Source organism: Solanum stenotomum, chromosome 6, assembly GCF_019186545.1.
Source record: "Solanum stenotomum isolate F172 chromosome 6, ASM1918654v1, whole genome shotgun sequence".
In the NCBI taxonomy this organism is placed as follows: domain Eukaryota; kingdom Viridiplantae; phylum Streptophyta; class Magnoliopsida; order Solanales; family Solanaceae; genus Solanum; species Solanum stenotomum.
Window position 1 is genome coordinate 56054559 of NC_064287.1, and position 71283 is coordinate 56125841.

A 71283-nucleotide genomic window follows, 5' to 3' on the forward strand; every position below is an offset into this window, starting at 1 on the left:
AATTTTCAATATAGTTTTTACCATATTTTATCATCTCGTAAACATGAACCAGAGATACATGAATATATCTTTCAAAGATTGGGTTTGTTAGCATTGTGTCACAGACTTAGAGTCTCACTAAAGCTCCGTGCGGCACTTGACAACTTACTCACTACTCTTTCAAGATCTTGTAAGCTCAAGTAAACCTTTAAGACTAAGATCGCTAAGAGAATGGAAAGAAAGATTTGGAAAGTTTGGAAGAAGACTTTTGTATTGCTTGGAGAATGTTTTACAAGTTGAGTGATGCTTGCTTCAAACTTAGATGACTTACAAATGAATGCCCCATCTATTTATACTACCTTAGGGGCTAAAGTGTAAATAAAAATTGCTTTACAAGTTCCTAAAGTATTTACACTTTGGTCCCTCTCTAGAACTCTCTACATGTTCTAAGATATTTCAAAGTATTCTTAAAATATCTAAAGGGTTTCAAGAGTCTTCTAAGGAAATTCTCTAGCAAGTTCTAGAATCTTCCACTAACCTCTCCATAACTCTAAGTTCTTCCCACTTATTTTTAGGGAAAACTACATAAATGAGCCTTAAAATCTAAAATAATTACAAGTTCATAACCAAATCCAAAGTAATTCCTGAAATACCCATTCTCTTATAAATAATTACAGTTCATACCCCTCATTTATTAAGGGTGATAATTTTCGCTTAAGTGATACTAAATCGGTATCATGTACTGTATTGGTATCATTAAGATTGATAATTTTGTTTAACTGATACTAAATCAATATATATATATATATATATATATATATATATATATATATATATATATATATACTGTATTGGTATCATTAAAGTTTCTTGTTTAGAAATTACTTATTAGTCAATGATATTATAAGAGTATATATGTATATTGTTGTGATATCATTAATGTTTCTTGTTCAGAAATTACTCATTAGTCAGTGATATTATAAGAGTGTATATATATATATATATATATTATGATATCATTAAGGTTTCTTGTTCAAGCTATTTACATAATGACATTGGTTGCAACTATTTACTACATTTGGCAAGAGAGGAATTACAGAATTTTCCAACAAAGGGAGAGGACCATAGAGGAAATTACAAAACTAATTTAGGAAATTCATTGTAGTAGTAGCATGACTCCTAGATTGGCTAATGCAATGCAAAATTTAAATTTCTATCCTTGGTAGATTTTCTAGCATAAGAGCCTGATTAAGGCAAGGGTGATGGGCTTTGAGACTTGGGAAAATGTCCATGTCTAAAGCTTCAAATTTGTACATCTTGAAAATCTGGTAATATAATTATAGTTACCAAAAAAAGGTTTCTTGTTCAAAAATTACTCATTAGTCAATAAGAATATATACTCTTATAGTATTATTGACTAATGAGTATTTTTTGAACAAGAACCCTTAATGATACCAATACAATATATATATATATATATATATATATATATATATATTGATTTAGTATCAATTCAACGAAATTATCAGCCTTAATGATACCAATATATTATATATGATATTGATTTAGTATTAGTTAAGTGAAATTAGTAAATGGGGTATATAGTGTAATTATTTAGTAGGATAAGAATATAAAAGGGTATATGTTTGCAATTATTTTGCTTTTATGGAATATTTGCTTATTTTCCCCTTTTTATGCCGAATTTTAATTACAAAGTGGCATGTCATGACAATTGGGCCATCTTAAAAGCCCAAAACCGAACCCATCCACATTATCATCTTAAATATATAGGGTTGCACAGAGAATTAGGATTTAGGTTTTAAGCTCCATTGTTCCGTAGAGTTCTTGAGCTAAAAAAAAATGGACTTGATGAAGAAGAGGAAGCTTGAGGACAACGGCGTCGTCACTGACGTTCCTGTTGCGAGTAGGCTTTCAATCGAAGATGCCCGGAAGATTCTTGAATCTGTTACATCTGATCAAATGTTAGAAATCTTACAGAATGCTGTCGTTCGTCATACCGACGTGCTTGACCAAGTTCGAGAAATCTCCGATCGTGACGCTACTAAAAGAAAGCTCTTTGTTCGTGGGCTTGGCTGGGAAACTACCACTGAAAAAATCAGGTCAATTTTTGGAACATTCGGTGAGTTAGAAGAAGCTGTTGTTATTCTTGATAAAAATACTGGGAAGAGCAAAGGTTATGGATTTGTTACGTTTAAGCATGTTGATGGAGCTTTACTTGCGTTAAAGCAACCGAGTAAACACATTGATGGTCGAGTTACGGTTACTCAGCTTGCTTCAGCTGGGATTCAAGGTGGGCCTGGTGGTGGGAGTTCGAATAATCCAGTGGATGTGTCGTTGAGGAAGATTTATGTATCTAATGTGCCGTATGATATGCAATCCGAGAGGATTTTACAGCATTTTTTGATGTATGGGGAGATTGAGGAAGGGCCGTTAGGGTTTGATAAGGCCACTGGGAAGTCAAAAGGGTATGCTTTGTTTGTGTACAAGACAGCGGAGGCAGCACAGTCTTCGTTGGTGGATCCTGTTAAGAATATTGATGGGCATCAGTTGAACTGTAAGCTGGCTATTGATGGGAAGAAAAAGCCTGGTGTAGGAGGTACAGGAGGACCTCAGGTCCAAACAGATGGACATGGTGATCCGATGGGTCCTGGGCAATATGGTGCGCCTAGTGGTTATGGTGGATTTTCAGGGCATTCTTCATATGGCGGGTATGGACATGGTCCCAATTCGGCATTGGGTAGTGGAAATGGTATCGGTGTGGGTGGTCCTGGTGGTTCATCTTATGGGAACCAATCTGTGGGTGGTGGGTACGGTTCAGGGATTGGTGGTCCATATGGTGGGGGGTCTCATTATGGTGGAGCTGGATATGGCGGGTTGACCGGTGGTGCTACTGCTGGCGGTGGTGGTTATAGCGGTGCTGGGGCATTGGGAGGTGCTGGTGGTGGATTACCTGGCGCTGGTAGTACATTAGGTGGTGCTGGCCGTGGATCTTCAATGTATGGGCAACCCCCAAGCTCAGCTGGGATGCCATCGGGAGATTATCCACAACAGGGTTCTCATTACGGTTCTTTACATCAACCTCACGGGCTACAAAACCAAGGCCCTGGGGCATCAGCTGCACCTAGAGTTGCACCTGGGGGTATGTACCAGGGGATGCATTCATATTACTGAGGTAAACTTCTTCCTCTCCTTTCATGTGATTGTTGTGATTGGTGCTCTCAGATTTGGTCGATCTTGGACTTCTGGTCACTTCTGTTAGTAGTTCTATCTGTCAGTCCCTTGAGTATATCAGTGGCCAAGTATTCTTTTTCCATCTGTATGCTTTGCATCCTGCCTGTAGAATATTCGTGTTTGAAAATGTTGTGTGTAGGCTTGATTGGAATGATAAACATTTTTGTGATGTGCTGGTAAAGTACACGTAATTTTTAATGAGTTTTGGTGGAATGTGCTTGCTGATTCTATGATCTGGTTGTGGATATACTTAATGTTCACCAATCTTTTCTGTTATGAGCTTTTAGTAAGTAAGACGAGGTGTGATAAAACGAGAAAAAACTAGAGGAAGGCAAGAACCACTAAAGAAGTTCCCTTAATGTAATTAATGAAATTTGTTTTATGGCAGTATGGTTCATTCACATATATTTGGGTTCTTTGTGTTCTTGAAATTTGTTGAATGTGTCTTAATCAATGTATGTAGATTTTAGAGTGGCATTTTGCATTAGATAAAGGAACATACATCATTGAACAAGCTTTGTAAATGAAAGTTTATTTGTCTCTTCCCTTTCTTTATTTTTGTGCTATCTATGTGCCTTGAATGTTACTTATTTTCTTTTGTTACCTTTAAATTTTGCTTTGAGAACACCTAACAACAATCAAGAATTCAAGCAATGGGATATTGTCCAAGATCATCCCTTAATTTTTTCTCTGTTTCCACTTCAATTACCCCGATTGATTAGATTTTGATTGTGATGTTTGTCTGTCACACTGTCTTTTTTTAATGCGTTGTTATTAATTCCAGCTTGATTAGATTGATTGTTGTTGTTCTTCTTCCAGATAGTGATTGTGTCGACTGATGTTGTCTGTCTTTTGATGAATTGTTCTTAATCCTGGATTGATTAGATTGATTCTCTCTGTTTTTGTACTGTCCTTCTGCGTTGCTGTAAAGGTTTTAACTACTATCATGTTCCTTTCTTTTGATTTCACTTGAAGATTGTCTTGTTTTTGTATGTGGAATGATCTATTGAGTTGTGAATGGATGTTTGATTCAGGTGTTTTGACAGCTTGGTGCAGCTGCTTTTAGTGGTTCTGGATGAATGCAGATGTTTATGAGTCTGGTTTGATGGTTTTGATTTGCTATCTACTTTGGCTTCTGCATTTGCACTCTTTACTGATTTCCTTCTACATTGTGGTAGTCAGGCTGTTTCTCTCTTCAGGAGGCCTTGGGCTTTTTGAGTTCTAGTTGGAGTTTGTGTTTGGATATAAATATAGTAATGTCTTGTACGCTTTTGAGCCTTAGAAACGATGTGCTGTATTGAAACGACTTTTAGATTGCTGTTGAAGTTGCTGAAATTAGTTTCTTATGGTATTTGGAGGACCTTCGTTTCTTTAAATTTTAATTGTCTGAATCTAGAATTCTTCTTCTTTTGTGCCTTTTTTTTGCCAGCTATGTGTGATGAAGCATTGGTTTTATGCGTGCCCGATTGTCTGCCTTGTTGTCCAATATATGTTCATCAATTATTTTTGAGATTTGAGAGGATGTTTTTTTTTTATGACAATAAAAGAGGGATGCAACATTTTGGAGGATGATTTGGAAGGATGAGTTTGATTAATTGATATTATGTTGCGACTATCTTGGCTGCAATTGATTGCATTTGTGAACTGGATGGCAGTGCCATTTGATTCCCTCATTTTGCATTTTATGAGTCTCCCAAAGTTGTGGCTGGCAAAGTTGTATTTCACTTGTGTGTGGCTTGTCTATTTGAGGATGTGCCTTTTCTGTGTTGTGATGGCTTATAGAAGTCAAGCATAAGACCTGTCTAAAGTTGGTTTTTGGGTGCAATCTTGCTGAAAATACTTTTGTTTAGGATACGTCTATTATTGAAAGTGATTTTTTTGGTAACGTAATTTTGTTATCAACGTAAATGAGGGCTTCACTTGTATATAAGCAACATACAATATGGAGCTAAGTTGCGCGGACTCTTCACTTTCTATGCTGCACCTGTGTCGGGTTCTCTAAAAGTACACTACTTTTGGCGGATCCGACACGCACCCCTTGACATTTTTGAAGTGTCCGGGAAACATAGATATGAAGAAGTTCATACAAAAGTATAATTACTTGCTGATCAGTGATCACACTTGTGAACTATACATACTTGATTCTTTTTGGAACTCCACGAGTTAAAAAAGATGATATTATAATGGTCATTGCAAAATAAACACGATCTTCTAATATGTACAAGTGAGTTTTCAATCCTTTTATTAGGTTTTCTGATTGCTCTCTTAGAACATGATACCTGAGTGCTAGAGGAGCCATGTTCCAACCGTTACTTTTCCTTTTCTTCCTAAATTCCAGCATAAAGTGAAATTGACATTTTCCCACCAACTCTCCTTGCATCACCCATGATCCAAAAAGATTCATACTGTACTATCTGGCATTACAACAACAACTAACCCCACAAAATAGGGTATGGGAAGGGTAGAATGTACACAAACCTTGCCACTACCTTAGAGGTAGAGAGGCTGTTCTCGGTAGGGTTTTCCTCCAAATTGTTTAGTTTTATAATAAAAAGAAATGTGAGTTATTTTTCCCTTTTCTCAAATTTCTCCATCTCAAGGATGGTTTCTGCACCGCAAGCCAAGGCAAACAATGCATAAAGTCATTCCTCCCTCCTTCACTTTTTTAAAGTTATCCTAGTCTGTCAATCTACATTGCTCGAAGCCTTTGAAAATGTAGCTGAGCATATGTCAGATCTTGGTAACAATCGTATTAGGACCCGAAAAACTTGATAAAGAAAATCAAGAATTTAAAGAAATTACCGAAGCTTAATATAAAATTTTAAAGTCCTTAGAAAATGTAGCTGAGTGTATGTCAGATCTTGATAACAATTGCGTTAGAACCCAAAGAACTTGATAAAGAAAATTAAGAATTTAAAGATATTGCCGAAGCTTGAAATAAAATTTAAAAATGAAAAAGAACTGAAAATAAAGAAAAGACCAAAATTCAAGAATGTGCTTCTTGAATTCAGTAATGGATCAAACAATTTACGATACAATCTAGAATTTCAAGACAAGACTAAATTTTGAATAACATTCATAATTACAATCAGCCTTTGGTAGAGAATAATTGCAATAATTAGATTATAGATCCTGACCCTCCCAAGTAAAGGAAGTCTTAAATTCGTTAGTAACCTTGCGTAAGTATTCTTGCTCAACATTACAATGTTTTAATTTTTTCACTCCCACTACAGATCACCTCATTCTCCTTTGCAGGTTAGTTTATATAATTTTAGCATGTAGTAACGTACTTTGCATTTAGTAGAAGGAAGTCTTAAATTCGTTAGTAACCTTGCTTAAGTATACATGCTTGACATTGCAATGTTTTAATTTTCAGTCCCACCACAGATCACCTCATTTTGCCTTTGCAGGTTAGTTTATATAATTTTGGCATGTAGTAACGTCCTTTACATTTAGTAGAGTGACACAGTTAGAGTGGGTCGGTGATTAACTTAGTTTCTCTCCCAGATACTAGTTCTCTTTTTCTTTTGTAGGTGAAGTGTTTTCTGTTGGAACGTTAACATCCTTCATTACATTTTGTAGATGTGAAAATTGGTGATTTTTTATTAACCTCGCATGCATATTGTAATGGAAGTGTTTCTTGGTTGAAAAGTTGAAACCCTCTTATCACTATTTGTAGGTGTGAGAATTGGTGATATTTGATTAGATCTGCAAGTATATTGGAATATTGAGTGTTTCTAATTAATTTTGAATTTCGATTTTTATATGAACGGTCCCCAACTTGTTTGTGAGTGAGTTGTTGTCCATGCTGGATTGATATGAATTTGCATTCTGAGGTCTGAGTGGCTTCTGAGTCACAACTCCTAAATCTTTACATTGTCATGAGTTTGTCTCAAGTTGCTTATTTGACTTGTTTTAGATTGTCTTTCATAATCGTCCCTTTTTAGGTGAGAATTATTTGTTTACGTGTCAGATGCCTCTGCTGTGAGCAGCAGTTAACTATAGGTGTTTCCTATCTTTGAAAATGTGGATGCTACACTTGAACTGATTGTTTGTCAAGTACCTAAATTTCATACGTTTGTTCGCGATTCTGGGTAAGGTATGCGTACACTCTGTGTGATTCCACTGGGTGTGTTGTTGTTTTTGTGATTCCGGCTAATATAAGGCGAAAAAATCAGACCTTACCCCAAAATTCATCCAGCTTTTGTTGCGAACTTGGCTGTGTTCTACCCAAAATTGAGCCAGTTATGAGATTGGATGTCTCTGGCTCTCGTCTAGCTAGTCAACACTTCTGGTTTTAGTTGTCAAAGTTCCATCAAGAGTTGTATGGGCTTTTAATTGCTGTGGTGTGTGGTTTAAGATGTCCATTGATACTGTGCATCATTTGCTAATTATATTCATAACAACTTCTCGTTCAAAGGGTCATGACTTGTGTAGGTGAAGGAAAATCTTGTACTGGAAGCTTGACCTTTTCAATACTTAGTGGAAATTCTTTCTGTCAACTGCACTGGGTATTGATCATTCTTTTGGTGTTGTGTTAATTACTTGCATGCATTACTTAGAGCGCCAAATACTTGTTCCTACACCCTCTTTTTGCAAGTCGAAAGGGAGCTGACCCATTGATGATTATTTTTTAATCGACTATATATCAGTACAAGTTAGTTTTGTTCAACGAAACAATGCTGCTATTTGTACTTGGAATGTCAACTATATGTCAGGAGTTGTTTGTTCTCTATTATATGTAGTTGTTTCAGCACGTCTAAGTTTCTCCAGTTGGGGCATTCATTTCCTCCAGTAAGTGGTTCATCTTCTGCTAAACTAGTATGCACCAAAACTGGAAGAAAGACAGATGAATTAAAATTTATTGCATTTGATCATTGGACAAGTTCATGAAGACATGGTCGTTCTCCATAATTGTAGATCAAATGATATAGTAGTTAAAGAGTGCGTTGAGTGACCAAATCTAACCTCCTTATGCTTATATGAAAACTTTGATGTACTAAGATATTGGTAAATTATAGTTTGATCTCATTTCAATTCTATTGTTTTACTTATTTTCAAACACATGTTAATTGAACTAATGTTGAATGACTCCAATTATTTTCTAATGTTTCATAATCCAACCTTTTATGTCCATGATCCTTTACTAGTTGAATTCATGCCCAGAATGCACTTTAAGTTTCATTAGAGTACTACTCAAATTGTTGCATTATTGTTTCGTAAAACCTTTACACTCTGTCAATAAAAATAAGAAAATAAGCTAAAAGGTACATAAATTGTAAGAAGAAAAAAAAGTATCATTTACTAAACCAATTTTTCTATCAATGATTACGGTAATCTTGCAGCAAAATTGCATATAACAACTGATTCCATGTATCAGGTACTCCTGGTAAGCACCAGTGAATACAATCAGCATAAGTCTTTGGCTCTGATCTTTCTTCTTTAGTCAAAAGTTTACCTCTCCGTTCACCAAAAACTGAAGTGTGACCATCTTTTCTGTACTCAGACAACTGAGTAATATTCAGCAAACGCACATTAACTTTCAGTTTTTCAATTACATCTTTCAAGATCGACATGATTTCAAGATTTGAACCAGTTCCCCAGTAGGGTCCTTCCATTGGTTGCGTCTCGTTAAAGCAGTTTCCATCAATTCCACCTTTCCATTCCCAGTTCCTGCAAATGAATGAAAGATTTTTTTATGTCTAATACACAATTGATCCAGAGATCTCAGGACTTCTGACCATCTCATATAAAAGCTTAAGTTGTTAGAGAGAATATCCTCTCATCGACACAAACTAATGAGTCTAGACTCACCATAAATGTGTTGGGGACATTGTCGCGAAGAAAACCTTTTGCTTTTGAGGATTAATACTCGACTCTATCCAACTTCCCCAGGTTTCCAACGCCAATTTATATGCTGTTGTTACATTATATTCTCGAACGTTTTCAGGAGATCCATATCTGCAGAAACAGAACAATATTAGTTCATTCTGCACTAATTTTGTATGTTTTTTTTTTTGGAGGTGAGTGAAAAGGGTACTTACGTTGCATTGATGAAAGGTTTATGCATCCACCACACATAACTTTCAAAAACCAAAATATCAACTCCTTCCCAAAGTTTGCGATGGTTTTCTACAGAGTCAAGCTTAACTAGTCGCTTCATTACAGTATGATTAGTTGCATGATCTGATATAGATTCAACCATGAAAGGAGCCCAGTAATATTCAATCGACGTGTTAAATTCCTACAACATAAACAACAACAAATGTTATAGGTGAAAATTTGTGTACACAAATTCAAGTTAAATACTCCATTAGCACCTCAATTCTGAAAATCTTTCTAGGAGGAACTCTTTTGATAGTATGATCACCATCTGCAATTACTGATTGAACAAGACAAACCATTGACTCAAACATGCCTCTCTGTATAGAATCTCCAATAAACATGATCCTTTTGTTTCTCAACATCTCCAACATCTTCAAAGCATTGAACCTGATCAGATCAACAAACATTTACAAAACAATCCGCCGCTAAAATGTAAGATCAAATTTCATTTACCTTGGCAAGTTACAACCATGAGGCTGCCATCTCCAATTCTGATAAAAAGAATCAGGTCTTCCATTTCTTTGACAAGTAACTTGTTTAACTAAATAAGGACATGTCTCTTCTTTATAAAGTGGATATGTTACATTGTCCCAAACCCATTTTCCTTCAAATACATTGCAACTTTCTTCAATTATTTCATTCTCAGAAACATTTATTGGTACTCTAAGAAACTTATTTTGCCATAGAAATTGGAATTGGTTATTTTTCAAGTTATCAAGTAAAAATCTAAGAGTTCCAAGAAGAAAAAGAGAGATTAATGCAAGAGGAAAAAGGAAAAAGATCTTACGATCCTGTGTGGGTTGGGTTGTCATATTGGTGGGAGTAGAATTAAGATTAAGCATAGTGTAAAATAGGAGGAAATATATGTCTTGTAATTTAAGCATAGAATTTGAAAGCAACTACTGGTTGGTGATATAATGAGTAGTTAGGTACATCAAGAGCCTTAAAAAATATTTAAATAGGTATATTGTTATTGTAAAAAATATACTACAAAGTCATATTAATTGTAGGGTAAAATAGGAAAAATAATTAATGTTATCCTAATTTAGTAAGTGATCAAGTAATACTTTTAGCAAGATGCTCATCTTATATGAGACAAAGATAGTATTAAATTATTTATACTATCAAGTCGCTCTAAATGATATCTATAGGTAACTCTCTTTAATGTGAAATTTGAAATCTTAAAATAAGATAAGTTACCTACTATAACATGTTCTTACAACACTGACAACGATACTAAGTTTACCATATAAATTAAATACGTAAAGATCCCCCCTCAATTATTTACACTCTCAAGATGAAAAAAGGATAATATCTTTTCAGCATTTATTTCATTTAATATTTTTTAACTTTCTTTAATCTTTTCGTTTTCTTTCTAATGATTCATTTTGTTCTTCCTTGCTCGTATTCCCATTAAAAAATAAATCTTAACGTATCTTTAGTTTTTCATAGTAATGTTATTAGATCGTACATTTTTCTTAGTACATATATCCTCATAATAGATAGGAGCAGAAACTGTAAAATTTCGAGGCTACAAAAATAGTTAGCATTAAATCGTCAGCACTATATAAAAATATTTTCCCTAGAGTAGCTGTTAATACGAATACGAGAAACTTTATAATAGTCATTTTTATACATTTAATGTACTCTACAGATAGAGAAATACATAGAGTTGAACATAGTAAAATAAGAAATTAAATTTCAATTCCATTGAAATTATTCGTTTGAATTTTTTTCGAAAACTCACTTATAGATTTTTTTCTCTATCGAAATTATAAGACCGTTATGCTCATAACTAAATTTGTTTGAAGAGATGAAATATAACAACGATATCTGTTCTTATTTGACTGCCATTGATCATTACTATAAAACACATTAATGTAATAAAGAATTATTTTCATCAGATATGTCATTATATCATTTTCTTAATTTTAAAAGGTCAGAGAAAGACAGCTAAATTAAAGAGTTGACTCCTCTTTATTATGATAATATAAATAAACATTTCCCTTGAATCTGGATATAATTTACCCTAAGAGGAACATGGAAGGCACTAATGTAGAGGACTTTTGTTTTATTTAAGTACTTTTTTTTATGTATAGAAAACGATAACAACCTAACCAAAGTTATTTAAAAAAAAAATTAAGCATCATTGTTAATGAAGTGAGTTGACAATCATGAAGTTTTGATGTCCAAATTTAGTGGAGACAGAATATACTAGTGATTTCTTCTCATCTATCATAAACTTGATTCCATACAGAGTTATCTTGTACGTATTATTGTTATTGATGAGAGGTGACTGATATCATGTGATATATACTAGTCAAGGTGCGCATGGCTTAAATTAAAAAAAAGATTTAAAAAATTAGCACGTTATGAATTTGGTGAATTATAATTTAGCTATGTTATAAATATACGATGATTAGAAACTGATTATAGATTAGCAAAAATGAAGAAGTTTACCTTACTAATTTTGAACATAATTATGTTTTCAATAGGCAACTGTGGTGGCCCTTTAATCTCTCGTTTCTACTTCATCCATGGAGGTCAAAGAATTTGGCTCTCCAGTTGGTTACAAACTATTGCCTGTCCCTTAATCCTCATCCCTTTATCCATCTCCTATTTTCACCGCCGGAAAATTGAATCTCCGGCGACCGCCAAAATCCTCTCCATAACTCGTCGAGAAATCATCGGATCTACCGGCGTCGGAATCATCGCCGGTCTCGACGGTTACTTTATCTCATGGGGACCTGCAAAATTACCCGTTTCAACTTCATCTCTCATCAACGCAACTCAACTCGCGTTCACCGCACTCTTCGCTGTACTATTAGTAAAGCAAAAATTGACTGTGTATTCGAAGTTATCTGTTTTTCTGTTAATCGCCGGAGCTGCAACTTTAGCACTCCGTGGGAACGGCGATCTGCCGGCCGGTGTTTCTGTTAAGGAGTATGTGATTGGGTTTGTGATGACGGTTATGGGTGCGGTTTGTTTTGGGCTAATGCTATCACTTATTGAGTTGATTTACATAAAGGCAAAAACTGCTATTAGTTACACTATGGTGTTAGAGATTCAGCTGATTATTGGTGTTTCTGCTACTGTTTTTTGCACCATTGGAATGATCATTAACAACGATTTCCAGGTATTCCTCTCCATTTTCTTCTTTTAAGGATCATAAATTTTTGAAGTTAAATTTTTTGGAAGTTGTAATTTTCTGAAATTTAAATTGAGTTAGTTGAAACTTGGAAGTTAGTCTGGTTAGTTATTCATACTAGTTATGGTACTCCCTCCGTCCCATTTTATGCGTCACTTTTCGAATTTCGTGATTTAAACAAGTTTAAATTTGACCGTAAATCTTTCATAGATCTTTTAAACATTTTAAATTATCAATTGTTATGACTTATAATACTTTTTACGTAGTTTACAAATATATAAATTTCATTTTAAAAAAAATGAAGATTTCATGCGCAAATTTCTGGTCAAACTTAAACTGTTTGACTCTCGAAAAATGAAAAGTGCCACATAAAATGGGACATAGGAGTATTACTTTAACGGGTTGTTTGATGCGAAGTATAACACCAAATAATTTTGAGTTTAAATTATGATGTTACTTAATTTGTTGTTTCGTTGATAAGTGGATAACTTATTTCAAATTAATAATTAATATTGGGATAAATTCCTGTCCTTGGCTAGTACAATAATCTCGGATAATTTATTCCGAAATAAAATAGGCAAAATGACGAATAACATAAGTAATCTAAATATTGAAAAATAAATAGTACTTTAAGAATAATATAATATAAGTATAATTAGTTTAAAAACGAATATCTATTTTTAAATAGTAGACAAGTAAAAATAAGTAAAAGAAAAAAATGAATTCCACTTCTAAGCAACTTGTCTCCTTAAATAAAATTACATTCAATGACCTTAGATCTTGAATTTTTGAGTTCGCTTGCCTCATTATCTACTAAGTGAAAAGTGTTGCTTATGAATTATGGCTAAAACTTCAAATTTAACAAGTTATGTTCATGACGCAAGCGAAATTCAAAGTTTAAAAACACTCTCCTTATTTCTCTACCACCATACTCCCCATCACCACTATTTGACTAACCCACTTCTACCACCCCACCTCTACTATCATTGTACTCTCATGATATTTTTTAACAACAACAACAATATGTGATCTCATAAGTAGACTTTACAAATAATAGAATGTATATAAATCTAACTTTTATGTTGTGAGATAAGAATATTATTTCTAAGTTATACATAAATATCTTTAAAATAATATATTTTTTTTATCAGATATAACCAAAACATATTAACATCTTATTTGACAGGCAATTCCAAAGGAGGCAAGTGAATACGAGATTGGAGAAGCTAAGTATTATTTGGTACTAATATTGTGTGCTATTATTTGGCAATTAGCATTGTTGGGATTAGTTGGAGTAATATTTTATTCTTCATCTTTGCTTTCTGGAATAATAGGTGCCTTTTTACTTCCTGTTACTGAAATATTAGCTATAGTTTTATTTCATGAAAAATTTCAAGTTGAAAAGGGAGTTGCTATTTTCCTAGCTCTATGTGGATTTGTTTCATATTTCTATGGTGAAATTGATCAAAGCAAGAAGGAGAAACAAGATAAGTTCATGGATGATCACTTGAATTTTATTGTATTGCATCAAAATGACTAAAGTATTGTGTAATAAACTCTCTCTCTATATATGAATGTAATGTCATTACAAACAAATTTTACATCGAATTCAAACCTTAGCACATACAATTATAATGTACTCAAAATTGTTTAACAATGAGACCACAAAAGTAAAAGAATATCAAGTGGACAATTTACATGGACTTTCACCAAAATCAATTCAACAATTTCAAATTTATATTTTACAAACAAAACTCATCATTTTAAATTTATAAAAGTTAAAATAAATTACACTCAATATAAAGAGATTATATGTAACACGTGAACAACTAATTAGTACTAATTGCTAATTTATTAGATTAGTGAATCATTGAAATTAATATGTTTAAAAGTTTGTCATACTAATATGTTATTACAAATATTTATTTATAAAAAAAATAATATGAACTATATGCAATTTATAATGTCATATCTTTTTTAAAAAATATTGTTTATAAATTATTATTTACGCATCATTTAACAGAGACTAATAATTTTCACAAATAATAACATTTTCATATTTATCAAACAAATACTAGTATTAATTTTTTAAAAATTCAATTAAGAGGCCTCTAAACTATAGTGTTAAAAAGGGACTTGGCTCCTCTCCGGTAGCCAATCGGTCCAGTTGCTCCAGTCATGATAAGCACCGTCGGGACTGGTGGCGTTCGAATAAGCAGCTATCTCCGGCTGCCGTACACGGTGGAGACACTTCTCCGCCGCCGTTGCCGTCTCTTCACCTCCTGCTCTGCCTCCTCTACCAAAGAGAAAGTTATTGTCATTTCCGGACCTACCGGTGCCGGTAAAAGCAAGCTAGCATTAGAGCTCGCTAAGCGACTCAATGGTGAAATCATCAGTGCGGACTCTGTACAGGTTATTACTTATCTAGCCTCATAAATTACTTCCGTTTGCTTAGTTAGAAAATTGAGATTGATAGTAAACAATTGAATAAAATTGAAGTACTAAAACTTGAACTTAAATGAAATAGCAAAGATTATCAATTTATCACAAACTTGTCAGCGTTGTTTAACTGAATGCAGTGGTGGAGCTAGGTAGAGTCGAGAAAATTACACTTGTTATACATGGTTAAAATTATTTTTATGTATATATTGTAGATTTTCAACCCCTATTATAGCTTATTCTAGTGTTGGACTTTTTGAATTTTAAGCCACTTAGTGAAAATCATGGCTCCTGAATGATGTTTGTTGAAATTCAGTTGATTTATGCTTTGTTCTCTGGCTTTATAGGTGTATCGAGGGCTTGATGTCGGTTCAGCGAAGCCTTCCTTTGATGAACGAAAGGTATTGCTTTAGAAAATTTGAGTTATGTTTTGCTAATATTAGCATGTTTACTGCCTGGTTTTTTGAGGCATGCCTTTAACATGAAACATTTTTTGCCTTCTTTTGGTTTCCGCCTAATTTTTGGTTCTTTTGGTTTCATTTTTGGATGTACTGAATGACTAACTTCTGGAGCTTCATTACTACTTGTTTTTCCGTTTGAGGAATGGAAAATACTTTTTGAATTTTATAGAACCATGTGTCAGAGTACTGCCATGACAGACTTATTTTGCTGTATGTTTTGCAGGAAGTAGTACATCATCTGGTTGACATATTGCATCCATCCGAAGGTATTTCTGTCTAAATTAGAGGGTCTGAAGCAATGAAACATTATTTTGCATGAATTTCAATAGCTGTGCAGCTCATCCCTTCACTCAATGAAGCATGATCTATGCCCTCTACATTGTCATAAATTGTAATTCGGTGCATATATTTGTTGGCATGTGCGTAGTGACAGTCATGACCAATAGAAGTCCTCTGCTTTCCATATTTGTGGAACATCAGAACTTAAAATCAATGAAGGGAACACATCAAAATTCCTCAATTTGTTGAAACCCTCAAATTGACCATTTTATATCTATCATTTCACCTTTGTTTGTTTATGCTCAAGGCATTTGCAATGTTTATACAAATCGTTGAGATTAGTGAATCACTGATATTTGTAACTTTAGACTAACACAACATTCCAAACTCCACTGTGATCAAGAGTCCTTTTTCTAGGGAACCTGTGCCAGTTGGGCGGGGTGGTAATTTGAAGTGAAATTTCCTTCGTCTGATTTGCTCATATAGTCATATTTAGTTAACTGAATGCCCTATATGATGTGCCCTTGAATTTGTTGTCCTTTAGTGCTAACACAATTTTTTTCTCCTTTTCTTTTGGATATGTCATCAGAGTATTCTGTTGGACAGTTTTTTGAGGATGCTAGGCAAACTACCAGAGATATCCTTGATAGGGGCCGTGTTCCAATAGTCGCGGGTGGTACTGGATTATATTTGCGATGGTATGTGTAGGATATTACAGCTCACACTTGAAAGCTTCTGGTTAGAATGAGGAGCACATTTCAAAACTAAAGCTAAACTTTTTGGTTGCAACTTGTTCAACAAAGAAGATTCATTCTGTAAAACTACAGACTGTGAGAGAGCAAGAATGAGGATAAGTTTTGTTGAGAGATGTCTATTTACAAGCTTTATTATATTTAAAAATGAAGCTTACATATATCCTGTAACTGATAATAGAATTGGATCTTGGGTGTACAAGAATTCCGTTTTCATGCAGTCTCTACAACTGAGTCACTTAACCTAAAGGGGCATGATCTTCCAACTCACATAATAAATTCTGTCCAACGTTTAAGGTTTATTTATGGGAGGCCAGATGTTCCAAAAGCCTCTCGAGAGATTGCTGCTGAAGTCGACTCAGAGCTTGCAAGTTTACAGAATGATGAAGACTGGAATGCTGGTGTTCAGTTGTTGGTTAAAGCTGGTGATTCTGGTGCCCAGTCTTTACCGGCAAATGATTGGTATCGCTTGCGTCGCAGGCTTGAAATTGTTAAGGTAAAATTGTGTAACTTTCATGTGCGATTGCTCTGATTTTGATCCCTTCTTTGTAAGCTAGATCACATGTTGTATGAGTTAGGTTGACATTAGAGATTTCTGTATTATTGTTTGTCACTTACCGATGTGATTGCAGGGAGAATCTGTGTTTCCTGTCAACTACTGATGTACTTGTAGAGAGAACTTGTATTGGTTTCATAAGAGCTCTTTGTTGTTATGGAATAGTTGAGACTGGATTGAGATGTGCACAACTGTTAGTCCATGTTGTCGCAGCCTGTTCAGTTCATCTTTAGTTGAAAAAACTAAATACATTTTTTGTCTTGCAGTCTACTGGGTCACCTCCATCAGCTTTTGAAGTACCATATAATTCTTTTAGAGAACAGCTCGTATCAGGTCAAATAGATGCTGCTGATGTCAAGACTTCTGCTGACAAATTGCAGCAGAATGAAATAAAGGATTTGGATTATGATTTTCTTTGTTATTTCCTTTCCACCAATAGGATAGATCTCTATAGATCAATTGATTTTCGGTGTGAAGATATGCTCTTAGGTAAAAGATTAATGAAATTTTTATGATTATTTGCTTTGTTTAATATTCTTTTAAGGTCTTGGAATTCTTAATCACAGCCTCATCCATTGTTCACAAGCCTTCTACGAAGAACATTCTTTTCTGCCTTAAGATTTTTGCGGTTATCATGATACCTAGGGCTAATTATCTGCTTCTCTTTCTTCCTCCCTTCCTGCCCTTCTTCGTTTCATAACATTTTGATAAGACTGGATGAATTAATTTGATCCTTTCTTTCTCACATTTTGGAAAAACTAGATGAAGTAATTTCATCCTTTCTTTCTCATTGTTCATAGTCTTGATGTCATCTAAGGATATGTATTTCGGATAAGTTTCTTCTGAATAAATGGAGAAACATTTCTTTGGAAATTGGATAGTGAAATGTGAGCAATTCAACTAAGCACCAGTGATCATTTTGTTAATAAAGGTTAATTCTTCTTCTAAGAGTTAACCAGTGTGCTTTAATTTTGTAGTCCTTGAGATACTAATCGTTGCTTCAACTAAAATAAATCTTTCTTTTAAATAAGAGCTTTCCATTTTAGTTCCTTAACAACTTTATTTAGAATACATTGATCCTAATTAATTCATTATGATGGTGCATACTGCAGGAGCAGATGGAATTCTATCTGAGGCAGGGTGGCTTCTTGATGTGGGTCTTTTGCCGAACTCGAGTTGTGCTACTCGAGCAATTGGTTACCGACAAGTATATTTGCATCCCTATAGCTTGAACACAGTCCAATAGTTTGTTTACTAATATGTGTTTGTTCAAAATCTTTTAGGCAATGGAATACCTTCTAAGATGTAGGGAAAATGGAGGATGGAGTTCTGCTCAGGACTTCTATGAATTTTTATCTGAATTTCAGAAAGAATCACGGTATGTTACTTTCACTGTGACTATGTAATTGTCTCAAATTGTGATGATCTTTGTTGTTCTCGGTTTCTTTGTATAGAAGATATGGATGTAGGGAAAACGACTGTGTTATTGTGTAATAAAATATAATTTTTCAAAATGTTATCTTTCAATAAAATGGCCTTTTAGTAAGAACCGTTAAGGCCTCCTTGATTGAAATGTGTTTGATCTAACGGAAATTATTTTATGGAAAATATTTCCGGGGAAATGTTTTTTAGTGGAAGATTATTTTCCCAGAAAATGTTTAAATAATTTTTGGAAAAATACATATCAAAGACTGATAATAATTTTAGCAAATTGGATAGTGTTTTACCGAAATTTGAGTAATAAAGATTAATAATTATGTCTTAAGTGTTGGTTGGAGCAAGTGATATGGAATTAAAAGTCAACATAGTTATAACGAAAATGGCTTTCGTCCATAAGTGAGGGAGGTCATCCCCTCACCCCCCAGTAACCAAGCACTAGTGCATGACTTCCTCATGAAAATGTCTTTCTTAGAAAATAACTTATGTCATAAGTCATAACAAACACTTCCTCTATTATTTCACATATTAAGACAACCTTTCTTTCTTGACATTTAATTGTTGTATTTATCTGCAATTTTTCTCTGTAGTGTCACAGTTTAGTTCTGGAGGCTTATATGTTGTAGTCATTGTATGCGGATTTGCCATGGATCAGCAGAAAGTTCCACGACTATTCCTGATAGAATTTTAATCATGTCTCCCCTGTTACTGTTGAAGACAACTTTCTACTTAACCCTCACTTTCTTGTCTGCTGAGCGAGCCACACTTCTTGATACTATAGTTACTTTTCAAGATGAGAAAAGAGCAGTATGGATGATGTGGATGCAACTGTGAGGAACTTCTGATAGTACTGCCTAAATTGGTCCACTCTTTCTCCTGTCTGGGCTCTGGCCCCTTCCATACATTTGGGTCTGGTCCATGCTTTTAGTGCTGGTTTTCCTGATTTGATTGGATTGTCTATAATACTATTTCTTGGCAGTAGTATTAGCAATATTCTTGTAGTTTCTTGGCCGTAGTATTAGCAATATTCTTTTAGCGCTGGTTTTACAGTTCTTTTTTCTCTGTGTTGTGTAATGCTCTCCATTTCACATTATTTCATTGTTGTTACTTTTCCCATATTGAAACTGCTGAAAATGTTTTTTAAATCCGGGTCTATCGAAAACAACATCTCTATTTCTACAAGGTAGGAGTAAGGTCTGGTATACTCTACCATCCCCAAACCCTACTTGTGGGGTCACACTTGGTATGTTGTTGTTGTCTATAATGTTATTTCTTGTAAGTTATAAGCTGATTGACTGATTCTTATACTCTTGTGCAGAAATTTTGCAAAAAGGCAGATGACATGGTTTCGCAATGAACAGATTTATGAGTGGATAGATGCTTCTAAACCTTTGGTATGCCATTTCTGTTCTATAAGGAATTGTTGTGCCTTTCTCTTTGTTAAATAGAACTTTTATCAAGTTGGATATTTCTCTTCATTCGGATGCAGTAGCTGAGTTTCTTCTGGTTTATAACAATTGTTCATGATTCCTTTTATTGACACTATGATATACATACAGTCATGTATGCATTATATATATGCGGATATTTTCATCATTTCTTTGGGTATCCCATGGTTGGTATGTTCTGTGTTGTGTCAGTCTGAATAGGTAAGGTTGATTCTGGAAGGTTCAGAACAAGAGTGGATCCTTTTCAAAGCAATAATTACCATAGTGTGGAAAGATTCTCTTTCAAATTGTTTTCTTCTTTTTTTCATAGAGCTACAATCAGTTTCACGATGACTTCCTTTGGTTTTAGACGCTTATTCTTGCCTTAGGGAAAATATAGGCAGTGACAATTAATTGTAAGAAATAGGGATTCTTTGACTTGGAGTTGGCATGTGATAATTTTCAGTTTTCCTTTTTTCAAGGAACGTGTTTGTTTATGTGCAGAGGCAGTCGTTTCTTCCCCTATGAAAAATTGTTTAATTGTTTAATCTTACCTTTTATTGGGCCTTATCTCTCAGTAGCATGAGCCATGAAACACGTCAAACTCTCCTGTTGACATCTGAAAATGGCATTTACAGGAAAAGGTGCTTAGCTTCATATGCGATTCATATAACAGTCACGATGGCCATCTCCAGATGCCTGAGTCACTTCGTATGCGGAAAGATATAAGAAATCACCGTCAAGCTGCAGAATTGAAGACCTATCGTACAATAAACAGGTATGAACTTGAAATATAGAAGCAAAAATCTTCGCTCATTTACTCCTAACCTGAAATCCCTCTGTATGTAAAGGCATTTCATTGGGCATGAAGATTGTGTGGATGTTCTGGACTGGATAAAGAAGACATATGGCCAACCGACTGACTCTCTTTGTTAACCAACATCTAAAGGACTTTGTCTTTCACTTCAAGTTGTCAAAATCAAAACATCCAAAAGTTGTTCTCGTTGTGATCGAGGTTAGCTTATGGAGATGATTACAACTTTTTTTAGTATGTTGATTTGGTTCGAGCTGTGAAATTGCTTGCACCAGGGTGGCCTGACTACATTAAACTCCCCTGGATGTGGCACTTCCCTAATGTTTACCGAGCTGCCCTTTTTTAGATTTGATTACTACTTTTCCCTTAAAATTTGGATCGTTTAAGATGTGGACTAGAGAGTTGTCTCTCTCTATTTCTATGGTATTGCGAAGGTTGAGGTTGTTACAATTCAAGAAGGTTGCACCTAATGAGGCCGTCGAGCTGTGGCTGGGGATGTCAATCTGCATCTGGGAAATTTTGTACATGTAGGATTCTGTTCAAGAACTCTATTTGCCAGAAAATCATACATTTTCCAAATTTGTGACTTTTTTTGAGCCATGTATATTTATTTGCAGTTCTATATAATAATGCACTTAAGTTCTTATATTTTCTGCATTGATATACTCGCATTATGATATCTGGCAGATTTTTCGACAAGGCCAGTAAACCAAGGGCCAACAGAAGGTTCGATATCAGATTTTTTTTTTACTTTTGTCTCACATAATTGATACAAGTTGTGCGAGGTTTTCTTTTTGTTTCACAAATTGGTGGACTCAAAAGTTTGTACCAAAAAGTGTAAAGAATTGGGTTCACTAACTTGTAAAACAGAAAGTATAACTTGTGTTAGCTGTATGCGGCATAAAAAAAATGTTCTCGATATCATAAAGATGATGAGCCTTTTCTCCCTTTAGTGTAAAGATGAGAATTTGGTCCGCAAACGCAACGATATTCGCAGATATTATGCTTCATTGTGATTGATTAAGATAAAAAGAATATGCTTCATTTGTTAGTGAACTATGAAAATATTAAATGTACAATCATTATTATTAAGTATTTTTTAAAAATTGACTAAAATAATAAAAAAGTGACACATAAATTGAGACGTATAAAATACAATCAAAGACAAATAATTAGACGCGTTTAGTAGGTGAGATGAGATGAGATAAACAAAAATATATGATGCATCAGGATATCTCCATGAGATTAACTATTTCCATCATTTTATTATTTATCTTATCGATTAAGCATGAGAATATAATTTAACATTTTATTGTATTAGATTACTATGTCATCCCGTGTATGAAACAAAACTTATAGATGGGCATATAAAAAGTTGCTTATGAGCCAAAAATTAAAAATCATACACGTAGATCAGTAGATGATATTCTACTTTTGATTTTTGACTTATTTTAAAACTTATTTGGCCTAAAAGTGGATGCTTAAAAGCACTTTATAATCCTTCCAAATACCTTCAAAACTAAAAAACTACTAAAAAGTCAAAGCATCTAAAAATAAGTTAATCTAAATGGGGACTAAGTCAAGAATTTTAAGTTGCTTCAATGGTATAGNTTCATTGTGATTGATTAAGATAAAAAGAATATGCTTCATTTGTTAGTGAACTATGAAAATATTAAATGTACAATCATTATTATTAAGTATTTTTTAAAAATTGACTAAAATAATAAAAAAGTGACACATATATTGAGATGTATAAAATATAATCAAAGGTAAATAATAGTAGGTGAGATGAGATGAACAAAAATATCTCATGCGTTGGATATCTCCATGAAATTAACTATTTCCATCATTTTATTATTTATCTTATCAATTAAGCATGAAAATATAATTTTACTTTATTATATGAGATTACTATCTCATTCGGTGTATCAAACAAAACTTATACCAACTTATTAAGAACCTGGTTGGATGGGCATATAAAAAGCTGCTTATAAGCCAAAAATTAAAAGTCATACACGTAGATGGTACCCTACTTTTGGTTTTTGACTTATTTTTTTAAAAAAATTGGCCTAAAAATAGATGCTTAAAAGCACTTTATAATCTTTCCAAATATCTTCAAAATTACTAAATTTTCCATGCGGTTAAGAGAAAATGATGAATATAAGTATTTTGTTTAGTCTCAGCCTCTCAGATCTTGAGAAATAAGTAATTAATATGAAGAATTAAATATGAAAAAAATAATTATATTTTCTTGATATGTTAAAATTAATATGTAACTACTAAAAAATATAGTGTAGTGATTGAAACTGTTGCTCATTAATCAAAGGTTTTGAGTGATATCTCCAAATAAAGCTTTATTTTACACAAATTCAAATTTTAGGGTAAATAACTAAATATTAAATATTGGATAAAAAACTCAAAAGATTTTTAAATACTAGAGAACAAGTAAAAATGAATCTAGGGAATATTTACCGGCAGAAAATCAGGGGACCCATTCCTAGAAATTTACGAATCTATAGCCAGTATAAATACTGTAGTCGGCTTCACGCAACTGAACGCTCCCTTTGAACATTTCTCTCATTTTCGACTTCACATTTTTCTCCGCCATAGCAATGAGGACATCCATGTTGAGAACTCTGGCTCGCAGAACCTCAACCGCCGGAACACGCCGGGGATTCGCATCGGAGTCTGCTCCGGACAGGAAAGTTGCTATTTTAGGTGCAGCTGGAGGGATCGGGCAGCCGCTGTCACTTCTCATGAAACTGAATCCTTTAGTTTCCAGACTTGCACTCTACGATATTGCTGGAACTCCTGGTGTTGCCGCTGATGTCAGTCACATCAACACCAGATCTGAGGTTAATTTCTGCTTTATCTTGCCTGTTACTCCATGTTTTACGCTCTTCGTGATGAGTGTGTGGTTTCTCACTCTTTTAAGCCCTAGAATTTTAACTGCTCTGATGTATCAGTGTCCTTTGATGAATATAGGGACTTGATTTCTGTTTTTATGTTGATGACTCGTTGCGTTTATCTCACAAGTTGATCTAATCTTTGTATTTTATGTGAATCTGTACCTGTGATTTCGTTGAGTTTTGTTTTGATTCCTATTATATTTGCTAATTATATGCCAGGTATGATGATGATAAGCTAAATATTAATTAATGATGTGAAGGCATAGAATTATCAGAAAAAAAACTCTTATCAAATTTTATCTAAGCATTTGTTGTAGATGACTTCAACATTCAATGGCAAATACTCCAGTGATTATTATTACTATTAGAATCTGTATACTGTAATCCTTGATTCCTTGTGAACTTCTCAAGCAAAAACTCATTGGAATTAAACTACAAAAATGTGAAATAAATATTACATTTCTCTAGTTAAGATGACAACTTTACTTTGCTAACAAGGGAGTTGATTGCAATTTGGGATTATGGAGAAGAGTTTCACAGAATAACTTTCTAGGATAAGTCGAAGTAAGACATAATATATCCACGTTTAGCTCTCCTATCATAAGGACGAAGGTGAAGAGAGATTGGATAAAACTGCGGTGTCACTCAATCTCTTGAAGAGAATAATGTGATAAACAAAAATATAGTAGATTGGTTGATAGAAATGTATTGATTGAAGTGCTCAATCTTTTGAAGTGAATGACGTGATAAACGAAAATGTAGTAGATTGATTGAATTTTAGTGATTGAAGTGAAAGAGTGCTTCGAGATTCCTACTTGAGAAGGTAAATTTAGAAAATGGTTGTGAGATCAACAATGTGGTATGGGGTGAACTTTGGGTCTCAGATGCTTATTATATCCGCAAGATTAACTGTCATTGGAACTTTAGATGCAAATATAGATGTGCAGTCATATAAGATTGGACAAAAATAGAAATGATCACATCAGGCAAAAAGTGCAAGTATAGGATTAATTAGTAAAAAGTTGCCATATATGGTTTGGCTATGCCTTGCATAAACCTACAAACACTAGTCCTTATGTACGGCATTGTGGTGATTGAAGATGCTATAAAAAGAGATCAGGTTGAACTAAAATCATGTGGAAGAAAATTGCTTTAAGAGTAGTATGATCTCTCTGTATCAATGCGGATTTATCTAAGAATATATCTATAAGGGGTACCAATTAGCTAGACTAAGCCTTAGTCATTGTTACACTAGCTTTAGCTTCAAATAGGGATAGGTGTGAAGTTTGGAGAACTTTTAGTTTTAGGGACTGCTAATTTACCATAAAAGATAAATTACTTATATCAAAATGAAATGGACCCAAATACAACAAGATATCTAGAGAATTTATATCATTGACCCCTGCAGTTAGAGATTGAGGTATAGTTAATTAAATTGACTGATGTTCTTATTACTTTATAGTTTATAGTCAATATACAAACTTTTCTCAAAATACACGGAGAGATAATATGTAAGAAATGGTTAACTGAATAAGTGATCAAATATAAGGTTATTCTTTTCTGATTTATGTGCTCTTATGCATCTATTCCTAATACTTGTAATGTTATACATTACTGAATTTGGTATAACTACATAATTAATGTTGATATTGTGAACACTGAGAGTAAATGTGAAAACCAAACGCTAAACAACTAATGCAGAATTTAGTTGGGGGCTTATTTTAAAATATATGGATCTCCTGAAAGACCCCTAACTTTTATCCTAATGATGTAATCCTTTGCACAATAAGCCAAACAGTGTTATACTTTTTATCCCACTTACCTCACCTGCAATCCACAAACTGAACGGCCTCAGTGTCTGATCCCTAGTCCTTGCAGTTCCTTGACCATTGTTTTTTTCCTGGACTTGCAGATTTTGGGTTATGCAGGAGAAGAACAGCTAGGGAAGGCTTTGGAGGGAGCTGATGTTGTCATTATTCCGGCTGGTGTGCCACGAAAGCCTGGTATGACCCGTGATGATCTGTTCAACATTAACGCTGGTATTGTTAAGTCTCTTTGCACAGCTATTGCAAAGTATTGCCCTCATGTAAGTACCCATATTGGTTTACATATTAGTTTAGATGTTGGAGTAACAAATGCTGACTCTTCCTCTTTTCCTCTAATGCCTCCCCTCAAATCTCCAAAAGGCACTTGTCAATGTGATCAGCAACCCCGTGAATTCCACTGTCCCAATTGCATCTGAGGTGTTCAAGAAGGCTGGAACCTATGATGAGAAGAGACTCTTTGGAGTGACCACACTTGATGTTGTTAGGGCAAAGACTTTCTATGCTGGAAAAGCTAAAGTTAATGTTGCTGGTATGCATCATAGTGATTTCCATCTTTGATTTGCTTCTATTTCATTGTATTAAACCGTCAATTTATGTAAAGTTCTTATTCACTACTAAATATTTTGGTGCATTGTTCCAGATGTCATTGTCCCCGTTGTTGGTGGTCATGCTGGCGTAACTATCCTCCCGTTATTTTCCCAAGTAATCTTTCTTTTCTTTTGTTTAATCTAGGTTATTTAAAAATTACGTCTACCTCGTGCTGACTCATAAAAAAGGATTAATTCCACATTGTAACTTTACTAATTCTTGTATTGTTGTTATCTCTAAATGTTGCAATAGGCCACTCCAAGTGCAAATTTGTCAAGTGAAGAAATTGAGTCACTCACCAAGCGCACCCAAGATGGTGGCACTGAAGTTGTGGAGGCCAAGGCTGGAAAGGGTTCAGCCACCCTCTCGATGGCGTATGTTTCTATTCATGCTCTCTTTTACTTATTTAAGTTTCAATGTTTTCATGAAAGTTTCTCTGTTTGGTGGCAAGAACTTTCTGGTATTGACAAGGAACACCTGCATAAGTGTCTTCCGCTAACGAGAGTCAAATTCTTGTAAAGAGGGTCTAGAGTTGCTTGACAACTCTATTTGTTCCTCTTTATGTGACCATATCCCCTTTATAGTCCTTTTAAAAAAGAAAGACTTCCTAAACCTGGAAGTAATTTAAGAAACTCTCCATTTTATCCTTGATGAGAAGCCACACAAATGTTATGACATGTTTAAGAGCACAAGTCCCAATTCTTTTCTTTCTTGAATTCACTGCACAATCAAATAAATTCACGTAAATTAAAATGGAGCGAATATATTTTGACAGGTTTTCGCAATACTAATATACAACATGATTACTTTTTCTGCATGTGTTGTCACATGCCACAACTGGAAATTAACACATGCTGCATAGTGGCCAAGATTGTGCAATCTTGATAACGTGTTGAATATAAAGTTTCCATGCACCTAGTATTGAAGTGAACTACTTGTCAAAACAATGTATTGAAGAGAACTTGCCCCACTCAGTATATCAGTAAAAGATATTGTTATAAAAAATAAGAAAGACTTCTTTGCACATCTTTCTTTGTGTGGTTACTGGGTTTTGAGCAATTTGTTTCACTTCTGCAGCTATGCTGGTGCCATCTTCGCGGATGCTTGCTTGAAGGGACTGAATGGGGTTCCAGATGTTGTAGAGTGTTCATTCGTACAGTCAACTGTGACAGACCTGCCATTCTTTGCATCCAAGGTAATGATATCCTCTTCTAACCTAAATGGTGCTTGAGTGCCTATTTGCTATTAAATGTATCTGTCTTGCCATCACTCGATTTTGCATCTGTATAGAGGGATCTTCATTTTCTGTCAGTCGATGACATTATTTTGTTGGTTATCTTTCTTCTGATTTCAACACTTGTTTGAACTATTTTCAGGTGAGACTTGGGAAAAATGGCGTGGAAGAAGTCTTAGGATTAGGCGCACTTTCAGACTACGAGAAAGAAGGACTTGAAGCTCTTAAACCAGAGCTGAAATCGTCCATTGAGAAAGGAATCAAATTTGCCAACGCCTAATTAAACATAAAAAAAGAAAATGATACTTTGAAGTTTTGCCAGCTCTATTTTTGGATACATTTGAGTTGCATAATATTTTGCGAGCTCCTCGCTGCATTAGATTTAGCTTTTATAGTCTGAGATAGTAGAGGTGTTAGATATATAGCATATATATATTTGTAGAAAATAATCATTGGCAAACTTGTGATGGGTGCATTTTCCTTAAATAATCTACCACGTTCAACATGCAGATTCATTTATTACACATGCAGATTTATTTGGTAAAAGGGGAGTAGTAAATTGGGTTTTCTTAACTCTATTTTATTAGAATGTAATTGTTAATTAAGTCATTTTGGTATTCATAAGTTGGAAAAAATAATATATTTAAATAAGGTCTTAGAATCTTGATTAGTTAATCTCGTCTCTTGATTTATTACTTTCCTGAATTAGTGTGGTTTTCTTGACTTGAGATGGTTCCTGCATACATAAATTTCCTCCAATATTTTCTACTGCGCCATAATTAATCTAAAATCCGAGTAAGGTGCCATGATGTAAGTTATTTGCATATGATATAGTTTTGATAAATGAGATTCATAGTGTAGTTAACACTATTAAGCTTGAGGTTTGGTGACAAACTCTGGAGGTCTAAAGAGTTCAGGTTAAGCTATCACACATCGTATTATTACAAAATGGATGAAATGAAGGCTCACATCCAGAATCTTATGTGATAAGAAGATGTCATAAAAACTTAAAAGACAAGTTCTAAAAGTCAGATGATCCATTGTATCACATAATTCAAATAAGGACATATTTCATTACGACTTTTTTATTTGATTTCATAGTCCTAAAATATAACAAAAATAATTAAATGATTATTGTATCTGCTGAGAAATTTATTTCAAAAAGTCGAACGACATTTCATTAAGTTTTTTTGTGCTTTTAATATAATATAATATGTGTAAAACAGCACGTTAATAATTGTACGCCGTCAATATTCAGTATAATATTTAAGTTAAATATGTTAGTATGATACATGAAGAGGGGTATGTTGCTTTAATAAAGTATCTTTAATAAAATATCTTTGATAAAATTCAATTTGATAGTGAATCAACTTGGTGTTATTAACAACTTATGATTAAGTATGTCTGGAAAGATATATTGCTAAAAGATTTTTAGGTTTTTAGAAGTATGTTCAAAATAAAATAGGGTTTATACTTATTAAGAACATAAAAATCATTTAATATTTTGAAGGAGATTTCGGTCAACTAACATTTATATTCATACCATATAATAACTAGTTTCAATAAATGTGCGATACATGTTAATAATAATACTAGATATTTAGTCGATCAAACATTTCATGTTCGTCAATTATACATATAAATGAAGAACAATTTGAATTTAATATAAAATCTTGAGGATAAACTTGTGTGTTGGAATATTATTATCCAGTGTTATTACATTTTAAATCCTGAGGTGAATTTTGAGTAGAAATATAAAAAATATTAAACTCAACCCTATTTTAACCAAAAATCTCATAAATGATGTGCGGCTCATAACATCACATATTAAATAAATGTCCAAAAGTTTCTAAGCTTAGTAAATGTGATTAATTTTTGCTTGCTTAAATACATAAATATAGCTACTTCCCTTTTAACTTAACATCAAATTGACATTTATACCCTCAAATTTTGAGTGTACATAAATAAACACTTAAATTTATATAAATTTAAACAAGTAAACATACATATTCTATATGACATAATACACATGTAGGACGCTACATAAGACGTGTATTGCTACGTAGGACACTACACATATTACATGCGTCTACTTATTCAACTTTATACACGTTTAGATTTTTATTTATTCACACCCAAAATTGAAAAACATATATATCAACTAAGACCAAATTAAATAAACATAATATATAAGCACTCCCTTTAACTTAATCCCAACCAACATCTATGCCAAACTTGTATAAAGTTGAACAAATAGACACATATATCTTACATGACGTCCTACTTGACAATTTCACATCCTACGTATATTATGTCACGTAGGACACATATATCTATTTATTAAATTTCATACATATTTAAACGTCTACTGATACATACTCAAAGTTAAAGAATATAATCAAATTAAAAAAATATATGTATACATTATATCAATTAAAAAACACATTCATATATTATACTTAAACAAACAAATGAGTGTTAAACCATGTGTTCATACATAAATATAAGCTAAATCATGTGATTATACATGACCTAAATAATTTTCAACCATATAGTTTAATTTTTCCCCGATATAAAATGTAACAAGTAAAAATGATCCCGAGAAAAAGCACGAGGGTAAGCAAGTAAAGTAAAAACAAAAATAATATTATGTCATCCCACGTTTTCCCAACATATTACGTGGCAAAAGGACAATGCCTCTTTGGTAATAACAGTAGGCTCCGACACGACAAGCGCGTGTCAACAACATTATAAAAGAGAAAGTAAACTGTACGTACATAACCCAAGCGAGTACACTTTTAGATCCGACCCGAAAAAACTCTCTCTCTCTCTCAACAGGTAATCATCTCTCTCTCTCTCTCTTCTGCTATGCTCTGTCCCCAATTTTCTTAACCCTAATTTTATTGTTCCCCAATTTTTTTTATTTTTTATTTTTACTTTTTTTTGTAATTTTTTTTGTTTTTACTATTTTATTATTTTTGGAAGAACCCTAGTTCCGTACCGGCTTTGATTTACCTGAAAATTGAATCGCTTTTTTTTTTCCGATCTGTTTGAGCTAGGGTTTCGGAATATTGTTGTTACGATTCATGGGGTTCTGAGGAACCCTATTTTTTTTTTATGGTTGAAGATGTTATGGTGATTTTGGTGGATTTTTTTCAGGTTTCTTGTGTTATTTGGTTTGATTTCATGTATGGCTTCACATGTCGACGATTTGAAATCTAGAGAAAGGTTAAGGTGGGGAAGCCCTACCAAAGTTTATACCAGGAAGCGTAGAAGGATCCAGAAGAAGGATGACCCGATTCCGATCTCCGCTGCGCCGGATGTCAACAAGGGGAGCAGCAAGGATGCGAATGGTTTTGTTGTACAGGCTGGGGAAATGGAATCTTCAGAAGAATCGGAGCGGTTGCAGTACCGTCAGGAGGAGGAAGAACCTCAATTGAAAGATTCTTTGCCGTGTGATTTGGAATTGGAAGATGGGAGGGATAGGGATCAGGTAGAATTGATAAATGGTAGACAAGGGCAGGATGATACCCTTGGATCACAGGGAGATTTAGATGGCAGAGATGTGGCTAACGTTGGTGGCAGCCCAATTGTGGAGGCTAATAATGGTGGGGATGTTCGGGGTGAAGAGGCTGCTATGGCGAGTTATACAGATGGATTAACTAGAGAGCATGCTGAGCTGGATTCGACAGTTAAACCTGTAATTTCTAGGGTTCGAGATAGAATTAGGATTAATATAGGGGGAGCGACATCAAGAGTGGAGATTAGAGGTATTAGGAGGGACTTAGTGGGTGAGCTTGATCAGATTAGGAGTTTAGTTATAGAGCTTGAAGCTAAGGAGCTTCAGCTGGCCACACATGATACAAATACTAATGGTGGTTTTAATAATGTTGGTAGGATAACCGCTATTCCTAGTGGTGCTGTTAATTCTAATAGTCAACCACGATATATCGATAATGGTGTGATGAATAGTAGGGCTTTAGTGCGAGTGAATTCAGAGATGGGTTTGGTGGGGCACCCTGGATCGAGACCATTCCAGCGACCAAGGGTTGCAGTTGTGGAAAACAATAATGTAGTTGCTGAGTTTGTGGAGAAGGAGAAGAGGACCCCGAAGGCCAATCAGTATTACACTAATACCGAATTCTTACTTGGGAAGGATAGATTGCCTCCGGAAAGGAATAAAAAATTTAAGCCAAATGGTGCTGGGAGGAAACACAATGGTGAGTTGGAGCAGGGGTATCCATTTGGCGCTGGCTTTGGCTTTGATAAACATAGGAATCAGGTGTTTAAGAGATGCACCACCCTGCTTCAGAGGTTAATGAAGCACAAGCATGGGTGGGTATTTAATGAGCCAGTGAACGTGGAGGGTCTTGGGCTGCATGATTATCATGCTATCATCAAGCATCCTATGGATTTGGGCACTATCAAAGCTAGGTTATCTCAAAATCTGTACAAGTCTCCCAGGGAGTTTGCTGAGGATGTGAGACTTGTCTTCCGTAATGCCATGACTTATAATCCCAAAGGACATGATGTTCATGTTATGTCGGAACAGTTGTTAAAGATTTTTGAAGAGAGGTGGGCGGTTATAGAGGGCGAGTTTAATCCGGATTGGAGGTATCAAATGTATCATGATGCAGGTTTGCCTACCCCCACTTCAAGAAAGGTCCCTCAGCCTTCTCCCTTTGCCCGTGCTTCTGTAACTTCTCATGCCGCTCCACCTGCTTCTCAAGCAAGGACTTTGGATAGGTCTGAGTCAATGACTGGACCAGCTGATTTCAGGTTCAAGCCATCACGCGTTGCTCATGTTGGTAGGGTACCAGTTCCTAAGAAACCTAAAGCAAATGATCCCGATAAAAGGGATATGACCTATGAAGAAAAACAGAGACTCAGCACACATCTTCAGAGTTTACCTTTAGAAAAGCTTGATGCTGTTGTTCAGATTATTAAGAAGAGGAACTCCACATTTTATCAACATGATGATGTGATTGAAGTAGACATAGACAGTGTTGATGCGGAAAGCCTCTGGGAGCTTGAAAGGTTTGTGACCAATTACAAAAAGAACTTAAGCAAGCAGAAGAGAAAGACTGAACTTGCTCAGCAAGCCAGAGTAACTACACGGACTGCCCCAGTCATGGTGAGCTTTGATCTAGATATCCCTCTCTCTTTTCCTTCTCCACCTTCGTTTTACATTTTTGTCTGGTAGGGATTTCTTAATTTGTGGCATTTCTTTACAGAATTCTGCTCCTATGGTTGCTGGTGCACTGAACAGTATTACTGGTAAGCCTCTTATACATGTGACTATTTTCCCAGAGTGATATCAAGTTTCATGCTTAAGGTGGAAAATACTCATAAAACATGGTTCTATGGTTCTTTGTTTTTTTTACATGACTAGCTAAAAATAACACCAGTGCTCTTGCTACAAGTGCAGAAGCGGGAAGACAGATGGATAATGCAAGCAGTTCCAGCAGTTCAAGCAGTTCCAGCAGCGATTCAGGTTCATCGTCAAGTGGTAATACTGATTATCTTTTGCATGTTTCATCTTTAAATGCACCATAATTGTCGCATGTTTAATTTTATTGATTTTGCAGCCAGTAGTTCACTGCATGTGTCTGATATCTTTTGCTCTATCTTTTCAGATTCTGATAGCGATAGTTCCTCTGGATCCGGATCTGAAGCAGGCCATTGATGTGAAAGGCCACTTAGCGCAGGTGAGTCAGTTAGCTAACTTTTTTCTTATTTCTTGCGGACTTGCACCTTTTTTGTGATTGGTTTGGCTCTTGCAAAGTTCTCTTGCGCATGCTGTTGATTAAATCATTGATGGTTAACATATGGTAGTTTGGGTGGGGGAGGGACATGTTGATGGTGTATGCAACTCTAGTCCGTAAATATCTTTAGATAAGATTGTTGTGGACTAGATAGTTGTAAAGCTAATTAACGTATCTTATTACTTGTTATCTTTTTAATTTTTAATTAAAAAAAAGACCTATGGAATAAATAATAAAGAAGAAGTCATAAGTTTCTGAAAATGATTAATGTTGATCCCTATTTAACACAAAATATTGTCATACCATATAAGTTAGCACATTAATGGTATCACCAAATTATCTTAAAAGTTGGAAAATTTTGTGATTGCCTTGTTTGTCAATATTTGGTAAGTACCCCTTTTGTGTAGTACTCCTTAAATATTGAATATTAAATCTAGTGTCCACATTATTTGATTTTTCAATTTTCTACTTATCTTAGGTTAGCTTTGAATTCGCCTGGATTATCAATCAGTCCATTGAAGGATTATTTACTATTTGATTTGAAATCATTCGAAATGATAATAAGATATGGCTAAGTCGTTCTTTTTCTGGGTAAAAAATGATTTTTTGCATCCAAATAGTGTGTGAGCTTCTGGACTGCTTTTTGGGGTCAAGTGCTATATGCATCTTTGTTGCTATTCACTATTTTATTCCATTATTGAATTTTCTCTTAACAATGTTTATGATGTTTCTTCTTAGATTCAGGAGAAGTTCTAAATTCTTTTGTCTATCTTGTTGTTTTGCAGGAATTCTTCATGGATGTCTTTAGCTGTGTACGCATCTGAAGGTTCCAAGATGAAGGTCCTCTTCTGGTTGAAGGACGGCTGCAATCAAGAACTTCAAGTTTTATAATCGAAGAGATAAGTGATTTTGGAAGAGTCAGACATCTCATTCTTAACATTATTTATGATGTTATTTCTATACAAGTGTTATTGGTTATGGTAGTCATGTGAGAGATGTAGCACCTGTAAATTGCTTCACCAGTTTTGCTTATACATGTGCTGGGATTTTCATTCATAGCATTGCACACAGTTAGAGCAGCTAGGTTTGCTTTGTGCGATGTCCTGCAGCTGGACTTGGTTGTAGTTGTAGAAACCAAGTATGATGGTAGGAATGCATATTGTAAAAATTATTAGGGATCTTAAGTGGAAATGATAATGGAGGTGTGTACATATTTTCCCATTCATCTTCCGGGCAACTTTTTGCAAAGAATTTATATGTATTTTCTCCTGAAGTAGACGCAACCAGGATTGAACGTCAGTTAAGCTCTCATGTCCATCCTCTTGTATGTCCGAAAATGCTACTGTGTATGTTGGTCTTTTGACTTGGAATTAATAGAATGAATCCTGAGGGATCTTGGTTGATTTTTCTGAGTTGTGTATGATCTCTTGTTATGTTCTGAAAGTTCACAAGAGTAGTTGTGGTATTTGATTGCCTCTTATTATGGTTTTAAGTTTTATCATAAGTACTGATTTTTACTGCTATTTTAGACTATAGTCTAGTAATAAATATTTTTTGACTAACTGCATCATGCAGGAGATGAACTTTCTCTTATTCAAAACCGTGCATGAGATTTTCATTGGTATGATATACACATGAATTACATGTTTAGCTATTGTCATGCAACGTAAATATGGTTGGGGCAATGTTAAGGAAAGTTCGACGTGATTTTTCATTTAGGCATCTTAATTAAGTCATGTACCTATTGAACAATCATTTTGACACTTTTTAACAACTTGCATAATATTGTTCGTTTGTTTTCGTTTTTCCATAAGCTGTGACCTATTTTTTCCAGATCAAGTGTTTTGTTTTTTCGAGAATAGTATTTTCAAATCAATATTTAATTAGACCTACATGCAAAACCCTAATGGCTCGTTTGATGTGAGGTAGAAGGTATCATAATTGCAGAAAAAAAAAATGTAGGATTATTTTATTCCATGTTTGATTGGAGGTATTAGGTAGTCATTGGATTAGTTATCCCACCATTTTTGTCATAGTGACGGGATAATTTATCCTATATAGATGAAATAACTTATCTCGAAATTAATTATTCTGTGATAACTTGTTCCCAACTAAACGACCCCTAAGTGTGGCCATCCTAGCCAATAAATCATATTCGAAAATCAATTCAACAATATAAATTGTAGGGAAAAGCCTCAAGAGAAAGTAAATTTAACATACCGCAAATCACTTTTCAAATCTTAGCCCAAAGTCACAAAGTAATTATTTTGTTCCTATAACATATCAATGACTAATTAATCACTGGAAAATTATTATAACTCTCATAAATCATTACCTATATATTCTCGAATATAAATCTTTTAATCATATTTAAGCCCAAAACTTCATCATCCAAGCCATCCTTTACTTACAAATCCTTATGACCTTAAAATTTAGCTAGCTCTCCAAATTTTCAAAGGAAAATTTTCGATAAAGTTTTCTTTATTTCTAGGCTTATTTTCAACCTGTTAGTGAATCACAAATATATAATATAACCATACATTGCTCTACCCATCACACCCCTATTAATAAATATCGGGAAAAGAATCAAAATTATCGCTATACTTCTATTTATTAGTTAAAGTTTATTGTTCGTATATTATCCGACTATTTTAAACAACATCAATCACTAATAAAGTGGGGGATTCTATCACTATTACAGTGAAAAAATCAAGTTAATTGCTGAAAAAATGATTTTTATTGACTTCCTAAAACTCTGGAGAAATTCTATCCCTATCTCCCAACAACTAAGTGAGAGACCTAAATTCAAACAAAAATTACTCTATTATAGGTGCCTAGGTGGTGGCCTTAAAAAAAAGCAAGTATCACGGTAACAAATAAAGAATTTTACTGTAATAATACAATTGTCGCTATATTATATTTAGAGATAATAATAAATATAGATATTTATAATCAATACTCTATATAAATATCGTTAAATGCTTTAGCGATTCTGAACGAAAATATAAAAGGCAAATCTTAATGTCTCATATGTGATAATGTGCATATCTTTATAAAAAATAATTTAAATTAGGTTTATCATATATGCATACGTGTAATGCATAAATATAAAAAAGCAGCCGTCGTCAAATAGAGGCCAGCTTGCATCAATTTTGCTAGTTGGTTTATTAGATAAGTTAATTCTCAAATAAGATAAATGTGTTAAGTTGGTAAACTGTTGAAGGGGAAAAAAAGCTGAAAAAGAGATGAATCATGAATTCATACACAGATTTAAGATATAGACATTTCCTTCCTCGAGATTATTTAATTAATTTTAAAAGTTGAGTTTGACAATACAAATAATTTGATATCTTAAAACTGAATTTTGATATTCAAAAATTGTATGGAAGGTATCATAAATTGCAATTCTCTGATAAAATATATTTTAAAATATTGGAATAAAGCACAAGTACCTCCCTAGATTAGGTCCGAAATTCCAAAAACACATTTTAACTAAACTAAAGTCCTATTATCCCTACTCCGAACTCATTTTTTTTTGTAATTTTATACACTTTTTGATTTACGTAGGACACTCTGTCACTCGACATAGTTGAGGCGCGTGAGAGATGTTTGGATGTCACGTAAGTCAAAAAGGTATATAAAATTATAAAAAAATGGGTTCGAAGGTAATAGGACCTTAATTAGTTTGGTTAAGATATATCTCTGAAATTTTACTCATAGTCTAAAAATATTTATACCTTATCCCTAAAATATTAGTCAATGTGCATATCGTTTGAATTTCCAAAAAAAGAAATAAGTAGGGAATATTGTGGACATTGTCTAGCAGCCAAGTAAACATTGTCGACATCCTCTTTTTATATATGCATATCTAACTAATTAGCCAACCTTGTTTAATTATATATAATCCTCATTAATTAGAACTTATTATATTAAATGAAGCTTAATTAATTAATGAATCACTATATATTGTAGGGCCACTTTTGGACAATCACGTATGATATAACATCCACCACGAATATAAAGATCCATTGGTGCAGTACTGTCTGCGCAAGTGACAAAATGGCATGTTGGATAAGATAGAAATCGACCGATCGAAAACGAGTTAAATAAAAGCGAATAAATATTAAAAAATGAGTTGATAAAAGGGATGATATAGATAATCATATTATTCCTTGACTTTTTAAATAGTTGAAATACACACTAAAAAGTCAAAATAACACTCCTAAAAAGCAAGAACTTGTGAAATTAATACACATACAAATAAGTATTGATAATATAAATATTCATATAATTATTCGTCTGAATATTTATTTTTTAGTGAATAATATATATCCATTTTTCGTATTCATTTTTAAAGAATCGATTATCCAACTCATATCTAATGGATCAGTTTAAATAGTTACTCATTTTAAAAACCATTTTGCTAGGCTGCATACCAAAAAGGTGCATTAAAAAAATTCAGGTTGACAACTTGAATAGCTAGTAATATAATTTCTCTTTGAACAGGTCAAATGGCCTAAAAAGTAGAATACAAAAAAAGCTTGTTTTAAACAAGTTATCTAATCACTACTACACTTTTCTTTCACATTTTTAGCACTTATCTTATTTGATTGTGAACCCCCCCTTGTCAATAATACTATATACTATGATGAATATTAATATTTAGGACTATATATAGTTCAAATATAACTCTCTTCATTTCATTTCATGCAAACCTTAGATATATATCATTAATTATTCAAGAATTAATGTCTAGTACTTCTAGGTTTTTGTTATGGTTCATTTTTATTATCTTGCTTTCATATTGTATAAGCTTAGAAAGTCGTCCTCTTGAGACATTGTTACCAAGGAAGAGGAGTACACTTATGGAGACTGCTCAAGAAATTTTGAGGGAAAGATTACAAAGAAAAGATGCATTCAAGTATCACGTCAACCGGCTTAGTCCTGACGGACCTGATCCTCGACATCACTAGGGCATGAGCTGATTCAGAATTTCAAGATGATGAATGAATTATTTAAATTTACCAGGTTCAACTTTTAGGTTCTTGAGTTTAACTCATTACACTTTTGATCAAATTATATGTTCAAAATTTTTATTTTTGAAAATTTAAGGATTTTTTACATATGTACTTGTGTTGAAAATATTTGGATTAGTTGAACTCATTGAAAACATATACAAAATTTAGTAATAATAAAAGGAATTTTTATTCGTCTGAAATACGATTGTAACTTCACCAATAATTCTGTTTTTGCTTTACTTTTTTGAATTCCTAAAAATTGGCTTGTAAATGCGAAAATATGCGTTAAAAATGGCAAAACTATACACAATGCTTCCCCAACTCATTAAGGAGGTCCTCATAAAGTTTTTTCATAAAATATATTGAGTGCTCCAAGGCGCCGGATCCATGGGTTAATACACACGTAAAACCAAGAAAGTCGACTAATTGTTAAAAGTTGGCTCGTAAATGCGAAAATATGTCTTGTAAAATGGTGGGACTATACGAAATACTTCCCCAATTCATTATTGAGGTCCTCATAAAGTTTTTTCAGAAAATTTTTGGGTGCTCTAAGGCGCCAAATCCATGGGCTAATACACACGAAAAACCAAGAAAGTCGGCTAATTCCTAATAGTTGGCTCGTAAATGCGAATATACATTAAAAATGGTGGGATAATACGCAATGCTTCCCTAACTCATTACAGAGGTACTCATAAAGTTTTTTCAAAAAAAAATTTTGGGTGCTCCAAGGCGCCAGATCCATGGGTTAGTACACACGAAAAAACAAGAAAGTACGCTAATTCCTAAAAGTTGGCTCGTAAATGTAAAAATATTCCTTAAAAATGGTGGGACAATACACAATGTTTCTCTTACTCATTACAAAGGTCCTCATAAAGTTTTTTCAAAAAAAAAATCCGTTGCTCCAATACGTCAGATCTATGGGTTAATACATACGAAAAACCTAAAAAGATAGCTACTTTCTAAAAGTTGGCTCATAAATGTGAAAATATGCCTTAGAAATGGTAGAACTATATGCAATGTTTGTCCAACTCACTACGGAGGTCCTAAAAAAAAATCAGAAAAAATATTTGGGTGCTCCAATTCCGCCAAATCCATGGGTTAGTACGCACGAAAAACAACAAAGTCGGTTTGTTCCTAAAAGTTGGCTCGTAAATACGAAACTATGCCATCAAAAAATGGTGGGACTATACGCAATGCTTCTAAAACTCATTACGGAGGTTCTTATAAGGTTTTTTTAGAAAAATAATTTTGGGTTCTCTAAGGCACTAGATCCTTGGGCTAATACACACGAATTTTTTTTGCCAAAAATAAGTCGGGATCACGTATCACCAAAAATTCATGGACTATTACACACGAAAAATGGTAAACTCCGTCTTTCCCGCATTGGGACTTGTTTGAATTTGAAAATGCATATGTTTGCCCCTCGCGACCAACTCACGCCATTACAAGGTTGTGATTGACGTCCATGAATAATTTCGGCAATAAAAAGTCGGGATCATGAATCACCAAAAATCCATGGACCATAGCATAAGAAAATCGGTAAATTTGGTTTTTTCCGCATTGGGGCTTGTTTGAACTTCAAAATGTGTTTGTTTGCCCATCGCGACCAACTCACGCCATTATAAGATCATAACTGACGTCCATGAATAATTTCGGCAAAAAAAAGTCTGAATCACGTATCACCAAAAATCCATAGACTAAGCACACGAAAATTGATAAATTTTGCTAAAATTTCATAACAATAAAGGTAACATCTCTAATACTTGTAACCTTTGTTTCTCTGCTATTCTAATTTGTGTATGTTTTTCTTTTTTATTATATAGAAATTTAATTGATATGTTGTTCGTTTTTTTTTAATTTGTGATTTTATCATTCTATCTTTTTAAATTTTATTTATTTTGTAAATTTTGAATTTCTCTTTTCTTTGTTATTATAACACTATTTTTATGCCTGATTGTGTTGTTTGACAAGTCAATAAATTAGTTTTGTGTGATTATAAAGAATTAAATTAGATTATCTATTGTTATAAGCATATCACACACTCTATTAGTTTTCTCCATAAAGATATATAGTCCATGAATTTTTGGTGATTCGAGATTTCAGAATTTTTTTTATCGAAATTTTTCATGGACGTCCGTTACGACCTTATTAATGTCGTCAATTGGTCCCGAGGGAAAACGGTCCCATTTTCAAGTTCAAACAAGCCCCAAAGCATTAAAAAACCCAAATTTTACCCATTTTTGTGTGTTATAGTCCACAAATTTTTGGTGATAGAATTTCATAATTTTTTTTTTGTCAAAATTTTTCATGTACGTCTGTTACGACCTTATTAAAGGAGCTAGTTAGTCCCAAGGGGCAAACATGCCCATTTTAAAGTTCAAATGAGCCCCAAAGCAGGAAAAAGCAGGTTTTACCAATTTTTGTGTTCCCCGAGATTTTAGAACTTTTTTCATGAAATTTTTCATGAACGTCCATTACAACCTTATTAATGTCGTCAGTTGGTTTCGAAGGGCAACATGATCATTTTCAAGTTCAAACGAGCTCCAAAGCAGGAAAAATCAGATTTTACCAATTTTCATGTGTTATAGTCCATGGATTTTTGGTGATTGGATTCCATAATTTTTATCGCCGAAATATTTCATTGACGTCTGTTACAACCTTATTAATGGAGCTAGTGGTCCCGAGGGGAAAACATGCCTATTTTCAAGGTCAAACGAGCCTCAAAGCAGAAAAATCTAGATTTTACCGATTTTCATGTACTATAGTCCATGAATTTTTTGTGATTCGAGATTTCAGAACTTTTTTTGCCGAAATTTTTCATGGATGTCCGTTACAACCTTATTAATGTCGTCAGTTGGTACCGAGGGGCAAATGAGCTCATTTTCAAGTTCAAACGAGACCCAAGGCAGGAAAAACCAAATTTTACCGATTTTCGTGTGCTATAGTCCACAAATTTTTGGTGATAGGATTCTGAAAAAAAAAATTGCCGAAATTTTTCATGAATGTCCATTACGATCTTATTAATGGAGTCAGTTGGTTCCGAGGATCAAACATGCCCATTTTTAAGTTCAAACGAGCCTCAAAGTAGGAAAAGCCACATTTTACCGATTTTCGATTGATATAGTCCATGGATTTTTGGTGATTCGAGATTTCAGAATTTTTTTGCCAAAAATTTTCATGGATGTTCGTTACGACCTTATTAATTCCATCAGTTGGTCCCGAGGGGTAAACGAGACCATTTTCAGGTTCAAATGAGCCCCAAAGCAGGAAAAACCTGATTTTACCAATTTTCGTGTGCTATAATCCACTGATATTTAATGATAGGATTTCAAATTTTTTCATAGACATTTGTTACGACCTTATTAATGTAGACAGTTGGTTCCGAGGGGAAAACGGGCCTATTTTCAAGTTCAAACGAGCCACAAAGCAGGAAAAGCAGATTTTACCAATTTTTGTGTGCAAAGTCCATGGATTTTTGGTAATTTGGGATTCCACAACTTTTTTTGCCGAAATTTTTTACGGACGTCCATTACGACCTTATTTATGCCGTTAGTTGGTCTCGAGGGGCACACGGGTCCATTTTCAAGTTCAAACAAGCCAAAAGTAAGGAAAACCCAGATTTTAATAATTTTCGTGTGCTATAGTCCACGAATGTTTGGTGATAGGCTTTCAAAAATAAATTTTGCCAAAAATTTTGATGGGCGTCCGTTATGACCTTATTAATGGCGCTAGTTGGTCCCGAGGGGTAAACATGCTCATTTATAAGTTCAAACGAGCCCCAGAGCAGTGAAAATTAGGTTTTGCCAATTTTTGTGTGCTATAATAAGTCCATGCATAATAGGTGATTTGGGATTTTGGAACTTTTTTGCCGAAATTTTTCATGAGTGTCCGTTACGACCTTATTAATGCTGCTAGTTTGTCCCGAGGGATAAACGGGACCCATTTTCAAGTTCAAACGAGCTCCAAAGCAGGAAAAACTAAATTTTACCAATTATCGTGTGCTATAGTCCACAGATTTTTGGTGATAGGATTCCGTAATGTTTTTTGGTGAAATTTTTCATAGACGTCCGTTATAACTTTATTAATTGAGTCAGTTGATCCTGAGGGGCAAACGGGTCCATTTTCAAGTTCAAACGTGCCCCAAAGAAGGCAAAACCCGATTTTACCTATTTTTCTGTGCTATAGTCCACAAATTTTTGTTAATAGGATTTCAAAAAAAAAATTAATCGGATTTTTCATAGACGTCCATTACGACCTTATTAATGGGGTCACTTGGTCCCGATGGGCAAACATGCCCATTTTAAAGTTAAAATGATCCCCAAAGCAGAAAAAACTAGATTTAATCGATTTTTGTGTGTTACATTCCATGAATTTTTGGTGATTCAGGATTCCAGATTTTTTTTTTATCAAAATTTTTCATGAACTTATTACGACCTTATTAATGCAGTCAATTAGTCCTGAGGGGCAAACAAACCAATTTTCAAGTTCAAACGATCCACAAAGTAGGAAAAAATCACATTTTACCGATTTTCGTGTGTTATAGTCCATGAATTTTTGGTGATTCGAGATTTCAAAACTTTTTTTACTAAAATTTTTCATGAACGTCCGTTAGACCTTATTAATGCCGTCATTTGGTCCCGAAGAGCAAACATACCCATTTTCAAGTTTAAACGAGCCCCAAAGCAGGAAAAACCAGGTTTTACCGATTTTCGTGTGCTATAGTCCAGGGATTTTTGGTGATTCGAGAATCCACTTTTTTTATCAAAATTTTTCATGAACGTCTGTTAGACCTTATTAATGCCGTCATTTGGTCCCAAGCGCCACTCATACCCATTTTCAAGTTCAAACGAGCCTCAAAGTAAAAAAAACCAGGTTTTACCGATTTTCGTGTGGTATAGTCCATGGATTTTTGGTGATTTGGGATTCCCAAACTTTTTTATCCAAAAATTTTTATGAACGCTCGTTACGACCTTATTATTGCCGACAATTGTCTTGAGGGGCAAATGGCCCATTTTCAAGTTCAAACGAGACCCAAGGGAGGAACAACCAGATTTTCTTGATTTTTGTGTGCTATAGTCCATGAATTTTTAGTCATTTGGGATTCCAGAACTTTTTTTGCCAAAATATTTCATGGACACCCGTTACGACCTTATTAATGTCGTCAGTTGGTCCAAAGGGGTAAACGTGCCCATTTTCAAGTTCAAACAAACCCAAAGCAGGAGAAACCAGATTTTACTAATTTTTGTGTGATATAGTCCACGAATATTTGGTGAAAGGATTACAGAATTTGTTTTGCCGAAATACTTCATGGACGTCCGTTACGACCTTATTAATGTAGCCAGTTAGTCCCGAGGGGAAAACAGACTCATTTTCAAGTTCAAACGAGTCCCAAAGCAGTAAAACCCAGATTTTATCATTTTTTGTGTGCTATAGTCCACGAATTTTTTGTGATAGGATTCCAGAGCTTTTGTTGCCGAAATTTTTTGTGGACGTCCGTTACGACCTTATTAATGGATTCAGTTGGTCCCAAGGGGCAAACAGACCTATTTTCAAGTTCAAACGAGTCCCAAAGTAGGTAGAACCAGATTTTACCGATTTTCATTTGTTATAGTCCACAGATTTTTGTTGATAGGATTTTGGAGTTTTTTTTGCCGAAATTTTTCATGGACGTCTGTTACGATCTTATTAATGAAGCCAGTTGGTCCCGAGGGGAAAACATGCCCATTTTCAAGTTCAAATGTGCCCCACATCAGGTTATAACAAATTTTACCGATTTTTGTGCATTATAATTCATTGATATTTGGTGATTCGAGATTTTAGAACTTTTTTTTATCAAAATTTTTTATGGACGTCCGATACGACCTTATTAATACTGTCAGTTGGTCCCGAGGGGCAAACAGGCCCATTTTCAATTTCAAACGATCCCCAAAGAAGAAAAAGCCATATTTTACTTATTTTCGTGTGCTATAGTCCATAAATTATTGGTTATAGGATTCCAAAAAAAATTTTGCCGAAATATTTCATGAACGCCCTTTACGATCTTATTTATTGAGCCAGTTGGTCCCGAAGGGTAAACGGGCCCATTTTTAAGTTCAAACGATCCCAAAACAGGAAAATCCTTATTTTACCAATTTTCATGTGCTATATAATCCATGGATTTTTTATGATTCGGGATTTTTTAACTTTTTTTGCCGAAATTCTTCATGGATGTCCTTTACGACCTTATTAATGTCGATAGTTGGTCCAGAGGGGAAAACGGGCCAATTTTAAAGTTCAAACAAGCCTAAAAGCGGGTAAACCCAGATTTTACCAATTTTCGTGTGCTATAATCCACAAATGTTTGGTGATAGGATTCTGGAATTTTTTTTGATGAAATTTTTCATGGGCGTCCATTATGGTCTTATTAATGGAGCCAATTGATCCTGAGGGGTAATCAGGCCCTTTTTCAAGTTCAAACGATTTCAAAGCAGGAAAAACCAGATTTAAACAATTTCCGTGTGCTATAGTTCATGAATTTTTGGTGATTCAAAATTCCAGAACTTTTTTTATCTAATTTTTTCATAGACGTCCGTTACGACCTAATTAATGCCGTCTAGAGGGCCAAAACGATCATTTTCAAGTTCAAACGAGCTCCAAAACAGGAAAACCCAAATTTTACCTGTTTCTGTATGTCATAGTCCACTGAATTTTGGTGATAGGATTCTGAAAAAAGAATTACCAAAATTTTTAATGGATGTCTGTTACAACTTTATTAATGGAGTCGGTTGGTCCCGAGGGCCAAACGGATCCATTTTCAAGTTCAAACGATTCCCAAAGCAGGAAAAACCAAGTTTTACCAATATTTGTGTGCTATAGTCCATGGAGTTTTACTGATTCGGGATTCCCAAACATTTTTATCCAAAATTTATCGTGGACGTTCGTTACGACCTTATTATCACCGCTAGTTGTACTAAGGGGTAAACTGGCCTATTTTCAAGTTCAAACAAGTCCCAAAGCAAGAAAACCCCGAATCTATCAATTTTCGGGTGCTATATTCCACAGATTTTTGGTGATAGGATTCCAAAAAAAAATTTGACAAAATTTTTTATGAATGTCTGTTACGACCTTATTAATGGATATAGTTGATCCCCAAGGGCAAACGGTCCCATTTACAAGTTCAAACGAAACCCAAAGGACGAACAACCAGATTTTACCGATTTTAATGAGCTATAGTTCATGGATATTTTGTGATTCGGGATTCTGAAACTTTGTTTGCCAAATTTTTTATGGACGTCAGTTATGACCTTATTAATGCCATCAGTTGGTCCAAAGGGGCAAACGGGCCCATTTTCAAGTTCAAACAAACCCAGAGCTGGAAAAATTAGATTTTACCGATTTTTGTGTGCTTTAGTCCACAAATTTTGGGTGATAGGATTCTGAAATATTTTTTACCGAATTTTTTTTCATGAACGTCCGTTACGACCATATTAATGGATCCCCAAAGAAGGAAAATCCAGATTTTACCGACCTTTGTGTGCTATATTCCACAGATTTTTTGTGATAGAAATCTAGAATTTGATTTGATGAATTTTTTCATGAATGTCTGTTACGACCTTATTTATGGAGATAGTTGGTTCTGAAGGGCAACCAGATCCATTTTCAAGTTCAAACGATACCCAAAGGAGGAATAACTAGATTTAACCGGATTTCGTGTGATATAGTCCATGGACTTTTGGTGATTCGAGATTCTGAAACTTTTTTGTTGAAATTTTTCGTGGACGTCCGTTACGATATTTTTAATGCCATCAGTTGGTCCGAAGGGGCGAACATGTCCATTTTCAAGTTCAAACAAATCCAAAGCAGGAAAAACAAGATTTAACGATTTTTGTGTGCTTTAGTCTACAAATTTTTGGTGATAGTATTCCTTAATATTTTTTGTCGAAATTTTTCATGGACGTCCCTTACGACCATATTAGTGAGCCAGTTGGTCCTGAGGGGAAAACGGGTCCATTTTCATGTTCAAATGATCCCCAATGAAGGAAAATCCTGATTTTGTCAATTTTTGTGTGCTATAGTCCACAAATTTTTGGTGATAGAATTCCAAAATCATTTTTGACGAAATTTTTTATGGACGTCGTTACGACCTTATTAATAGAGATGGTTAGTTCTTAAGGGCTAACATGCCCATTTTCAAGTTAAAACGACACCGAAGGAGGAACAACCAGATTTTACCAATTATTGTGTGCTATAGTCCGTTGCCTTTTGGTGATTCGAGATTCCAGAAGTTTTTTTGCCGAAATGTTTCATTGACGTCCGTTACGACCTAATATGTCGTCAGTTTTTCCAAAGGGGAAAACGTATTCATTTTCAAGTTCAGACGAATTCCAAAGTAGGAAAAACCAAATTTTACCCATTTTTGTGTGTTATAGTCCACAAATTTTTGGTGGTAGGACTCAGAATATTTTTTGCCGAAATTTTTTCATGGACCTTCGTTACGACTTTAGTAATAGAGATAGTTGGTATCGAGTAGTAAACAGATCCATTTTCTCTTTCAAACGAGCCCCAAAGCAGGAAAAATAAGATTTTACCAATTTTTATGTGTTATAGTCCAAGGATTTTTGGTGATTGGATTATGTAGTTATTTTTGCCGAAATTTTTAATGGACATCTCTTACAACTTTATTTATGGAGCCAGTTGGTCCCGAGGGAAAACATGTCCATTTTCAAGTTCAAATGAGCCCCAAAGCAGGAAAAACCATATTTTATCGATTTTCGTGTGTTATAGTTCAAGGATATTTGGTGATTCAGGAATCCAGAACTTATTTTGACGAAATTTTGCATGGACGTCCGATACGACCTTATTAATATCGTCAGTTGGTCCCGAGGAGCAAACGGGCCAAATTTCAAGTTCAAACGAGCCCCAAAGCAGAAAAAATGAAATTTTACCGATTTTCATGTGCTATAGTCCACGAATTTTTGGTGATAGAATATTGGAATTTTTTTTGCCGAAATATTTATGAACGTCCTTTGCGACCTTATTAATTGAGCCAGTTGGTTCCGAGGCATGAACGGGACCATTAAGTTCAAACGATCCAAAGTAGGAAAAACTAAATTTTACCAATTTTCGTGTGCTTATTGTCCATGAATTTTTAACGATTCGGGAATCCAAAATTTTTTTACCAAATTTTCATAGACGTCCGTTTAGACCTTATTAATGTCATTATTTGGTCCCGAGGGTAAACGAGTCCAATTTCAAGTTCAAACGAGTACCAAACAGAAAAACCAGATTTTACCGATTTTTGTGTGTTATAGTCCACGAATTTTTGGTGATAGGATTCCAGATATTTGTTTGCCAAAATTTTTCATGGATATCCGTTATGACCTTATTTATGGAGCCAGTTGGTCCCGATGGGCAAACGGGCCCATTTTCACGTTCAAACGATCCCCAAAGGTGGAAAAACCAGATTTTACCAATTTTTCATGTTTTATTGTCCACAGATTTTTGGTGATAGGATTATGGAGTTTTTTTTTGCCGAATTTTATATGGACGTCTGTTACGACCTTATTTATGGATCCAGTTGGTCCTGAGGAGTAAAGATGCCCATTCTCATGTTGAAATGAGCCCGAAAGCAGGATAAAACAGGTTTTTATCAATTTTTGTGTGTTATAATTCATGGATATTTGGTGATTCTGGATTCCAAAACTTTTTTTGACGAAATTTTTCATGGACATCAGATACTACCTTATTAATACTGTCAGTTGGTCCCGAGGGGTAAACGAGCCTATTTTCAAGTTCAGACGAGCCCCAAAGCAGGAGAAACCACATTTTACTGATTTTTGTGTGCTATAGTCCACTTATTTCTTGTTAAGAAAATGGTCAAATTCCTCCTCAACGTCTATTCGAATTTCCAACTATACACTTAAACTTCACGGGAGTCCTATCACCCCCAATACTATTTAAAACCGAAATAATTACCTCCCTGAATGCTTAGCTGGCATAGTGAGTGTATTTCACTCTCTTTGGGAGAGTGAGCATCAAAATCAATTATTAAAACTTTATTTTTAATATCCCTTTTTAATAAACATATGCATTTTTAATTATTTATTTTTCTTATTTGTTTTCTTTCTTTTCCATCAATATAAACAAATCTCTCAACCTTTTAGCAACTCTAAGTCTTGGTGCCACCACCGTCTTCACCGAATTCACTATTGTTCATTCCAAACAAATATAAAACTCTTGCAAAACCAATCAACCTAAATCAATTGAGATAAAATTTACATATATTTATATCACCCCAAAATACTTTGGATCTGATTTTAGAAAAATCAATATGGGTTTACTTTAAATTCGATTGGACCAATCGAAAAAAAAATATTTTTTTACTAATAGATCCTTTAATTATCAATATCAAATCTCAATCAATCAACTATATCTCAAAAATTGTCACTATTAATCTTGTTAATCCATCAACTGTCGTAGAATTAATCTCTTCCTCTTTGAAATTATAGTCGCCATAGATGATGATGTGGAAGACATCGTAGGCTCCTCCTCCTCATCTTCCTTGAGAGGATTGCTTATCTTCGGTAACCACCATTAATGACAATATTTCGTCATATTCGTCTTCTCTCCCCCTTCACTTTTTTTTTAATTTGATTTTTAGGTTTCCAATAAGCAAAACCTAAATATCTTTGAATGAGCTCTGAAATCATTATTCACCTTTCTTCCTTAAAGACTCAATTTCATGTACTTATGGTGTTCTAGTGATGGTAAAAATGGTGAAAATATTTTGGGTGTTTGAAGGGAAGGAGTATGAATATAGAAGAAAAGGGTAAAGAAATATAAAAATTGAAAATTAATAATTTGATGATGTGTCAAACGAGTAAAACTCACATGTCACCATAGATCTGGTTATGGCTTTTTAAGGGTACAATTATTTCATTTTTAAATAGTTCACGGGAGTGATAGGATTCCCGTAAAGTTTAAGTGTGTAGTTGAAAATCCGATTATACGTTGAGGGAGCATTTGACCATTTTCTCATTTTTTGTTATAGGATTCCAAATTTTTTCTTTGCCAAAATATTTCATGAACGTCCTTTACAACCTTNTTGACTTTTTAAATAGTTGAAATACACACTAAAAAGTCAAAATAACACTCCTAAAAAGCAAGAACTTATGAAATTAATACACATACAAATAAGTATTGATAATATAAATATTCATATAATTATTCGTCTGAATATTTATTTTTTAGTGAATAATATATATCCATTTTTCGTATTCATTTTTAAAGAATCGATTATCCAACTCATATCTAATGGATCAGTTTAAATAGTTACTCATTTTAAAAACCATTTTGCTAGGCTGCATACCAAAAAGGTGCATTAAAAAAATTCAGGTTGACAACTTGAATAGCTAGTAATATAATTTCTCTTTGAACAGGTCAAATGGCCTAAAAAGTAGAATACAAAAAAAGCTTGTTTTAAACAAGTTATCTAATCACTACTACACTTTTCTTTCACATTTTTAGCACTTATCTTATTTGATTGTGAACCCCCCCTTGTCAATAATACTATATACTATGATGAATATTAATATTTAGGACTATATATAGTTCAAATATAACTCTCTTCATTTCATTTCATGCAAACCTTAGATATATATCATTAATTATTCAAGAATTAATGGCTAGTACTTCTAGGTTTTTGTTCTGGTTCATTATTATTATCTTGCTTTCATATTGTATAAGCTTAGAAAGTCGTCCTCTTGAGACATTGTTGCCAAGGAAGAGGAGTACACTTATGGAGACTGCTCAAGAAATTTTGAGGGAAAGATTACAAAGAAAAGATGCATTCAAGTATCACGTCAACCGGCTTAGCCCTAACGGACCTGATCCTCGACATCACTAGAGCATAAGCCGATTCAAAATTTCAAGATGATGGATGTATTATTTAAATTTACCAGGTTCAATTTTTAGGTTCTTGAGTTTAACTTATTACACTTTTTGATCAAATTATACGTTGAAAATTTTTACTTTTGAAATTTTTAGGATATTTTTTTTCATATGTACATGTACTTGTGTTTGAAAATATTTGGATTAGCTGAACTCATTGACAACATATACAAAATTTAACAATTACACAAGGAGATTTTTATTCGTCTCAAATACGATTGTAACTTCACCATTAATTCGATTTTTGCTTTAATTTTTCAAATTCTTAAAAATTGGCTTGTAAATGTGAAAATACGCCTCAAAAAATGGTGGAACTATACACAATGATTCCCCAACTCATTAAGGAGGTCCTCATAAAGTTTTTTCATAAAATATTTTGGGTGCTCCAAGGCGCCAGATCCATAGGCTAACACACACGAAAAACCAAGAAAGTAGACTAATTGTCAAAAGTTGGCTCGTAAATGCGAAAATATGCCTTATAAAATGGTGGGACTATATGCAATGCTTCCCCAACTCATTACTGAGGTCCTCATAATTTTTTTTAAGAAAAAAATTGGATACTCCAAGGCGCCAAATCCATGGGCTAATACATACGAAAAACCAAGAAAGTCGGCTAATTCCTAAAAGTTGGTTCGTAAATGTGAAAATATGCATTAAAAATGGTGGGATAAGACGCAATGCTTCCCTAATTCATTACAGATGTCCTCATAAAGTTTTTTCATAAAATATTTTGGGTGCTCCAAGGCGCTAGATCCATAGGCTAACACACACAAAAAATAAAGAAAGTAGACTAATTGTTAAAAGTTGGCTCGTAAATGCGAAAATATGCCTTATAAAATGGTGGAACTATATGCAATGCTTCCCCAACTCATTACTGAGGTCCTCATAAATTTTTTCAGAAAATTTTTTGGGTGCTCTAAGGCCAAATCCATGGGCTAATACACACGAAAAACCAAGAAAGTCGGCTAATCCTAAAAGTTGGTTCGTAAATGCAAAAATATGCATTTAAAATGGTGGGATAATACACAATGTTTCCCTAACTCATTACAGAGGTCCTCATAAAGTTTTTTTAGAATTTTTTTTTGGGTGCAACAAGGCGCTAGATCCATGGGTTAGTACACACAAAAAAATAAGAAAGTCGGCTAATTTCTAAAAGTTGGCTCGTAAATGTAAAAATATTCCTTAAAAATGGTGGGACAATATACAATGCTTCCCTTACTCATTACAGAGGTCCTCAAAAAGTTTTTTCAAAAAAAAAATTGTTGCTCCAATGCGCCAGATCTATAGGCTAATACATACGAAAAACCTAAAAAGTTCGCTACTTCCCAAAAGTTAGCTCGTAAATGTGAAAATATGCCTTAGATGAGACTATATGCAATGCTTCTCCAACACATTACAGAGGTCCTCATAAAAAAAATCAGAAAAAATATTTGGGTGCTCCAATTCCGCCAAATTCATGGGTTAGTACACACGAAAAACTAAGAAAGTCGGCTTATTCCTAAAAGTTGACACGTAAATACAAAACTATGCCATAAAAAAATGGTGGGACTATACGCAATGTTTCTAAAACTTATTACGGAGGTTCTTATAAAGTTATTTCAGAAAAATAATTTCGGATTCTCCAAGCCGCCGGATCCATGGGCTAATAGACATGAAATATTTATTGCCAGAAACAAGTCGGGATCACGTATCACCAAAAATCTATGGCCTATAACAAACGAAAAATGGTAAACTCGGTCTTTCCCGCATTGGGACTCGTTTGAATTTGAAAATGCATCTGTTTGCCCTCGCGACCAACTCACGCCATTATAAGGTGGTAACTGACGTCCATGAATAATTTCGGCAAAAAAAAAATTGAGATCACGTATCACCAAAAATCCATGGACTATACCACACGAAAATTGGTAAATTTTTTTTTTTGCATTGGGGCTCGTTTAAACTTCAAAATGCATTTGTTTGCCCCTTGGAACCAACTCACGCCATTAGTAAGGTCGTAACAGACATCCATGAAAGATTTCGGCCAAAAACAAGTCGATATCACGTATCACCAAAAATTCATGGACTATATCACATGAAAATCGTTAAATTTGGTTTTTTCAACATTGGGTCTCGATTGAATTTAAAAATGCGTTCATTTGCCCCTCAGGACCAACTCACGACATTAATAATGTCGTAACAAACGAGCCCTAAAGTAGAAAAAATCATATTTTACCAATTTTCGTGTGCTATAGTCCACAAATTTTTGGTGATAGGATTTCCAAAAAAAAATTGCCGAAATTTTTCATGGACGTCCGTTACAACCTTATTAATATAGTCAGTTGGTTTTGAAGGGCAAACAGATCCATTTTTAAGTTCAAACGAGCTCCAAAACAGGAAAAATAAGATTTTACAAATTTTCGTGTGCTATAGTCCATGGGTATTTGGTGATTCAAGATTCCAAAATTTTTTTGCCGAATTTTTTTCTTGTACGTCCGTTACGATCTTATTAATGTCATCAGTTGGTCTCGAGAGGAAAATAGGCCCATTTTCAATTTCAAACGAGCCCCAAAGTAGAAAAAACTAGATTTTACCGATTTTCGTATGCTATAGTTCACAGATTTTTGGTGATAGGATTCCAAAAGATTTTTTGATGAAATTTTTCAAGGACGTTTGTTACGACCTTATTAATGGAGTCAGTTGGTCCCAAGGGGCAAACGTGCCCATTTTCAAGTTCAAACGATCCCCAAAGATTGAAAAACTAGATTTTATCGAATTTCGTGTGCTATAATCCATGAATTTTTAGTGATTCAGGATTCTGGAACTTTTTTTGCCAAAATTTTTCACAGATGTCCGTTACGACCTTATTAATGGAGTTAGTTGGTCCCGAGGGGAATACGGGCCCATTTTCAAGTTCAAACAACCCCCAAAGTAGGAAAAACCAGATTTTACCGATTTTTGTGTGCTATAGTCCATAAATTTTTGGTGATTGAATTCCAGAATTTTTTTTGTCGAAATTTTTCATGGACCTCCATTACGACCTTATTAATGGAGTCAGTTTGTCCCAAGGGGTAAACGGGACTATTTTCAAATTCAAATGATCCCTAAAGAAGGAAAAAACAGATTTTATCGATTTTCGTATTCTATAGTCCATGGATTTTTGGTGATATAATTCCAGAATTTTTGTGCTAAAATTTTTTATTGGCGTCCGTTACGACGTTATTAATGGAGTCAATTGGTCCCGTGGAGCAAAGAGACCCATTTTCAAGTTCAAATGAGCACCAAAGCAGGAAAAATCAGATTTTACCGATTTTCATGTGTTATAGTTCATGGATATTTGGCGATTCATGATTCCAGAATTTTTTTGTCGAAATTTTTCACGGACGTCCGTTACGACCTTATTAATGCCATCAATTGGTCCCGAGGGGTAAACGAGTCCATTTTCAAGTTCAAACGTGCAACAAAGCAGGAAAAAACCAGATTTTACCGATTTTTGTGTGTTGTAGTCCACATATTTTTGGAGATAGGATTCCAGAATGTTTTTTGCCAAAATTTTTCATTAACGTCCGTTACGACCTTATTAATGGAGCCAATTGGTCTCAAGGGGCAAACATGCCCATTTTTAACTTCAAACAAGCCCCAAAGCAGGAAAACCAGATTTTAGTGATTTTCATGTGCTATGTCCATGGATTTTTGATGATTCAGGATTTCAAATTTTTTTTATCAAAATTTATCATGGACATCCGTTACGACCTTATTAATGCCGTCAGTTGGTTTTGAGGGGTAAACGAGTCCATTTTCAAGTTCAAACTAGCCCCAATGCAGAAAAAATCAGATTTTACCGATTTTCGTGTGTTATAGTACACAAATTTTTGGTGATAGGATTTCAAAAAAAATTGTTGATGAAATTTTTCATGGACGTCAGTTACGACCTTATTAATGGATCCAGTTGGCTCCGAGGGGAATCAGGTCCATTTTAAAGTTCAAACAAACCCCAAAGCAGGAAAAACCATATTTTACCAATTTTTGTGTGTTATAGTCTATGAATTTTTGGTGATTCGGATTTCGAATCTTTTTGTGCCGAAATTTTTCATGGATATCCATTACGGCCTTATTAATGACGTTAGTTGGTCCCGATGGGTAAACTGGCCCATTTTCAAGTTCAAATGATCCCCAATGCAAGAAAAACTAAGTTTTATCGATTTTTATGTGCTATAGTCCAAATATTTTTGGGTATAGGATTCCAAAATTTTCGTTGACGAAATTTTTTATGAACGTCCGATAGTACCTTTTTAATGGACCAATTGGTCCCGAGGGGTAAATGGACCCATTTTCAAGTTCAAACGAGTCCCAATGCAGGAAAAACCAAGTTTTATCAATTTTCGTGTGTTATAGTCAATGGATTTTTGGTGATTCAGGATTCCAAAACTTTTTTTGCCAAAATTTTTCATGGACGTCTGTTATGACTTTACTAATGCTAACAGTTGTTCCCGAAGGGCAAACATGCCCATTTTCAAGTTCAAACGACCCGCAAAGCAGGAAAAACCAGGTTTTACCAATTTTCGTGTGCTATAGTCCATTGATTTTTGGTAATTCGAGATTCCGAAACTTCTTTTACCGAAATTTTTCATAGATGTCCGTTACGGCCTCTTTAATGCCGTTAGTTGGTCATGAGGGGCAAACAGCCTCATTTTCAAGTTCAAATGAGCCCAAAGCAAGAAAAATTAGATTTTATCAATTTTCGTGTGCTATAATCCACAGATTTTTGGTGATAGGATTTCGAAAGTTTTTTTCCAAAATTTTTTCATAGATGTCCGTTACGACTTTATTAATAGAGCAAGTTGGTTCTGAAGGCAAACAGGCCCATTTTTAAGTTGAAAAGAGCCCTAAAGCAGGAAAACCAGGTTTAATCGATTTTCGTGTGCTATAGTCCATGGATTTTTGGTTATTCAAGCTTCTGGAGCTTATTAATGAAGTCAATTGGTCCCGAGGGACAAACATACCTATTTTCAAGTTTAAACGATCCTCAAAGCAAGAAAACTCAGATTTTACCATTTTTCATGTGTTAATAGTCCACAGATTTTTGGTGATAAGAATCCAGAATTATTTGTGCCAAAATTTTTCATGGACGTCTGTTACGACCTTATTAATGGAGTCAGTTGGTCCCAAGGGGAAAACAGACTCATTTTCAAGTTTAAACGAACCCCACAGGAGGAAAAACTATATTTTATCGATTTTCGTGTGCTATATAATCCAAGGATTTTTGGTGATTCAGGATTCCAAAAAAGTTTTTCCTAAATTTTTTTCATGGAAATCCGTTACGACCTTATTAATGCAGTCAGTTTGTCCCCATGGGCAAACGGGCCCATTTTCAAGTTCAAACGAGCCCTAAAATAGGAAAAAAAAGGTTTTTACCGATTTTCATGATTTTGGAATTTTTTTTGCTGAAATTTTTCACGCACATCCGTTACTACCTTATTTATGGAGCCAGTTGGTCCCGAGGGGCGAACGAGCGTATTTTAAAGTTCAAACGAGCCCAAAAGCAGGAAAACTCAAATTATACCAATTTTCATCAGCTATAGTCCACAGATTTTTGGTGATAGGATTCCAAAAAAAAAATTGCAAAAATTTTTCATGGACATCCGTTACGACTTTATTAATGGAGTTAGCTAGTCCCGAGAGGAAAACAGACCCATTTTCAAGTTCAAACGAACCCCAAAGTTGGAAAAACCAGATTTCATTGATTTTTGTTTGCTATAGTCCATAGATTTTTTGGTGCTGTGACTCCTGAATAATTTTAAATGGAATTTTTCATGGATGTTTGTTACAACATTATTAATGGAGCTAGTTTGTCCCGAGAGGCAAACAGACCCATTTTTAAGTTCAAACGATCCCTAAAGCAGGAAAAAGACAGATTTTATCAATTTTCGTGTCCATGGATTTTTGGTGATTTAAGATTTCGGAGCTTTTTTGCCGAAATTTTTCATGGACATCTGTTACAACCTTATTAATGTCGTCAGTTGGTTCCGAATGGCAAACATGCCCATTTTCAAGTTCAAACGAGCCCCAAGTAGGAAAAACCATATTTACCGATTTTCGTGTGTTAGTCCACTGATTTTTGGTGCTAAGATTCTGAAATTTTTGTTTGCCAACATTTTTCATGGACGTACGTTACGACTTTATTAATTGAGTCAGTTGGTCCTGAGGGAAAAATGGGCCCATTTATAAGTTCAACAAGCCCCAAAGCAGGAAAACCAGATTTTTATCGATTTTCATGTGCTATAGTCTATTGATTTTTGATAATTTGGGATTTCAAAACTTTTTTTGCCGAAATTTTTCATGGACGTCTGTTATGACCTTATTAATGTCGTCAGTTAGTCCCAAGGGTAAATGGGCCCATTTTCATGTTCAAACGAGCCCCAAAGCAGGAAAACCAGATTTTACCGAGTTTCGTGTGCTATAGTCCACAAATTTTTGGTGATAGGATTTCAAAAAAATTTTTGACGAAATTATTCATGGACGTTCATTACAACCTTATTAATGAAGACAGTTGGTCTCGAGAGGTAAACAACCCCATTTTCATGTTTAAATGATCCCCAAACCAAGGAAAACCAGATTTACCGACTTTCGTATGCTATAGTCCACGGATTTTTGGTTATAGGATTCTAGAATTTTTTTTACCGAAATTTTTCATGGACGTTGTTACGACCTTATAAATGGAGTCAGTTGGTCCCGAAGGGTAAACAATCCCATTTTCAAGTTCAAACCAGCCCAAAGCAGGAAAAACCAGGTTTTATAGATTTTCTTGTACTATAGTCCATTGATTTTTGGTGATTCGGGATTCCGGAACTTCTTTTGTCAAACTTTTCTTAGACATTCGTTACGACCTTACTAATGTCGTCAGTTGGTCCCAAGGCGAAAACAGGTCCATTTTCATGTTCAAATGAACCCCAAAGCAAGAAAAATTAAATTTTACCAATTTTCGTGTGCTATAGTCCACAAATTTTTGGTAATAGAATTCCAAAAAAAAATTACCGTAATTTTTCATGGACGTCCGTTACGACCTTATTAAAGGAGTCAGTTTGTCCCAAGTGGCAAACGACCCATTTTTAAGTTCAAACAAGCCCCAAAGCAGGAAAAAATTTTCGTGTGCTATATAGTCCATGGACTTTTAGTGATTCAAGATTCCAGAACTTTTTTTTTCAAAATTTTTCACGGACATCTGTTACGACCTAATTAATGGAGTCAGTTGATCCCGAGGGGCAAACGGGCCCATTTTCAAGTTCAAACGAGCCCCAAAGCAGGAAAAACCACATTTTATCGATTTTCGTGTGCTATAGTCCACAGATTTTTGGTGACAGGATTCCAAAAAAAATTGACGAAATTTAGTATGGACATTTGTTACGACCTTATTAATGGAGCCAATTGGTTTTGAGGGGCAAACAAGCCCATTTTCAAGTTCAAACGTGCCCCAAAGTAGAAAAAACCAAATTTTACCGATTTTTGTGTGCTTTAGTCCATGGATTTTTGGTGATTCGAGATTTCGAAATGATTTTTTTCCCAAATTTTTCATGGACGTTCGTTACAACCTTATTAATGTCGTCGGTTTGTCCCGAGAGTAAACGGGCCCATTTTCAAGTTTAAATGAGCCCCAAAGCAGGAAAAACCAGATTTTACCCATTTTCGTGTGTATAATCCACAGATTTATGGTGATAGGATTCAAGAAATTCTTTTTGCCGAAATTATGCATGGACATCCGTTACGACCTTATTAATGGAGTCAGTTGGTCCCGAGGGGTAAACGATTTCATTTTTAAGTTCAAACGAGCCCCAAGGCAAAAAAAATTTAGATTTTTTTGATTTTCTAGTGCTATAGTCTATGAATTATTGATGATTTGGGATTTTGGAACTTTTTTTGCCGAAATTTTTTATGGACGTTCGTTACGACCTTCTTAATGGAGATAATTGGTCCCTAGGGGCATACGGGCCCATTTTTAAGTTCAAATGAGCCCCAAAGTAAGAAAAATCATATTTTACCGATTTTCATGTGTTATAGCCTATAGTCCATGGATTTTTGGTGATTCGGAATTTCGAAACTGTTTTTGCCAAAATTTTCATGGACGTCTGTTACGACCTTATTAATGTCGTCAATTAGTCCCGAGGGGCAAAAGGGACCCATTTTCAAGTTCAAACGACCCCCAAAGCAGGAAAACCCAGATTTTACCGATTTTCGTGTGCTTATAGTCCATGGATTTTTTATGATTCGTGATTTCGGAACTTTTTTTGCCAAAATTTTTCATGGACATTCGTTAAGACATTATTAATGCCGTCAGTTGGTCTCGAGGGGCAAACGTGCTCATTTTTCAAGTTCAAACATGCCCCAAAGCAGGAAAAACTAGATTTTACCAATTTTCATATGATATAGTCCACAAATTTTTGGTAATAAAATGTGAGATAGTTTTATCTCTCTTTTGATTGGTGGAGTAAGGGATAACAATCACATAGTATGTACAAAAATAGTAGGATTAGTTATCTTATATAAAAGCTGAAATAGCTATTCCAATAGAATATCATGCTATTTTTTAATCCAAAAGAATCTAATGTAGTTAGCGAGAGTTATGGTAGTTTAGTTCAAAAAGGAAAGGCATCCGCACACAGAAATCCTAAAAAAGGAGGGAAGTACCCTCTATCTCCTAGCCTTCTTTCTTGCTATGACTCCATTGACAAATATCACATGCCACCTTTTTGAACAACTATGTCCGAGAATGAATTGTGATATAACTCCGAATAAGCCATTGCTCTATTCCCAACTCAAAATCCATAAAAGTTCATACCAAACACTATGTAGCAGTAAAAGGCTGAGACTTTGAACAAGTATAATTGATTATGGCCCATAATTTAATATACAAAAACACCAATTTGTAGTTAACCATTTGTATTTATACCCAATGGCTTCAGAGTATGTTCAACAGCTTATGAATGATACAAAGATGATGCACTCTGATAGAGGCAATTGGTGTTAAAACCAACAATCTACTTTCTTATTCAGGTAGTAGAGGTAATCTATTCACAGTGTAGGCAGATCCATTTGATTCAGCATTCGGCCTGAATAATAACTCATCTTCACTCTCATCATCAACTCCTTCACTATCATGACCGTCTTCATCAGATGCATTGGTGAAAGGGAGAATCCGAAGCCTTAAATCCGTTCCTGTTCCAATTCGCTCTGATTTTAGCTTGTACTTTCTAACAAGATCCTTCTGAAGCAGTATAATATTTGTTGGCCTAGGGAGTAGCTCAACAGGTTCCCCTTTTGGAATTACCACTCGCTCCATGGCTATTCGAGCCTCCTGCAAAAAGTCGATGCACAAAATCCACTCAGCTTTTAAAGAAACTACAACAATGATATTATTTGGTAAACACAGATAACAAACCAGGATACACGAGAACTATCAACAGTAGATTATGTAAATATGCAATGCTAGATGCACACATATAAAAAGAAGCTAATTTTGGGCTTCAGTTGCCAAAAAATACACAGATGATGTGAGTGACACAATGAATCTTAGGAAATGACCCGTGGTTCATGGTGATGGACCATGTGGAAGTAAGTTTGAGGGGAAGATTGTTGGGTGTGAGAACAAATTTCCACATTTGGGAAGCTACATATAAGGTGTAGGATCTCTCAATGGCGTGAGGCCTTTTGAGAAAAACCGGCCGGCTTGGCCAAGGCGCACAATATCACACCATGTTAAGAGTATCTTTGGGCTGATTTATCCCAACAAAAATAAATGAGGCCTAAATCTAAGACGACCATTAACCTTACTTGAAGACATGACATATTGACATTCATCATCTGAACTATTGAAACAATAATATTATGGGCACGTGTTAAAGAATCTTTAGTCTACTAAGACTCTCATTAAGTGTTAGGTGAGTTTTAAGAATGGCAGTTAATACTTCCTCCGTCCAACAATAGTTGTCCACTATACTAAAAATAGTTGTCCAACAATATTTTGTCCAATTTAGAAAATCAAGAGATAAGTTACCTTTCTTGTCTATTTTAAACCTTGCTATTAAAGACTATTTATCATCTAACAAGTAAAAGTGTCTATTTGATCACCCGATAAGTTTAAGTGTCTAAGTTATAAATTGTGCCAAGTTTGAAAGACTATCTAGGTATTTAGATTTAATTATTTATATGGTCAACTCTAAACATGTTCATAAGCTAGTAAAGGATATTATATAAATAGGCTTTAAGGGGTAAGTGAATTCTAGGTTAGAGCTTCAATTACAAATCTACCAAAAGAGTTGAGTGTTCCTTTGACAAATTTAGCCTTTTATATAACAAAGTAGCTTCTTATATCTCCTTATTGTTATGTCGGAAGAAAAAAAATTCTCAAATGTTGAAATAGATAATCCAATAGAAGCTCCTTTTTTATGGGTATGAGAAAATAAGTTTTTGTGTTACTTATAGATCATGACAAAATTTATTACTCATCAAATGGTTAATTTGTGAGAATTTTAGAGCCCAACCTAGCATTAGGAATTCTCACAAATCAACCATCTGATGATCAGTAATAAATTCTTAGTCATGATACATCAGTAACACACAAATTTCTTCTCTCATACCCATAAAAAGGAGCTTCCATTGGATTTATCTATTCCTCCAATAGTTTGGGCATTTTTTTTCCAGACATAACCATAAGGAGATATAAGAAACTAATTTTTTATATAAATAGATTAAATTTGTCAGAGAAATACTTAACTCTTTTAGTAGATTTGTTTATTGAAACTCTAACACAGAATTCACTTACCCCTTAAAGCCTATTTATATTGTATCCTTTACTGGCTTATGAGCATGTTTAAAGTTGACCATATAAATAATTAGGATAAGGCACAATTAACCCCTAGACTATGATCGAAATCCTAGGGACACAACTTAGCTAAAATAAAGTCTTATTTAACCACCCCCCACCCCACCCCAATCAAATTTTTTTTGTAATTTTGTATACCTTTTTGGCTTACATGGCATCCAAACATCTCCTACGCGTTTCAACTACATGGAGTCACAGAGTGTGCCACGTAAGCTAAAAGGGGTATTAAATTACAAAAAAAATAAGTTCGAGGGTAATAGGACCTTAGTTTAGTTAAGGTGTCTCTGGGATTCCGGTCATAGTCTAGGGCGCATTTGTCCCTTTATCCCTTAAATAATTTAGTCTAAATACCTAGATAGTCCCTCAAACTTGGCACAATTTGTAAATTAGACACTTAAACTTATCTAGCGACCAGATAGACACTTTTTCTTGACATATATGCATCTCATGAGCACCTAATACTGATTAGCTTTCTCCAAAAAGATGTATATGATTTTTCAAAGTGGATCAATAGTTTTATGTTAATTTGTGTCCTTCCACCTTTATCGGAATTTTTCCATAAGGGACATAGGTTTATGTTAATTTTAATTATTTATCAGATTTCCCCATAAGAGAAGAGACATAGTTTTATGTTAATTCTAAATACAACTAATCCATTAGGGTGGAAATTATTATTTTCCTTTGTTGATTAGTTCTTTCTCTGTTTTGTTTCTTCTGTTTATTTAGTTGAGTTAACAAATATCAGTTCAATTTCAATGAAAGAAATCGTTATCCTGAACTAAACATTAGATGTACACACTACCCTCAAGCCCCCTACTCATTAACAACCACATCTAGAAGTATCACAGTTTAGTTTTAAGTTTTAACAGTAATGAAGTTCTAGTAACTAGAGCAGGGAAAACAGTGACACAAGCATGGCAATATAAGGGAGTGATTCGACCTCAAGTTCAGATTAATGAGCAGAAGACTAAACAAGGCCAAAGTTCTACACCAGCTAATTCCCAAAATAGAGTTGAGGAGATTTGCAACCAGGTGATGGAGACAGGGAGTAACAAACAGACACCAGAAGGAGAAGATCCCCAGCAATACAGTTTAAGGCCAAATGCAATCTGGCCAAGTCCAGAGTTCAACCTCACAAACTTCCCTGTATTGACAACCATTCCAACAAAGAACAGATTTAAGAGTATTATGCATAGTAAGCTTGATTCACTGTCTATTGATTGGGGTGGAGCTCCACAAACTTGCCAATGAAGTGACTGCTTTGGAACCTAAGGGGTGTGACTAAATCTACAAGCAGGATGAGTTGAAGAATCACTTGCGCGAAAATAGAATATATAGCTTGCTGGTCTCATTGAAACTAGAGTGAAGGAATATAATATAAAAAATAGACTCACAAAAATCGTACATGCTTCTATGTGGGATTGAACCCAGGTAGCAATGCTCATGCTGAAGAGTCTTTACCGCTGAGCCACAAAACTTAGTTGTATCAAGAGTGTCCTTACTTGGTATATAACCAAAAAATCCAAAATTTTACCTACATATCTCATATAATTTCCCGGCAAAGGGTCCGGATGACCACCCTTGATAAAGGGTAGCTCCGCCCCTGATGACATTCATCATCTGAACTATTGAAACAATAATATTATGAGCACGTGTGAAAGAATATTTAGTCAACTAGGACTACCATTAAGTGTTAGGTGAGTTTCCAGAAGTGCAATTAATACTTAATAAATTTAATCTCATCATCAATAACTTTAAATCACATTCAATCATCAATTTTACATTTTGATACTCATAGGAAGAGGTAATAAACCCCACAGTTGTATAATTTGATTGTTAAGAGGATAAAAGTTGGTCAAAAATTTAGAATAGTCAACAAATATTTATTTTTAATTGCGATTCAATAGTGTAATAACTCAAACATTTGCAAAATTTGTGATTTTAATTGACGTAAACAAAGGTAAACATGACCTAATTTACAAGTTGTTCTCTGTTTAAAATAAAGAAAACAATCACTTATACCATTCCTTAGGATCATCTAGTTCAAAATCAGGATATTCCAGAATATTAATTTTGGAATCATAACTAAGGTTATAACATAGGATCAATTCACCAACTTAATGGGATAAATATACGTAGCTAATATTTCCAAGGAAAATGTAAAAAGAAATACATAAAAAAAATTAAGGGGGGAAAAAAGAAGAAATTGACTGATTTAATTTGTTCACACGTCAATATGGAGTGCAATCCACACAAATTTGAAATGTCCACATTAGGTGCTCATGAGATGCATATATATCAAGTAAAAGTGTTTATCTGGTCACCATATAAGTTTAAGTATCTATTTACAAATTGTGTCAAGTTTTGAGGGACTATCTAGGTATTTAAACTAAATTATATGGTCAGCTTTAAACATGCTCATAAGATAGTAAAGGCTACTATATAAAAAGGCTTTAAGAGGCAAGTGCATTCTACGCTAGAGCTTCAATTACAAATCTACCAAAAAAGAGTTAACTATTTCTCTGACAAATTTATTCTTTTATATAACAAATTAGTTTCTTATATCTCCTTATTGTTATGTCTGAAGAAAAACTATTCTCAAACTGTTGAAAAACAGATAATGCAATGGAAGCTCCTTTTTATTAGAGAAGAAATTTATGTGTTACTAGTAGATCATGATAAAGAATTTATTATTGATCAAATGGTTGATTTGCGAGAATTTTATGGATACAAAAAACGACATCCCTAGAACTTACAATCTTTGTTTCTTTGATATAACTAAATTATATGTGATTTCCTTTTTATTAGAGATTTTATTGAAATCATGTTTGTTTTCTTGTGATTTTAAAATCATCTCTTCTTTTCTTTTTTTTTTGAGATAAGGGTAACTTTGTATTCACAAAAATTCATCATCCAAGGGATGATGAATTGGAAACTTACATCCCACAGGGAAATCACCTCTTCTTTTCTTTTTTTGATTAAGTTAAAATCGTCTCTTCTTAAATTTCATTTATCCTATAAATCTTGAATTTTTCTTTTCCTTGTTATCATAACACTATCTCTATCTTGAAAATCTCTAATAAAAATGAAATCACACATAATTTAGTTATATCAAAGTAACAAAGATTATAAGTTCTAGGAATGTCATCTTTATATTCATAAATTCTTGCAAATCAACCATTTGAGCAGTAATAAATTATTTGTCCTGATCTACCAATAACATACAAACTTCTTCTCTCATACCCCTAAAAGGGAGCTTCCATTGAATTATTTATTACATCAGCAGTTTGAGAAAGGGTGAATTTGTCAGAGAACCACTTAACTCTTTTCGTAGATTTGTTAATTGAAACTCTTAACATAGAATTTATTTATCCCTTAAAGCCTATTTATACCGTATCCCTTACTGGCTTATGAGCATGTTTAGTTAACCATATGGATAATCTGGAATTTGGTGGGAGGTGGCAGATATCCTGTAGAATTAGACGAAGTACGGAAAGCTAGTCCGAACATCATGGTCATAAAAAAAAAGCATGTTGCACACTTGATTAGCTTTCTCCATAAAGATGTACATAATTTTCCAAAGTGGATCAATAGTTTGTGTTAATTTTTGCATCCTTCCAACTTCATCGAAATTTTTCCACAAGGGACATAGTTTTATGTTAATTATTTATCGGATTTTCCCCATAAGAGACATAGTTTGTTCACACACCAACGTGGAGTGCAATACACACAAATTTGACATGTCAGCATTAGGTACTCATGAGATTCATATATGTCAAGTAAAAGTGTCTATCAAATCACCAGATAAAGTTTAAGTGTCTAATTTACAAATTGTGCCAAGTTTGAGGGACTGTCTAGATATTTACACTAGATTATTTATCTGGTCAACTTTAAACATGCTCATAAGCTAGTAAAAATATTATATAAATAGGCTTCAAGAGATAAGTGAATTCTACGTTAGAGCTTCAATTACAAATCTACCAAAAGAGCTAACAGTTTCTCTGACAAATTTGATCTTTTATATAACAAATTAGTTTCTTATATCTCCTTATTGGTATGTCCGGAAAAAAAAATTCTCAACTTGTTGAAAATATAGATAATCTTAATAGAAGCTCCTTTTTCTATTAGTCGAGGATTTGGCTTCCATTGGATTATCTATTCCTTCGGCAGTTTGAGAATTTCTTTCTTCAGTCATAACAATATATAAGAAACTAATTTGTTATATAAAAGGCTGAATTTTTCAGAGAAATACGTAACTATTTTGATAGATTTGTTAATTGAAACTCTAACATAGGATTCACTTACCCCTTAAAGTATATTTATCCAGTATCCTTTACTGATTTATAAGCATGTTTAAAGTAGATCATATAAATAATCTGGTCTAAATACCTAGATAGTCCCTCAAACTTGGCACAATTTATATTTAGATACTTAAACTTATCTTTTTTTTGAAATTGGTAACTTTTTATATTCCTCAGCATTAAGGGCTATGCTGGCCACCTCCAAAAAAAGACTGTTACAACAAAAGGAAAAGACTAAAAAGAAATACTTACAGAGATCCTATGAAGTCCACTAATTGGAACTCCTCTTCTATATCCTGTTCTTTACACCAAAAACCTAAAGTAGTAATTACTTTCCATTTGATCTTCTGTATTGTACACTCCTTTCCTTCAAAAATTCTCTGATTCCTTTCTTTCCATATAATCCACCATATACATGCTGGAACTGTTCTCCACCATCTTTTCTAACTTTTGCTGCCTCCCCTTTTGATCCAGCAGCTAAGAAGGTCAGAGGTGTGTTCTGGCATAGTCCAATATTCATTGGCTATGCTTGTAAACAGAGCCCACACCTGAGCAGTTACCTTACAGTGCATGAATAAGTGTTTGTTAGTCTCCAGAGCTTCTTTACAAAGGAGACATCTGGATACTATGTTGATGCCCCTCTTCTGCATTGCCTCATGAGTCAAACATTTTTTCCTAGCAACCAACCAAGTGAAACACTTCACCTTGGCAGGAGCCACACTTTTCCATATTGTGTTCCAAGGTCCAATGGATCTTCCTGCACATCTTTTAAGTCCCCAGTTGTATAATCTATTCACTGAAAATACCCCATCTTTGTGATGTCCCCATGCTAATCTGTCTGGCTCTAGAGTAGTACCTGGGAATCCACCAATCAAGCCCAAACACTCCACCATTCCATCAATCTCCCAGTCATTTAGCAGTCTTCTAAATATTATATTCCAACCTTGTGGTGACCACATCTCCTCTATCTTGNCAAATTAGTTTCTTATATCTCCTTATTGTTATGTCTGAAGAAAAACTATTCTGAAACTGTTGAAAAACAGATAATGCAATGGAAGCTCCTTTTTATGAGAGAAGAAATTTATGTGTTACTAGTAGATCATGATAAAGAATTTATTATTGATCAAATGGTTGATTTGCGAGAATTTTATGGATACAAAAAATGACATCCCTAGAACTTACAATCTTTGTTTCTTTGATATAACTAAATTATATGTGATTTCCTTTTTATTAGAGATTTTATTGAAATCATGTTTGTTTTCTTGTGATTTTAAAATCATCTCTTCTTTTCTTTTTTTTTTGAGATAAGGGTAACTTTGTATTCACAAAAATTCATCATCCAAGGGATGATGAATTGGAAACTTACATCCCACAGGGAAATCACCTCTTCTTTTCTTTTTTTGATTAAGTTAAAATCGTCTCTTCTTAAATTTCATTTATCCTATAAATCTTGAATTTTTCTTTTCCTTGTTATCATAACACTATCTCTATCTTGAAAATCTCTAATAAAAATGAAATCACACATAATTTAGTTATATCAAAGTAACAAAGATTATAAGTTCTAGGAATGTCATCTTTATATTCATAAATTCTTGCAAATCAACCATTTGAGCAGTAATAAATTATTTGTCCTGATCTACCAATAACATACAAACTTCTTCTCTCATACCCCTAAAAGGGAGCTTCCATTGGATTATTTATTCCATTAGCAGTTTGAGAAAGGGTGAATTTGTCAAAGAAACACTTAACTCTTTTCGTAGATTTGTTAATTGAAACTCTAACATAGAATTCATGTATCCCTTAAAGCCTATTTATATTGTATCCCTTACTGGCTTATGAGCATGTTTAGTTAACCATATGGATAATCTGGTATTTGGTGGGAGGTGGTAGATATCCTGTAGAATTAGACGAAGAACGGAAAGCTAGTCCGAACATCATGGTCGTAAAAAAAAAAGCATGTTGCACACTTGATTAGCTTTCTCCATAAAGATGTATATAATTTTCCAAAGTGGATCAATAGTTTGTGTTAATTTTTGCATCCTTCCAACTTTATCGAAATTTTTCCACAAGGGACATAGTTTTATGTTAATTTTAATTATTTATCGGATTTTCCCCATAAGAGACATAGTTTGTTCACACACCAACGTGGAGTGCAATACACACAAATTTGACATGTCAGCATTAGGTACTCATGAGATTCATATATGTCAAGTAAAAGTGTCTATCAAATCACCAGATAAAGTTTAAGTGTCTAATTTACAAATTGTGCCAAGTTTGAGGGACTGTCTAGATATTTACACTAGATTATTTATCTGGTCAACTTTAAACATGCTCATAAGCTAGTAAAAATATTATATAAATAGGCTTCAAGAGATAAGTGAATTCTACGTTAGAGCTTCAATTACAAATCTACCCAAAGAGCTAACAGTTTCTCTGACAAATTCGATCTTTTATATGACAAATTAGTTTCTTATATCTCCTTATTGTTATGTCCAGAAACCAATTTGTTATATAAAAGGCTGAATTTGTCAGAGAAATACTTTTTCTCTTAACTATTTTGATAGATTTGTTAATTGAAACTCTAACATAGGATTCACTCACCCCTTAAAGTCTATTTATACAGTATCCTTTACTGATTTATAAGCATGTTTAAAGTAGATCATATAAATAATCTGCTCTAAATACCTAGATAGTCCCTCAAACTTAGCACAATTTGTAAATTAGATACTTAAACTTATCTAATGACCAGATAGATGCTTTTACTTGACATATATGCATCTCATGAGCACCTAATGTTGATTAGCTTTCTCCATAAAGATGTATATAATTTTTCAAAGTGGATCAATAGTTTTATATTAATTTTTGCATCCTTCCAACTTTATCGGAATTTTCCATAAGGGACATGGTTTTCTTTTAATTTTAATTATTTATCAGATTTTCCCCATAAGAGACATAGTTTTATGTTAATTTTAAATACAACTAGATCCATTAGGGTGGCAGTTATTCTTTTCCTTTGTTGATTAGTTCTTTTTCTTTCTCTGTTTTGTTTATTCTGTTTATTTAGTTGAGTTAATGAATACACTACCCAGTACCCTCAAGCCCCATAATCATTAACAACCACATCCAGAAGCATTACAGTTTAGTTTTAAGTTTTAACAGTAGTGAAGTTCTAGTAACTCGAGTACAAACAGTAAATGGTGACACTCTATATCCTGATAAGAAAAAAGAGAAGGCATGTGCATCAGTTGATTTTTTTGGATGAATATTAGCTAGTTGATGTGTTCTTTTTCCCAACCTATTGGCTAATTAAGCTTGTCTAATTTGCAAAGGAGAATTCCTCAGGATATTAACAGAATACGATAGAGCGCCTGATGACCTTAATCTAAATGGTCACACTCCTTCAGTTTCTCCTATAGATTCTAGCTAGTAGGACAATATATTTGTTGAATACTCCACCTTCAGATGAGACCTTAGGCAACAAACCACTTCACACAATATTTGAATATTAGGGGGTGTTTGGATTGACTTTTTTTAAGTGGCTTATAAGTTAAAAGCCAAAAGTCATAAGTTGGGAACCCCCAACTTTTGGCTTTTGGCTTCTTTTTTGTACTTTTTCAGCTTTGAATAAGTGCTTAAAAATACTTTTTGTGTTACCCAAACATTTCCAAAACTAAAGAAATGCTTAAAAGCCAGAAACTACTAAAAATAAGCCAATTCAAACACCACTTAGGGCCTGTTTGGATTGGCTTATGACTTATAAGCCAAAAGCCATAAGTTAGGATTTCTAACTTATGGCTTTTGGCTTATTTTTGTTATTTTGACTTAAAACTAAGTGCTTATAAGCACTTTTTAACTTTACCCAAACATTTCAAAACTGCTTAAAAGCTATTTTGGCTTAAAAGCACCTAAAATAAGCCAATCCAAACGGGCACTTAGTCTGAAATGAATTTTTATCTCTATTCCATTGTAAATAGCTGATGCCCTAGTCCAAAATGAAAAAGAAAAAAGGACAGACAGGTCCACTAAGCTCCCCCTATGCACAGACTGGGGAAGACCCAGACCACATTGGGTCTCATATAGGCTGCCTTACCTTGCATTTCTGCAAGAGGTTGTTTCCACGGTTTGAATTTGTGACCTCGTGGTCACATGGCAGCAACTTTTACCAATCCCTTCTTAGACTGACATGAGACCACAAATTTTTTAACCACACACTTGGTGAATCCTAAGTTGAAGTCTACTTTATCTTTTGTTCCATTGCAAACATCAGATGTCCTCACACGGCATGACAAAATGGTATAGCACATATGCTTCAGGCCAATGACTTCATCGGAACCTCCATGTTTTCCAGAGAGTGAAAATTAGTATTTCATCATAAAGTTAAAACCCAACTTAAGGGTAGTCACCCTCAACTTAAGGGTAGTTAAAAGCCAGCTAATCACAAAAAGCCCATTATCATCTTTATGGAAGTCAGCCGCTAGAGTCTTCAAAATTGGATTCTCCGAAAAAGTACTAAAAAAGAATACAAGGGGAAATTACCTCTAAGGCATCAATCTTTTCAGACTCATTCGTCTTAGCTTCAGATTCGAGAAACTCAAAGCCATCAGCAAAATCACTGATTAATGCCTGCATAGCCTTTGTCAGCTGTGTTGAGGAGCTTGTCTGCAAAAGGAAAAGATACTTCACATAAGTCACACAAGGATAGTGAATTCGGACTCTGCACAGACAACAGATAATGCATAAGAGAACTCATCCTGTTTTTCCCTTCTTTCTTCTGAACTTTCATTCAAATGAGGAGATATTGCAAGTTAGTTCGAACAAATACCTTTGTCACATAAATAGGAATGCCGTGAGATCTTGCAGCTGCTTGAATCCGAGAATTTTTCTTAAGCTTGGACTGCAGAGCAAGTAGCACATCTGCTTCACTGATATTATCAGTAAACTCAATGGTATCGTCAATGTTTAGCTGTTTTATCCCTTGCATCACACTTGCCTCTGAGATCTACAATACCTGCTCAAATATGAGTTCCACGTAGATGTTTCCATATAGAAGCTGATGGAGCTTTTTCGTGTTTTTTCCTCTCTTCTTTTTCGTTTTCTTCATAAGAATCTCTTATTCTATGCTTCACTTTCCCTCATAGAAGTTAAAAAATTTAGAGAACTAAAAGGAAAAGAGAGTGGATTAACTCAAATGCTTCATTAGATGACATAAAGTTTGAAGAGGAGGCTCTGTAATTGTAAAATGTGTCTTTGACAATTACTTTAATGGGTGAAATCTTAATGAGCTAAAGCATAGAAGAATCTCTACTCTTTTTCCGCCTATACAAGGAGTGACAAAATTCAAGCATATGTTCTTTTTTTCCAGGAATATTTTAAAATAAAAAAATTTGCTGGGCTTGAATCTGAATAGTCAGCCAAAAGAAAAAAATCATTCCTGCTCGATACTTCTACACTTCATGTTTGAGGCCACCAAGCACTTCCCGCAGAGGAAGGGGGTATGTGGGGCCTTAACATGAAAAGAGAGGAAAACAAGGAGACTATTAGGATACTGGAGAAGCATCAAATTAGGTTTATTAGATCCACAAATCAAAAGATACTAGCAGCAAATTAAGTAACAATAGCACACGAATGCAGAACCATCATGTACTAGGAGGTAGTTCACTTTTTTGGAAATTGATTCTCTTTCGAAGGCCCTTCAACAATGAATACAAGCTCGGTATTAAAGTTGAACTAAGAGAACAGATTCTGAGACTGGGATTTTAGTTATTAACCAAACTTAAACATATTCAATGTAGTGATGACATTCTTTTTTCCTATCGAACAAGTAAATGGTAATATCATCTTACCCCATATAGAAAAATGCAAAGGGCATCCTCACTTTCACCAGAACCTCCTTCCATGCTCGGACCTGTTGCTGAGAGGAGCTCAGTTGAATCAGGTATACCTCCATTAATCTGGATTATATCTTCAATCAAAACTTCATTTATTTCATCTAATGGTGCTTGGATGGATGAACTTTCCATTATTCCATCTTGCGATCCTGGATTTATCTTGCGAATTTCAAATTTTGGGTAACGTCCTTCTCAACATGAAATTAACACCAAGGCAGACAATTAAACAACATCCAATTAGCTTTCCAACAGGATAATATGCAAATGATTTGTCAGCAGAATTGTTTTGTTAGGACTTAGGAGGGAGGACTAGTAAAAGACCTGC

General features: G+C 34.2%; 7 protein-coding genes across 10 annotated transcripts in view; 5 read left to right on the plus strand and 2 right to left on the minus strand.

The window, feature by feature from the left end:
* The first annotated feature begins 1774 nt into the window (after positions 1-1774).
* LOC125867195 (UBP1-associated protein 2C-like) lies at positions 1775-4647 on the plus strand. Its single transcript, XM_049547622.1, has 2 exons — positions 1775-3172; positions 4266-4647. The coding sequence occupies exon 1, from the start codon at positions 1840-1842 to the stop codon at positions 3169-3171; it is 1332 nt and encodes a 443-aa protein (XP_049403579.1). The 5' UTR covers positions 1775-1839; the 3' UTR covers position 3172; positions 4266-4647.
* Positions 4648-8540: 3893 nt separating this feature from the next.
* Positions 8541-10234, minus strand: LOC125869363 (protein trichome birefringence-like 31). The gene is made up of 5 exons (XM_049549943.1): positions 9790-10234; positions 9552-9723; positions 9276-9475; positions 9046-9192; positions 8541-8904 (listed from the first exon to the last, which is right to left on the minus strand). The coding sequence occupies exons 1-5, from the start codon at positions 10218-10220 to the stop codon at positions 8553-8555; spliced, it is 1302 nt and encodes a 433-aa protein (XP_049405900.1). The 5' UTR covers positions 10221-10234; the 3' UTR covers positions 8541-8552.
* Positions 10235-11729: 1495 nt separating this feature from the next.
* LOC125869364 (purine permease 1-like) lies at positions 11730-14026 on the plus strand. Its single transcript, XM_049549944.1, has 2 exons — positions 11730-12472; positions 13671-14026. Exons 1-2 carry the CDS (start codon positions 11783-11785, stop codon positions 14022-14024), a joined length of 1044 nt encoding a protein of 347 aa, XP_049405901.1. The 5' UTR covers positions 11730-11782; the 3' UTR covers positions 14025-14026.
* A 572-nt stretch (positions 14027-14598) lies between these two features.
* On the plus strand, positions 14599-21295 carry LOC125867808 (tRNA dimethylallyltransferase 9). Of its 4 annotated transcripts, none has more exons than XR_007446673.1 (12): positions 14600-14896; positions 15271-15324; positions 15608-15650; positions 16253-16361; positions 16713-16911; positions 17238-17460; positions 18084-18178; positions 18255-18349; positions 19727-19802; positions 20474-20613; positions 20687-20850; positions 20925-21295. XR_007446673.1 is itself a non-coding variant. In XM_049548388.1 (11 exons), exons 1-11 carry the CDS (start codon positions 14663-14665, stop codon positions 20769-20771), a joined length of 1197 nt encoding a protein of 398 aa, XP_049404345.1. In that variant the 5' UTR covers positions 14599-14662; the 3' UTR covers positions 20772-21295. The 4 variants fall into 4 exon arrangements, 2 of the variants coding, with proteins under 2 accessions (XP_049404345.1, XP_049404343.1); XR_007446674.1 differs by having other exon boundaries at positions 20996-21295; XM_049548388.1 differs by having other exon boundaries at positions 14599-14896; positions 17238-17304; positions 20687-21295.
* Positions 21296-23197: 1902 nt separating this feature from the next.
* Positions 23198-27752, plus strand: LOC125869035 (malate dehydrogenase, mitochondrial). Its single transcript, XM_049549591.1, has 7 exons — positions 23198-23504; positions 25471-25644; positions 25745-25913; positions 26025-26086; positions 26225-26346; positions 27050-27167; positions 27349-27752. The coding sequence occupies exons 1-7, from the start codon at positions 23262-23264 to the stop codon at positions 27484-27486; spliced, it is 1026 nt and encodes a 341-aa protein (XP_049405548.1). The 5' UTR covers positions 23198-23261; the 3' UTR covers positions 27487-27752.
* A 2243-nt stretch (positions 27753-29995) lies between these two features.
* LOC125867915 (transcription factor GTE3, chloroplastic-like) lies at positions 29996-34374 on the plus strand. Its single transcript, XM_049548504.1, has 6 exons — positions 29996-30044; positions 30366-32340; positions 32441-32483; positions 32635-32715; positions 32843-32914; positions 33757-34374. Exons 2-5 carry the CDS (start codon positions 30397-30399, stop codon positions 32890-32892), a joined length of 2118 nt encoding a protein of 705 aa, XP_049404461.1. The 5' UTR covers positions 29996-30044; positions 30366-30396; the 3' UTR covers positions 32893-32914; positions 33757-34374.
* A 24435-nt stretch (positions 34375-58809) lies between these two features.
* Positions 58810-71283, minus strand: part of LOC125867173 (protein SEEDLING PLASTID DEVELOPMENT 1-like) — a 21305-nt gene continuing 8831 nt past the window's right edge. Inside the window, exons 5-9 of the mRNA XM_049547603.1 lie at positions 71280-71283; positions 70914-71146; positions 69893-70069; positions 69607-69729; positions 58810-59242 (exon numbers count right to left, since the gene is read on the minus strand). The exon at positions 71280-71283 is cut by the window's right edge and continues 162 nt beyond it. Coding sequence (XP_049403560.1) covers positions 58934-59242; positions 69607-69729; positions 69893-70069; positions 70914-71146; positions 71280-71283 — 846 coding nt within the window. The 3' untranslated portion in view covers positions 58810-58933. The remainder of the gene's footprint in view (positions 59243-69606; positions 69730-69892; positions 70070-70913; positions 71147-71279) is intronic.

Bases quoted from the DNA above. Each gene is read 5' to 3' on its own strand.
- LOC125867915 (XM_049548504.1), top strand. From the start codon at position 30,397: ATGGCTTCACATGTCGACGATTTGAAATCTAGAGAAAGGTTAAGGTGG. The intron at 32,341-32,440 runs GTGAGCTTTGAT...ATTTCTTTACAG, and splicing joins CACGGACTGCCCCAGTCATG to AATTCTGCTCCTATGGTTGC. The intron at 32,716-32,842 runs GTAATACTGATT...CTATCTTTTCAG, and splicing joins TTCAGGTTCATCGTCAAGTG to ATTCTGATAGCGATAGTTCC.
- LOC125869364 (XM_049549944.1), top strand. From the start codon at position 11,783: ATGAAGAAGTTTACCTTACTAATTTTGAACATAATTATGTTTTCAATA. The intron at 12,473-13,670 runs GTATTCCTCTCC...CTTATTTGACAG, and splicing joins TCATTAACAACGATTTCCAG to GCAATTCCAAAGGAGGCAAG.
- LOC125867195 (XM_049547622.1), top strand. From the start codon at position 1,840: ATGGACTTGATGAAGAAGAGGAAGCTTGAGGACAACGGCGTCGTCACT.
- LOC125869035 (XM_049549591.1), top strand. From the start codon at position 23,262: ATGAGGACATCCATGTTGAGAACTCTGGCTCGCAGAACCTCAACCGCC. The intron at 26,087-26,224 runs GTAATCTTTCTT...ATGTTGCAATAG, and splicing joins TCCTCCCGTTATTTTCCCAA to GCCACTCCAAGTGCAAATTT. The intron at 26,347-27,049 runs GTATGTTTCTAT...TCACTTCTGCAG, and splicing joins TCAGCCACCCTCTCGATGGC to CTATGCTGGTGCCATCTTCG.
- LOC125869363 (XM_049549943.1), bottom strand. From the start codon at position 10,220: ATGCTTAAATTACAAGACATATATTTCCTCCTATTTTACACTATGCTT. The intron at 9,724-9,789 runs GTAAATGAAATT...TGATCTGATCAG, and splicing joins CATGGTTGTAACTTGCCAAG to GTTCAATGCTTTGAAGATGT. The intron at 9,476-9,551 runs GTGCTAATGGAG...TTTATGTTGTAG, and splicing joins GAAAGATTTTCAGAATTGAG to GAATTTAACACGTCGATTGA.
- LOC125867808 (XM_049548386.1), top strand. From the start codon at position 14,663: ATGATAAGCACCGTCGGGACTGGTGGCGTTCGAATAAGCAGCTATCTC. The intron at 18,350-19,726 runs GTATGTTACTTT...ACTCTTGTGCAG, and splicing joins GAATTTCAGAAAGAATCACG to AAATTTTGCAAAAAGGCAGA. The intron at 19,803-20,473 runs GTATGCCATTTC...TGGCATTTACAG, and splicing joins TAGATGCTTCTAAACCTTTG to GAAAAGGTGCTTAGCTTCAT.